The 72,089-nt window shown below is 44.2% G+C and overlaps 1 protein-coding gene across 1 annotated transcript; it reads left to right on the top strand.

The window, feature by feature from the left end:
- Window positions 1-23,268: 23,268 nt before the first annotated feature.
- Window positions 23,269-64,229, top strand: RESF1 (retroelement silencing factor 1). Its single transcript, XM_044271792.1, has 4 exons — window positions 23,269-23,516; window positions 54,089-58,935; window positions 61,776-61,856; window positions 63,525-64,229. Exons 2-4 carry the CDS (start codon window positions 54,117-54,119, stop codon window positions 63,668-63,670), a joined length of 5,046 nt encoding a protein of 1,681 aa, XP_044127727.1. The 5' UTR covers window positions 23,269-23,516; window positions 54,089-54,116; the 3' UTR covers window positions 63,671-64,229.
- Window positions 64,230-72,089: the final 7,860 nt, after the last annotated feature.

Raw genomic sequence — 72,089 nt, 5'->3', positions numbered from 1 at the left:
ATACTGGAATCTTATCACAGATGTACAACTAGCCTTAGGCCCCATGCACACGACAGTATTTTTTCACGGTCCGCAAAAACGGGGTCCGTAGGTCCGTGATCAGTGACCGTTTTTTCGTCCGTGGGTCTTCCTTGATTTTTGGAGGATCCACGTTTTGGTGTCCGCCTGGCCGTGCGGAGCCAAACGGATCCGTCCTGAATTACAATGCAAGTCAATGGGGACGGATCCGTTTGACGTTGACACAATATGGTGCCATTTCAAACGGATCCGTCCCCATTGACTTTCAATGTAAAGTCTGGAGTTCTTTTATACCATCGGATTGGAGTTTTCTCCAATCCGATGGTATATTTTAACTTGAAGCATCCCCATCACCATGGGAACGCCTCTATGTTAGAATATACTGTCGGATATAAGCTACATCGTGAAACTCAGATCCGACAGTATCCGACAGAGGCGTTCCCATGGTGATGGGGACGCTTCAGGTTAGAATATAATAAAAAAAAACTGTGTACATGACTGCCCCCAGACCCCCCCCCCTGTTTTTAACTCATTGGTGGCCAGTGTGCGCCCCCCCGCCCCCCCCCCTCCCTCTATTGTAATAATAGCATTGGTGGCAGTGTGCGCCCCCGCCCCCCCTCCCTCCCTCTATTGTAATAATAGCATTGGTGGCAGTGTGCGCCCCCACCCCCCCTCCCTCCCTCTATTGTAATAATAGCATTGGTGGCAGTGTGCGCCCCCGCCCCCCCCTCCCTCCCTCTATTGTAATAATAGCATTGGTGGCAGTGTGCGCCCCCCCTCCCTCCCTCTATTGTAATAATAGCATTGGTGGCAGTGTGCGCCCCCCCCCCCCGATCATTGGTGGCAGCGGAGTAGAAGCATCATACTTACCTGGCTGCTGGCTGCTGCGATCTCTGTGTCCGGCCGGGAGCTCCTCCTACTGGTAAGTGACAGGTCTGTGCGGCGCATTGCTGCCACTTACCAGTAGGAGGAGCTCCTGGCCGGACGCAGACATCGCAGCAGCCAGCAGGTAAGTATGAATCTTCTACTATTGCTAAGGCTAAGTAACCATGGCAACCAGGACTGCAGTAGCGTCCTCGTTGCCATGGTTACCGATTGGAGCCCCAGCGATTAAACTGGGACTCCGATCGGAACTCCGCTGCCACCAATGATCTGGGGGGAAGGGGGGGGGAGAGGGGAGGCCGCACACTAATTGTACGGATCACAGCCCCCTGTAAGAGATCGGGTGCTGCCAGGCAGCAGGGGGCAGTCATGTACACAGTTCGTTGCATATTCTAACTAGAAGCATCCCCATCACCATGGGAACGCCTCTGTGTCAGAATATACTGTCGGATCTGAGTTTTCACGAAGTGAAAACTCAGCTATGAAAAAGCTTTAATGCAGACGGATCTTCGGATCAGTCTGTATGAAAGTAACCTACAGCCACGGATCACGGACACGGATGCCAATCTTGTGTGCATCCGTGTTCTTTCACGGACCCATTGACTTGAATGGGTCCGTGAACCGTTGTCCGTCAAAAAAATAGGACAGGTCATATTTTTTTGACGGACAAGATACACGGATCACGGTCTCGGCTGCAAAACGGAGCATTTTCCGATTTTTCCACGGACCCATTGAAAAAAAAATAGAAAACGGCACAACGGCCACGGATGCACACAACGGTCGTGTGCATGAGGCCTTAAACACTGAAAAACATAGCTCTGAATACAGTCATTTTTCGCTCAAAATGATGAACACCATGGTGGGACCCAAAGGACCTAATTGTTAAGTCAACGGAGTTTGTCATGCAACACTGGTGTGAGCTGAGCCTTACTAAACAATTCTTGTAGCAATTGCATTTTCCCCAAAATACCACATTCAAGTATACAGTTTAAAACACTGAACAAGCAGACCGCTGTTGAGAAAGAGCAAAGAGAAAGCCTGAACAATAAGTAACTCAAAATACTTAGACTCTAAGATGCTATATATAAGATGCTATATATGTGTGGGATGCTATATATGTGTCATCCACAGATCCCCCCCATAACTGTCATACACAGATCCCCCATAAGAGCCACCCACAGATCCCCCATAAGTGTCACCCACAGATCCCCCATAAGTGTCACCCACAGATCCCCCATAAGTGTCACCCACAGATCCCCCATAAGTCCGATACAACCGGCCCTTTGAGGGTGACCAAACTGCTGATGCGGCCCCCGATGAATTTGAGTTTGACACCCCTGCTCTAGCACAAAACACGAAATGGATTCTTGATGAAAATCACCCACTTTTAAACAGATGTCCTGTGACAAACATTTCTGTGTGAGTGGAGCGGAATCAATTGCAAACACCAAAATATTTTTGTCTAATGCACTTGTTTAGAGTTGAGCGGACACCTGGATGTTCGGGTTCTGCAGGTTTGGCCGAACTTGAAAAAAAAAATACGGGTTCGGGACCCGAACTTGAACCCGAACCCCATTGAAGTCAATGGGGACCCGAACGTTTGGCCACTAAAATGGCACTAAAATAGCCCTGGAAAGAGCTAGAGGGCAGCAAAATGTGCTTAAGAGCATGGCAAATGCTCTGCAAACAAATGTGGATAGGGAAATGAATGAAAAAATATAAAAGACCTTAAAAAAATAAAAAATAGGAATGATGTAGGAGGAAGAGGTTGAGAAGGCGGTGAATGGGTGGATGTGGCCGTGTAGGCTCACGTGGCGGTCTAGGTGGAAGCGGCGGCAGCGGAGGAATAGGTAGCCAACACAGATGTGTGTTATTTTGCAATTTTACATAGGGGTATCCCCCGAAATATTGGGAAATATAAAAAAATAAAAAAAAGGAATAAGTGCACTTGAGTACAAGGATGGATGGTTGAGGCTGTTAGAACGGTCTATTCTGCACAAGGTACAGACAAGCCTTGTGGGATCCAGGCCTGGTTCATTTTAATGAACGTGAGCATGTCCACGTTGGCTGTGGACAGACGGCTGCGTCTGTCTGTAATGACGCCTCCTGCCATGCTAAATACATGTTCAGAGAGTACACTGGCTGCAGGGCAGGCCAGCACCTCCAAGGCATACAGGGCAAGCTCTGGCCATGTGGACAATTTGGAGACCCAGAAGTTAAATGGGGCAGAACCATCAGTCAGTACGTGTAGTAGTGTGCACAGGTACTGTTCCACCATGTTGTTCAAATGCTGCCTCCTGCTAACACGCTCCATATCAGCAGTTGGGGCCGGTTGTTGCGCGAGGTGACAAAGCTTTTCCATATGTCGGTCATGCTAACCCTGCCTTCTGAGGTGCTGGCGCTGACACAGCTGCGTTGGTGACCTCTCCCTCCTCCCCTGCCTTCGCCTTGTGCTTCCACTTGTCCCCCGGCGTCAGCCGGGAATGCTCTCAGGAGCGCGTCTACCAGCGTGCGCCTGTAGTTGCGCATCTTCCGATCACGCTCCAGTGAGGGAATTAAGGACGGCACATTGTCTTTGTAACGGGGATCCAGCAGGGTGGCCACCCAGTAGTCAGCACACGTTAAAATGTGGGCAACTCTGCTGTCGTTGCGCAGGCACTGCAGCATGTAGTCGCTCATGTGTGCCAGGCTGCCCAGATGTAAGGACAAGCTGTCCTCTGTGGAAGGCGTATCGTCTGCGTCCTCCATATCCCCCCAGCCATGCACCAGTGATGGGCCCGAGCTACGTTGGATGCCACCCCGCTCATCCCCATCCTCCTCCTCATCCTTCTCCTCCTCGTCCTCCAGTAGTGGGCCTGGCTTGCCAAATTTGTACCTGGCCTCTGCTGTTGCAAAAATCCTCTTTCTGAGCCACTTCTAAAAGACTGGCCTGAAAGTGTTAGAGATGACCCCTCTTCCTCCTCTTCGTCCTGGGCCACATCCTCTTCCATCATCACCCTAAGTGTTTTCTCAAGGAGACATAGAAGTGGTATTGTAACGCTGATAACGGCGTCATCGCCACTGGCGATGTTGGTGGAGTACTCGAAACAGCGCAACAGGGCACACAGGTCTCGCCTGGACGCCTAGTCATTGGTGGTGCTGTTCCGCAGTGCAACTGACCCGTGCGTGCTGCAGCTGAAACTCCACTATGGCCTGCTGCTGCTCGCACAGTCTGTCCAGCATGTGCAAGGTGGAGTTCCACCTGGTGGGCACGTTGCATTTGAGGCGGTGAGCGGGAAGGGCGAAGTTACTCTGTAGAGCAGACAGCCAAGCGGCGGCAGGATGAGAACGCCGGAAGCGCGCACAGACGGCCCGCACTTTATGCAGCAGCTCTGACATGTCGGAGTAGTTGTGAATGAATTTCTGCACCACCAAATTCAGCACATGCACCAGGCAAGGGATGTGCGTCAAATCGGCTAGTCCCAGAGCTGCAATGAGATTTCGCCCATTATCGCACACCACCAGGCCGGGCTTCTGGCTCACTGGCAGCAACCACTCGTCGGTCTGTTGTTCTATAGCCCGCCACAACTCCTGCACAGTGTGGGGCCTGTCCCCCAAACACATCAGTTTCAGAACGGCCTGCTGACGTTTACCCCTGGCTGTGCTGAAGTTGGTGGTGAAGGTCTGTCGCTGACCGGATGAGGAGGTGATAGAAGAGGAGGAGGAAGCCGAGTAGAAAGAGGAGGCAACAGGAGGCAAAGAATGATGCGGTGGAAGGATGTGCGCCAAACAGCTCTCCGCCTGGGGCCCAGCAACAACTACATTTACCCAGTGTGCAGTTAGGGAGATATAGCGTCCCTGGCCATGCTTACTGGTCCACGTATCTGTGGTTAGGTGGACCTTGTCACAGATGGCGTTGCGCAGTGCACACTTGATTTTATCCGATACTTGGTTGTGCAGGGAGGGCACGGCTCTCCTGGAGAAGTGATATGGCTCTGATTCTGGATCTGACCCAATTAGTCAGGGAAGGTTTGATGTACTGCTCCGAATGGTATGAAATGATTGGCATACGTACGCCTCGAGAGAGATCACACACAGACTGTCACAGGGAAGTCAATGCTAGATGTTGTTTATTCAGATTACATGATTTTTTATAGCAGGAAAAGGGGAACTTTATGACTCGGCTAATTTAATGATCTAATTGTCACATTACTAAGTCCCATGATAACGTATCACATTATCACTCCATACTTTAGCAAAAGTCAGCATTATGTCAGCAATATGTCAGCAATTTCAATATCATAAAGTGATTAGTAAGGGATTATTAAGGGAGCTGGCTGCTGCTTCAGGGGCCATTTTGTTAAGCAAACTGTTAGATATAATACAAGCAAGTATACATTTGATACTAGATATATGATTCCACAACAGTCCCCCCTTGTAGACTTGATTGTAGACTTTCCCTAAACCTAGCGAATCCCCTGGCATACCATTCGTATCCTCTAGTGGCGGCTGGGAACGACGTACTGTGGGACAGCAAGCGAGCTGTTTGAAGCTGTCCGTCTCCACCAGCCTGAATGACAGCATTTCAAAGGCCAGTAGTTTAGAAATGCTGGCATTCAGGGCCAGGGATCGAGGGTGGCTAGGTGGGAATTTACGCTTTCTCTCAAAGGTTTGTGAGATGGAGAGCTGAAAGCTTCCATGTGTCATGGTGGAGATGCTTGGTGATGGAGGTGGTGTTGTTGGTGGCACATCCTCTGTTTGCTGGGCGTCAGGTGCAGGGCTGTCTTTACCAAGGGGCAAAAGGGGCAGCTGCCCCAGGCCCAGTTGCTCCTGGGGGGCCCAAGGCAGCTGCCTCTTGAGCCCTGCTAGCTACTGCCCCGGGTGTCAAGCTGTCTGTGTTAAAGTTGTGATCTAGGACCTTAGATGACATCATCACCATGTGACCAGTAACCTAGCAATTACTGGTCACATGGCTATGAGGTCATCACAGGTCCTAGCAGGAGTGTTGCAGAAGTTAACTGTGGAGCTTTTTTGTGTGAAGATTACATCAGAAAAAGGTGACAGGGGCTGTTATGTTAATATACTGTAAACTACTGTATAGTGGGGTGCTGTATACTGTGTGGGGGCCTGTATACTGTGGGGGGCTGTATATTGTGTGGGACTGTATACTGTGTGGTGGGCTGTATACTGTGTGGGGCTGTATACTGTGAGGGGCCTGTATACTGTGAGGGGCCTGTATACTGTGTGGTGGGCTGTATACTGTGTGGTGGGCTGCATACTGTGTGGGGGCCTGTATACTGTGGGGGGGCTGTATACTGTGGGGGGGGCGCTATATACTGTGTGGGGGGGCTATATACTGTGTGGGGGGCCTGTATACTGTGTGGGGGCCTGTATACTGTGTGGGGGCCTGTATACTGTGTGGGGGGGGGCTGTATACTGTGTGGGGGGGCTGTATACTGTGTGGGGGGCTGTATACTGTGTGGGGGGGCTGTATACTGTGTGGGGGTGGGCTGTATACTATGTGGGGGGGCTGTATACTGTGTGGGGGCCTGTATACTGTGTGGGGGGCTGTATACTGTGTGGGGGGCTGTATACTGTGTGGGGGGCCTGTATAGTGTGGGGGGGCCTGTATATTGTGGAGTGCTATACTGCTGTACTGTATACTGTGGGGGTCTATATACTGTGGGTGCGGTATAGTGTGGAGTGCTATACTGCTGTACTGTATAGTGTGGGGGGCTGTATCGTGTGTAGTTTGGGATTCTGTATACAGTGAGGTGTTGTATACTGTGAGGTGTTGTATACTGTGGGGTGCTGTATACTGTGGGTGTCACGGCGGACGTACACTTAGTATCAAAGATAACACACCAACCAGGCTCTGGATGAGAGACAGGGGAAGGGTCACCTCCTAGCTTATCCCTGACCTCTTTCCCTGCACTGCTCAGCCCACAGCAGACCCAGTGGCGTTGCGAGGGGGGTGCGGGGGGTGCGGGCCGCACCGGGTGACACCAGTCTGATGGGGTGTCACCCGCCGGCCGCCGGAGTTCTCCTTGACTGATCCGAGCCGTTTTGAAACGGCTCAGCTCAGTCACACAGACAATGCAGAGACGCTGGCAGCAGGGAGCCTGAGGGAGGGACGGGGAGGAGCGCCCACCAACCAATCACCGACCAGAGCTGAGGGGGCAAGGCAAGCACACTAGCAGCTCTGAGTCGTCTGAGTCACACAAGTAAGTGCAGGGAGTCTAAGAATAGAAAGGAATCGAATGAGTCACAAGTTAAAAGAATCTAAAGATCCAACTTAGTTTGTGACTCATTCGATTCTTTGAGTTAAAAGAGCAGTGAGTCAGAGGGTAGAACAGGTTACACTGAGGCTGAGGCTGTCTGGCTGCTTTTGTTGCAGGAGTGATAAGATTAACCCTAAGTTCACACCTGAGCGTTTTACAGCGCGTTCCTACGCGCTGTAAAACGCTCAACAAGGAGAAACCAATGATTCCCTATGGGAATGGTTCTCACCTGGGCGTTTTACAGCACGTACGATCGCGCTGTAAAACGCCCGACGATCAAACAAGTTCTTGAGCTTTTTTGGGACGTTTTGTCGCGCGTTCCCGTACATAGAGATATTCGGGAACGCGCGACAATGTGTGTTCGCTTGTCTCTGTATGCGCGATTGTAAACGCCCGTACAATTGCGCATACAGAGCGCTCGTTTCAGAACACTCAGGTCTGAACCCAGGGTCAGGGATAGGAGCAGAGACATAAGAGAAGTGACAGATGACACAGAGTTTAGATTCCAGGTTGAATTAACCCTTTAGGATCAAATTGGCTGTCAAAAGAGATGTCATCGTTCATGTGGGAGACGGAGTGTGTTATCTCTTTATCTTACTCTGTATTGAGCCCGTGAGCTATGTGCATGAGGATGAGGGATGGCTACTGCTCGTCCCCCTACAGAATCATTGTTTCTGGGCAGCAGATGACTGTGAAGACCACGCGATCTGTTGCTCAGAAGCCATGAGATTGTAAGGATACTTTCACACTAGCGGCATGACGGATCCAACAGGCTGTTCACCCTGTCGGATCCGTCCTGCCGTTATTTCGCCGGACCACCGTTCCGTCCCCATTATAGTCAATGGGATCCGGGGACGGAGCGGTGGCAGGACGGATCCAACAGGGTGACAATCTCTCTTCAGGTTTATTAGAAAATCGTGCACAAATTGCACACTACTTATTTTCCTGAGTGATGACTGTGGGGACTATTTTATTATCAGCCAGTGACTGTGTTACTGTAATACTGTTATCAATTCAGCACATAGCTTTCCCTGTGCGTGCATTCAGATTTCACTTCACTTGGTTCATTGTACTCCTGTCAGTGTCAGACTGTTGTCACTGTGGGTAACAATGCACAACAGACAACATTGCACACCACAGTGACAGCTTCTGACTCCTGAGTCCTCCTGTCCGGCGTCAGCCTCAGCTTTTCTTCACTATCACTATAATAAATCACTCTTCCTGATCCTGACTCATTACTAATTACAGAGCTGAAGAGCCGACTGCACTGAGTCAGCAGCAAGTGAATCGAATGTATAGCATCTGCGCATGCGCACCGGCACCTAGAGTCTTCGGTTCACTTGCGAGTCAGCTCAGCAGTCAGTGACTCAGCAAGTGAACCGAAAATCGGATTCATGAATCAGTTCATTTGAATGCGCTGATTCAAATGAACCGATTCACCTAAAAGATCCGAACTTCCCATCACTACTCCTTACTCAGTAGCAAGGATGTCGGTCCGGCCGTCACGTGGAGAAGGGGGTGTGACTACCTGGTGAGTAGCGCCGCCGCGGCTGCACTGCAGGAGCAGCCTGCAGGCCCAGGACTCGAGTCTGGAGCTAATGGATTGGGTGGTGAGTCACGTGACAGCAGTGACCTGCCACTGCCGCGCCTGAGGGAGGAGGCGGTGTGGTAGGTAGCGCAGAGAGCGCATATTGACTTTATATTTAGATTTAATTTAATACCCCATTATAGTATTTATTATATTTAGGGGGGGCAGGGGGTTGGGGCCTCCAGATCCAGCCAGGGTAAAGCTTGAACAGAAGGTGGAAATGCACTTTAATGCTCCATGACTCATGGAGCATTAAAGTGCATTTCCTGGAAATGCTGCAAACTACATAATGGAGGGCAGTGTGGGGAAAAATTACTTAGTGGGGGGCAAAGTACATAATTGAGGGCAGTGTGGGGGGGCATATTACTTAAAGGGGTTGTCCACTTTGTTTTAACTGATGATCTATCCTCTGGATAGATCATCAGCATCTGATCAGCGGGGGTCCGACACCCGGGACCCCCGCCGATCAGCAGTTTGAGAAGGCAGCAGCGCCGCTGGCTCAGTGACGTCACGACTAGTATCAAATGGCCTGGGCGCGGCTAAGCTCCATTCAAGTAAACAGAGCTTAGCCCCTCCCACGCTAGTTGATACTAGTCGTGACGTCACTGGGCCAGAGGTAAACAGTGAGAAGGCCGCGGTGCTGCTGGAGCACCGCTGCCTTCTCAAACAGCTGATTGGCGGGGGTCCCGGGTGTCGGACCCCTGCTGATCAGATGCTGATGATCTATCCAGAGGATAGATCATCAGTTAAAACAAAGTTCAGAACCCCTTTAATGTGGGGCAGTGTGGGGGGCATATTACTTAATGTGGGGCAGTGCGGGGGGGGGGGGGGGGCATATTACTTAATGTGGGGCAGTGTGGGGGGCATATTACTTAATGTGGGGCATTGTGGGGGGCATATTTTTAATGTGGGGCAGTGTAGGGGGGCATATTACTTAATGTGGGGCAGTGTAGGGGGGCATATTACTTAATGTGGGGCAGTGTAGGGGGGCATATTCCGATCCCCCCCAAAAAAAATTCCCCCCCCTGTTGCCAATCTGTCTGCCTAGCCCCCCCCCCCCCCCCACGTCAGCGGTTTGTTTACTATCCAAACCCCCCCCTTCCCCCCCCGAGTTACCGCTTGGGTCGGTCGGCAGGCTCAGTGAAGGGATGTCAGTGGCACGGCGGCGGCAGGGCGGAGCTTGATGGATGTCCCCTACGTGACTCGTCCCAGGGGGGGTGACACCATTTTCTACCGCACCGGGTGACACCAGCCCTAGCAACGGCACTGAGCAGACCTTAAAGGTAGGTGTACTAGTGTCCTCCAGTCTAGGCTAACAAAAACCCTGAATTCCCTAAGATGGTGAAGTGGGGAGATGGGAGCAGTCTGCTCGCACAGAACCTGGATGGACAAGAAGACACAAACAACCGAACAAGCAATGGCACTTATCTCTGAGAGCAGGAACAGACAGCCAACCTTCTCTCCAAACTTCCCAGACAGAATGAACAGTATAATCCGCTCAGAACACTGGGCAGTGTGCTATTTAACCTAAAGACCCCACCCAGTGCACCTGAGAGAGGGGGATCCAGCACGGCTCCAAAGCAATCACTAAACTCGTGCTGCTATCCTGACTGACCTCCGCACATGGTCAGAGTGGGGCATGACAGTGGGCTGCTATACTGCTCTACTATATACTGTGGGGTACTGTATAGTGTGGGGTGCTATACTGCATACTGTGTGGAGCTGTATACTATAGGGTGCTATACTGCATACTGTGGGGTGCTGGGGTGCACTGTAACACTAGGGTGAGCCGAGCCCTGGTCTCCTTCCTGCAGAGCGGTGCCCACTTCCAGCCTGAGCCCAGCTGCCCAGAACATTGATCCTGAGCCGCTGGAGTCTTCAGAACTGGAAGTATTTACAGTCATTCACTGTACTCTACCAGATGTGTGAATTTTTGTGATTGTGTTGTGTTGTGGTGGAGGGCGTGATTGCCTGCTAAGGTGTAAAAAGGCGGGATCCAGGGGGCCCAAATAAAGTTTTGCCCAGGGTCCAATCAATATTAAAGGGACTCTGTCACCAGTTTCTGACCCCCACTTTTAAAAATATTGTTCTGTCCATGGAGCCCTTGTGATTACTATTGTGGTGTTATAAGCTAAATCTGCTGGCTCGTTTTGTTAAAAAAACGTTTTATCTAACCTGTCAGTCATATTGTTAAGGTGCCCAGGGCGTTGCTCATGGCCTGAAGATGCCGCCCGCCGCCGTTGGTGCCCAGCTCCTCCTCTGCTCTCGTCAGCGCCGCCTGAAAATACTGAGCTACGCCTCCGGCTCTCCCTCACTCCCCCCTCCTTCTTTTCTAAGATCCCGCGCGTGCGCACAGGCCTGTGCCTGATGCGCCCGTGCAGACTTTTCCATTCAGCCTCATTGAGCGAAGTGCGCATGCGCGGGCACTTCGCTCAACCTCCTGATAACGCGAACACTGCCGCACGCGCGGGATCTTAGAAAAGAATGAGGGGGGGAGTGAGGGAGAGTCGGAGGCGTATCTCAGTATTTTCACGCGGCGCTGACGAGAGCAGAGGAGGAGCTGGGCACCAACGGCGGCGGCGGGCGGCATCTTCAGGCCATGAGCAACGCCCTGGGCACCTTAACAATATGACTGACAGGTTAGATAAAACGTTTTTTTAACAAAACGAGCCAGCAGATTTAGCTTATAACACCACAATAGTAATCACAAAGGCTCCATGGACAGAACAATATTTTTAAAAGTGGGGGTCAGAAACTGGTGACAGAGTCCCTTTAAAGACGGCCCTGGTCAGGTGCCAACATTCCTCCAGAGGCAGAGGAAGAGGCCGAGGCAGCAGCAGAAGAGGGAGCAGGAGGGGCCAGGAGGGGCCTGAGCCTTTTCTTGGTTTTGAAGGGGCTTACTCTACTGCAGCCCGTGTCTCGCATGTACTGTAGATGCCTGGTCATGCAGGTTGCGCTAAGGTTCAGAACGTTAATGCCTCGCTTCAGGCTCTGATGGCACAGCGTGCAAACCACTCGGGTCTTGTCGTCAGCACATTGTGTGAAGAAGTGCCATGCCAGGGAACTCCTTGAAGCTGCCTTTGGTGTGCTCGGTCCCTGGTGACGGTGGCCAGTAGCAGGCGAACTGTTTTGGCGACGGCTGCTCTGCTTTTGAACCCTGCTCCCTCTTTTGCTACGCTGTTGGCTCGGTCTCACCACTGCCTCTTCCTCCGAACTCTGAAAGTCAGTGGCACGAACCTTCATTCCATGTGGGGTCTAGGACCTCATCGTCCCCTGCATCGCATTCCACCCAGTCTTCCTTCCTGACCTCCTTTTCCGTCTGCACACTGCAGAAAGACGCAGCAGTTGGCACCTGTGTTTCGTCATCAGAGACGTGCTGAGGTGGTATTCCCATGTCCTCATCAGGAAACATAAGTGGTTGTGCGTCAGTGCATTCTATGTCTTCCACCCCTGGGGAAGGGCTAGGTGTATGCCCTTGGGAAACCCTGCCAGCAGAGTCTTCAAACAGCATAAGAGACTGCTGCATGACTTGAGGCTTAGACAGGTTCCCCGATATGCACAGGGGTGATATGACAGACTGATGGGCATGGGTTTCAGGCGCCATCTGTGCGCTTTCTGCAGAAGACTGGGTGGGAGATAATGTGAACGTGCTGGATGCACTGTCGGCCACCCAATTGACTAGAGCCTGTACTTGCTCAGGCCTTACAATCCTTAGAACGGCATTAGGCCTGACCAAATATCACTGTAGATTCTGAAGGCTACTGGGACCTGAGGTAGTAGGCTCAGTAGGACGTGTAGCTGTGGCAGAACAGCCACGTCCTCTCCATGCACCAGAGGCTCCACCAACACCATTACCACGACCGCGTCCCTTATTAGATGTTTGCCTCATAGTTAGCATTCACCAAGCAAAGTAAAAAGTGGTCGTCTGTTAAAAATAATTAACCGCCAATAAAAACCCTGATGTAGGGTATTGCACTAAATTTTTTTTTTTTTACTCTATATGACAGATGTGCAGTATATCAGAGGGTTTTTTAACCCCAGTAAGCAAAAAGCCGTATTTGTAGCCTAAATGTGACACTCACTTATGCATGTCTAATGCCAGATGTGCAGTATATCAGAGTTTTTTTTTAACCCCAGTAATCAAAAAGCCATATTGTGGCCTAAATGTGACACTCACGAGGGGGCGGAGCCTAGCTTAGCGTCAAGACGGATGCCTGAGCTGCAGCTCCCGTCGCACAGACCAGCTTCTAGCTAGCTATTAAGCTTCAAGACCCACCATAATGGTGAAAATCGGCAGAGACCGTCCCAGGGATGGTCCAGAACCCAGTGGGGTGAAGAAAACCCAGGTGGAGATGGCACAGTTCCTAAAAAAGAAACCGCTAACCTCTGCAGTGCCTGAAGCCAAGATGGCGCGGAGTCCTAAGCGAGCAGCAGAGATGACAGCAGAGGCGTACAAATCATATAGCGCTGCCGATTCGGAAGAGGAAGGAACATCATCGGACACAGACACTTTCTTTAAGAGGTACCTTAAAAAGACTCTTGAGGGGGCTCTCGCTCTAGTTATGAAGGAGCTGGCAGCTCTCGCTCTAGTTATGAAGGAGCTGGCAGACATAAAAGCGGAAATGCAACATGTTGGCCATAGAGTTGAACTGTTAGAAGAGAATCAGTTTCTACATGTGGCTCACAGCTCAGCCTTGGCGGAAAACTTTGCGGCCCACAATGCTGCTTTAGACACCGCTTTTGGTCTGATAGAGAATCAAGAGAATAGGAGGCGCCGTAAAAATGTGAGGGTAAAAGGCTTACCGGAGACTGTCCCTCATGATGACCTACCAGCGGCCATATCGAATCTGTTTAGCATTATACTGGGTGCGGAGAGAGCTCAAGCTTTTACAATTGAGAGGGTTCATAGATCCCTGAGGCCACCTCCCAAAGAGGGAGAACCGCCAAGAGACGTGGTTTGCGGTCTGTTGAGTTATCTAGACACCGCAGCTATCCTGTAAGGAGCCAGAGATCTCCCTAACTTGTCCCATGATGGCCACCCAGTCTCCTTCTATCAAGACATCGCGCCATCCACGCTACAGAAAAGGCGGATTCTCAAACCCTTATGCAATCACCTCAGGTCGCTGAAATTTGCTTATCGCTGGCTGTTTCCCTTTGGCCTACAAAAGACCATAGCGGGCAAGCGGTGTGTCATCAAATCCCCAACTGCCCCCTCTGCCTAAAACGGCCGCCTGGTCTGAAGTTAGAAGAATCAAGCATCCAGGCCAGAGGAAACCACTGGGCTGACCTGCAGAACTGTCCTGGTGGACGTATGTACACCCTTCTTACTAGACCCATGGCTCCCAAGTTATATACTGGGTCTCCTGGACTCCTCTTTTCTTTCCAGCCGCACTACCCTCCAGTTCATATCTGTTGTTCCTTATGTTTGGGTAACTGCACCTGCCAACACCAGCCTCCGTTTAGGTAGCAGTTTCTATAATGACCTCAAAATCACCAAGTTATTATTTACTGTAGCACTGGGTCTGGGCTGTATAAAAGGGTCTTTTGTCTACAACCTGTTACATATGGGGCTGGTCTGTGGAACCAGGTTAGGAATGACTTGTCTAAGTCCTCCTGCTCTCACACTTTCCCCCCCTGATGCAATCGGTAGGGGGGCTTTATCTATGTCCATGTTCACATTTGTTTTTTGCATGTATATTGCGTTTTTTTAATGGTTTGTATTGTACATTTACTCTCCTCATATAAGTATAGCCAGACATCAGGGGTCGCTAGATACAATGAGATTAGAAAATCAGTTTGTATATGGCTGACATCACGTTCACCTCATTCAATGTAAAGTGAATGAACACCCCCCAGAAAAGGTCGCAAATCCTTACTATGCTTATGAAATCAGGAGCAGGGATATGCTTCCTACAGGAGACACACTTGCGGGGTGATAGAATTCCTAAATTCCCACAGAGGCAATATTCACAATGGTTTCATAGGACCTATATTTCCTCCTCCAGGGGAGTAAGTATAGGCGTAGGCAAAAACATCCCATTCACTTCTACAACTGTCATACCTGATGCTGAAGGGCGATACCTATTTGTTAAAGGTACACTTGGTAATCTTAAACTCACCCTAGCTTGCCTTTACACCCCTAATAAAGGCCAGGCAAAGTGGATTAAGAACACCCTTATCAAGCTTAGGCAACTAGCGTAAGGTGTCATCATGGTGGGGGGCGACCTTAACATTGCCTTAAACCCTCTCTTGGATTCCTCCACGGGTAGCTCTGTACACTCTCAGAAATCCCTTGGTAGGATACACAAATTCCTTAATGAAATGCGTCTGACGGACTATTGGAGACTCCTCAACCCGTCCTCCAGGGATTATTCATTGAAGTCTCTAGCTCACTCCTCGTTCCAGAGGTTAGATTACATTCCAGTTCCGACTAGTCTAGCAGGTGCACTTAAGAAGGTAGATATAGGTGCAATAACTGTGTCGGACCATGCACCGATTTCTGCTACAGTCTCCTTCAAAGAACTACCTGAGTGGGAGTGGGTCTGGAGACTGAATGAAACGTTGCTTGATAGACCATCAGATGTCACCACTATTTCTCAAAAACTAAACAATTACTTTAAAGAGAATCCTCCAGGGGATACATCAGTGTCAAACACCTGGGAGGCCCACAAGACCTTCATAAGGGGGGAACTCATAAGCCTAGGGGTAAGACTCCAAAGGGAACTGTCACAGACAGGGTGTACAGGGAACAAGGCAAAGCAACAAGCATAAATGACTCGCTGGATCCAAAAGCTAAGGAACAAAAGGGAGACCCCTGCAGAAGACCTGGCACTTTCCCTGGCTGCTCAGCCTATGCAAAGATCCGAATGGTGGAAGTTTGCATATCCACGTACCTTGACTATATAATCCCTGAGCACCCTACAATAGTGAGGGGACACGACCACCGGCTCCCTACACAAGATACGGAGGGAGTCAGGGTCACCTGGGATCCAGCAAACAGAAAATAACAGATAAATGTTCAAACACTTAGCTTTGTAGCAGACAGGAGAACAAGACCAGCATGCACACACACTCCAGGAAGAAGTATAAGCCGCCCAGAAAAGCATTCTGGGGAGGAATTTAAAGGGACGCAATTAGTCCAACACATGACAGCTGAGAGAAGCTAACGAGATGAGCAACTGAACAGCACAACAAGAGAACTCAAGAAGGAGGTTCTGAAAGGCCTCTGTCAGAGCTTCTCAGCTGTCTGGTTGTGACAGGAACGCCAAAAGATTCTAGACCCTCTCATAGCACAAATATCCACTATTGAAAAGACCCAGAAACTGACCCATTTCACCCAAGCTCAGAGAGATCTGGTGTCCCTGCGTCAACAACTGAAGGACCTCTTGAATGTCCAATATGCTAAACAATACCAGTATGCCAAATATAAGTTTTACACATATGGGGATAGAGGCAACAAAATGATGTCTCATCTGATTAAAAAACACAGGGAATCGGGGTATATACATTTCATTACAACTAGCTCAGGCAGCAAGACGGTAGAAACAAAAGAAATTGCCAAAGAGTTTGCGACCTTTTATAGCCAACTTTATAACTTATCCGATAACACAGTAGTTGAAGGAGACCAACCTAAATCGGCTGCTATAAACAAGTTTTTGGCCAAACTCACGTTACCCAGTCTATCATATGAAGCATGAACACAACTAATGTCACCGATATTGGAGGAGGAAATTTTTTGAAACCCTGAAATCTATGCCTCTGGGGAAGGCCCCAGGTCCTGATGGCCTCCCCATAGGCTACTACAAAAAAATTCTCCCCAATTATGATTCCCAAATTGACAGCCTGGTGCAACGCACTCCTTTTAGGAGATACGCTCCCCAAGCAAGCTCTCAAGGCCACAATAACCATTTTGCTAAATGATTAGAAAGACTCTAGTTTATGTGCTTCATACCGTCCCATATCCTTGATAAACGTGGATGTTAAGATCTGGGCAAAGGTGTTAGCTAGTAGACAGTCCTCTAGTTCCTGGCCTGGTTCACCCTGAACCGACCGGGTTTGTTAAAGGTAGGGATGGTAACCACAACTCCATACAGCTCATAGATGCCATAAAGCACGCAGTGTCAAAAAAAATAGCTTTGGTCTTACTCAGCACTGATGCTGAGAAGGCCTTTGATAGAGTGAGCTGGGCTTACCTCCAATCTGTCTTACTTCATTTTGGAATACCGAACAAATTTGCACAAGCAATAATGTCCCTTTACAAGCACCCTAGTGCCAGGATCAGGGTTAATGGCACCCTGTCTGCTCCCTTTGAGATTTTGAATGGGACCAGACAGGGGTGCCCTCTGTTTCCAACCTTATTCATATTAGTCATGGAAACGTTACTCCAAGCCATAAGAGAACATGAGCATATACAAGGATTACAGGTTGGAGGAGTATGCCATCAAAATGCTGCATTTGCTGTTGACTTGCTAATCCTCATCACTAATCCTGACACAGCATTCCCACATATATTGGGATTATTCAAAGAGTTTGGGGCTGCCTCCAACTTCAAAGTGAACTACACTAAGCATTCAATATATCAGCGCCTTCAGAGTTAATCAGTAAACTAAAAAAGACACTTCCTTTTCAATGGCAGCCGTCCAAATTGAAATACTTAGGTATATACTTGACCAGGGACATTTCAGATCTGTATGGGGTGAATTACACCCCTTTGATGGGGGACATCAAAAGGAGGCTGTCATCTCTCTTAATACCCTATGTCTCCTGGATGTTTTTTTTTAACCCCAGTAAGCAAAAAGCTGTATTTCTGGCCAAAATACGACACTCACTTATGCACGTCTAATCCCAGACGTGCACTATATGAAACAGATGTTTTTTTTTCGCCCCAGTATGAGAAAGCCGTATTTCTGGCCTAAATTTCACAGTCACAGCGATAATCCTAGATGTGCACTATATGAAAAAAAGTTTTTTTTTTAACCCCAGTGTCTCAAAGCAGTATTTCTGGACTTGCAGACATGCAGATAGCCTGTGCTGGTGCACTATAGTTGCATAAAATGGCTGCCGATTACGTATTGATATTGACTAACTGAAGGAAAAAAAAAAATTCTCAGATTCCCCACCCACACCACCAAGAGTGAGATGAGGATTAAACATTTTTCTTTTGTTTTCATCTTGACGTTGAACATAAGGACATTTGTTAACAAAATGTCCCCTTTTTCCACAGAAAAAGCAGAGTCCCTTCTTAAAGGGAGTCTTTCACCTAAAATGACCATTATACACCACAAACATCATGATATCCATTACATTCCCCATATTATAATCGTACCTTTCATATTGCTGTCTGTCGCCTATTCTCTCTTAAGAGCACTTTTATTCCATATGCTAATCAGGTTCTGAAGGTGCCCAGGGGCGGCGTTTATGCGGCCGGTGCCCAGGCTCCACGGCGCTGTTCAAATCAAACCCCTCCCCTTTCACCCTTCTGGCCCACCCTCGGTTCTTCAGATACCATCCTCTAGTCAATGACAAATCCGGCGCCTGCGCCTGCGCACTCCATTACTCACTAGGGCAGAGGCAGCAGAGCGTTTAATGCGCATGCGCCGGCCCGTACATCCCGATATTTTGGCAGTTTACTTCCGCCGGCTAGATCGGGATGTACGGGCCGGCGCATGCGCATTAAACGCTCTGCTGCCTCTGCCCTAGGGAGTAATGGAGTGCGCAGGCGCCGGATTTGTCATTGACTGGAGGATGGTATCTGAAGAACCGAGGGCGGGCCAGAGGGGTGAAAGGGGAGGGGTTTGATTTGAACAGCGCCGTGGAGCCTGGGCACCGGCCGCATAAACGCCGCCCCTGGGCACCTTCAGAACCTGATTAGCATATGGAATAAAAGTGTTTTTAAGAGAGAATAGGCGACGGACAGCAATATGAAAGGTAAGATTATAATATGGGGAATGTAATGGATATCATGATGTTTGTGGTGTATAATGGTCATTTTAGGTGAAAGACTCTCTTTAAGCCTAAAGTTTTTATCACCAGGTCCAGGTGTAGCTCCCCCCAACTGCATTGGTTCGTCACCAGACATGAACTAAAGTGTCTCTCTACCCAAAGTATCGGAGGAGGCTGACACCTTATATGATAGTATGTCATGAGAGTGAGGAACCTTAGATATCTCCCTCAGGCGTCTATCAATACGTATAGCAAGGGACATAGCCGCTTCCAATGACTCGGGATATTCGAGAAACGCCAACGCGTTCTTCAGGCTCTCGGATAACCCTTGACAGAATTAACTACAGAGAGCTGAATCATTCCACTCTGTATCTGTAGCCCATCTCCTAAATTCAGAGCAATAGGTCTCCACAGAACGTCCTCCCTGCCGTAAGCCACGCAACTTGGTCTCGGCCAGGGATATTCGATCTGGGTCATCATAGATAAGCCCTAGAGCTCTGAAAAATTCATCTACCGACCGGAGGGACTGTGATCCGGTCGGCAACGAAAAAGCCCAGGACTAAGCGTCACCTTTAAGTAACGAAATGATTATAACCCACTCTTTGACTCTCGTCCCCAGAAGAGTTAGGACATAGTTTAAAATATAATTTGCACGACTCCCTGAACCAAATAAAATTGTCACTTCACCCGGAAAATCTATCCGGGAGAGCGACCTTAGGGTCCATTCACACGTCCGTATGTGTTTTGCGGATCTGCAAAACACAGACACCGGCAATGTGTGTTCCGCATTTTGCGGACCGCACATCGCCGGCACTCTAATAGAAAATGCCTTTTCTTGTCTGCAATTGTGGACAAGAATAGGACATGTTCTATTTTTTTGCGGATACGCAAATGCGGATAGCACTATCCGGCCCCATTGAAAATGAATGGGTCTGCACCTGTTCCGCAAAATTGCGGAACAAATGCGGACCCATTTTGCGGACGTGTGCATGGACCCTGAGGTTCAGGATAGGCCTGGTTCCCGCTGCCGGAACCAGCTGCCTGTGGTCTCTGGATCTGTGAGACGGTCGTGCGGAGGTTAGCTACCTCCAAAGACAGCCCCTGCAGTTTTTTGACCAGTGCAGAAATAGTATCCATCGCCTCACCGACTGCGGCTGATAATGTCACAATGTAAAGGGAGGTACATAGAATGACAACGGTCGCCACCTAGGAGACCCTAAACCTAGCCCTGACTGCTGTCAGTATGAATAGACCCTGAAGGTTGGAATATACATAAGCCGTAAACCTAGGCCCTAGTAACCCTGAATAGCCCTAGGAGTAGTGACCGGGTCTGAGACCACTGGTTTCTTCCCAGATGAATGAACCAGCGTCTCCCTGAGGCCTAGGAAACAACAAGCAAATGGTAACAAAATACAAAGGGAAGTACCCTTATCTTCTATAGAAAATGGATGAGCAGGAACTCAGATGAGGACCACACACCAGCTCTTCCAACTCAAGGCAGATAATATCAACTGCATTGTATGAAGTGTGAGTCCAGACTAAATAGAGGAGCAGTAATGACCACAAGCTACACCTGAAACAAGAGGTGTGGTCATTACCAACAACACTGCAACAAGTGAAAACAGAAAGGCTGTCAGATGACCTAACATGCAGCCAGTCTCTCAGATCTTCTAACCTGTGTTACAGGAGGGACCGTGACAGTCACTGAGGAAGTTTCAGAGAACTTCCCTTATTGCTTAACTCAGCACCCCCATACAATCTGCATCTTTTAACTCTTTATAACACTATTCAGTGGCTTACCAAGGGGGGGGGCGGGCCGCCCCGGGTGCCACTCACAAGGGGGGTGCCTGACGGAGTCACCCGTCCCCGGCTCCATCCACTGCTGCGACGCGAAGGATTATTGCGGCGGCGGGCGGCGCGCAACATGTCGTGACGACGTCACGACGCTGACGTCGCGCCACCGCCTTCACGGATCAGAAGAAGGATCTCCATTATACCAGCGGTCGGACGGCCAGACGGCGGGCATCATCAAAATAAATGTGAGAGAGACGACGAGTAAAGTAAATAATTGTGTAATTAAGGGGAGGTGTACCGTGTAATTAAGGTGGGGAGGGAGGGGGTGTAATTAAGGGGGGGTGTTATTAAGGGGAGAAGAGAGGGTGTAATTAAGGGGGGTGCAGGATTTGTTCATTTTATTGATGGGGATTTGGATTTTTTTTCTTTTTGGTGCAGATGGAAAGTGATTTTTTTTAAGGGGGTGCAGGTTTTTATTTTATTAACCACCTCCGGACCGCCTAACGCAGATGTGCGGTCCGGAGGTGGCAGCGCTGCGCAAAGCGACGCATTTACGCGTCATCTCGCGAGACGCGAGATTTCCTGTGAACGCGCACACACAGGCGCGCGCGCTCACAGGAATGGAAGGTAAGCGTTAGCGAGTGGATCTCCAGCCTGCCAGCGGCGATCGCTCGCTGGCAGGCTGGAGATGTGATTTTTTTAACCCCTAACAGGTATATTAGACGCTGTTTTGATAACAGCGTCTAATATACCTGCTACCTGGTCCTCTGGTGTCCCTTTTGTTTGTATCGACCACCAGAGGACACAGGTAGCTGTGTAAAGTACCACAAAACACCACTACACTACACTACACCCCCCCCTGTCACTTATTAACCCCTTTTGAACCACTGATCACCCCATATAGACTCCCTGATCACCCCCCTGTCATTGATCACCCCCCTGTCATTGATCACCCCCCTGTAAGGCTCCATTCAGAGGTCCGTATGATTTTTACGGATCCACTGATACATGGATCGGATTCGCAAAACACATGCGGACGTCTGAATGGAGCCTTACAGGGGGGTGATCAATGACAGGGGGGTGATCACCCATATAGACTCCCTGATCACCTCCGTCATTGATCACCCCCCTGTAAGGCTCCATTCAGATGTCCGTATGATTTTTACTGATCCACTGATACATGGATCGGATCCGCAAAACACATGCGGACGTCTGAATGGAGCCTTACAGGGGGGTGATCAATGATGGAGGTGATCAGGGAGTCTATATGGGTTATCAAATATTGAGGAAGGGTAGTTGAGCGGCACTCCTTTAGATAGTCGGCGGTGCTCAGTGGTAAGGGTGCATAACTTGATATCAAAGAACCACGACACTCAATAGCTGCTTATGAATCAGTTGTTTTATTTTTATTTTTCTTTATATATCTTTTTTCATTTTTATATATCCATCCAAAAATTAGTAAGCCACTGGCCAATATGGGTTATCACCCCTCTGTCATTGATCACCCCCCTGTAAGGCTCCATTCAGACGTCCGCATGTGTTTTGCGGATCCAAAAATTTGTAATAAATATTATTGAAAACATTGAAAAAAGTTTGTGCATGTTTTCTTAACTTTCTTGGGGGGGGGGGGGGGTGCCAAACAAAGGGTTCGCCCCGGGTGCCAAATGCTCTAGGTACGCCCCTGACACTATAAACATAATTTTTCCGACACTGGGGTACGGCACATTCACCGTCTTAGTTAAAAACGGATAGCACATTGAAGAAAGGGGCCTCTGTCACACAACATTTTTTTTTATTTGTGTTAAATGCATCCATTTTAATTCATCAGCATTAGAAAAACAGATACATAGGCTTCTATAGAAAAACATAAGCCAAAGCTGTATTTGTTTTGTGTTTTTTTGCGTTCCTGTCCACTTTAGTCCTCATGCACATGACCATGGTTTGGGTCCACATCTAATCCGCATTTTTTGCGGATTGGATACGGACCCATTCACTTCAATAAGTGCTGTCCGCATCCGCACGTCCGTTCTGTGGCCCCGCAGAAAAAAAAAAAAAAAAAAAAGAACATGTCCTATTAACAGACAAGGATAGGACTGCTCTATTGAGGGACGGACGTTGCGTTCCACAAAATACAGCATGCACACAGCCGCCGTCCGTGTTTTGCAGAGCCGCAATTTGCAGACTGAAAAACGGACACCGTCTTGTACATGTGGCTTTAAGGGAAAATACAGATGTCTGCACTATTCCATCCTTTGAGAAAAAAAAACGGATGCAGCACTTTCCATCTCAACCTTGTACGAAAATCAATTTAAAGTACTAGGTGGATCCGCTAAACGGATTGCATACGGATCTCTTAAAAAAATCTCCCCACTGACAAGAACCTTTTCCAAAAATGGTCAAAAATTCAAGCTATGAGTGAACCACCAGTATAGGGTTCCAGGAATAAACTCTGTCACGCAGTTTCTATTAATAACCAGCAGGTGTCTCTCTTGAGTCTCCAAAGACCTTTGCCCGCAGTGGTCTGTGTGGTAAATCAGGGCACGCGCATTACATAACGCATCGGTCATATTACAGAAGCAAAAGTAATATTCTCTAATATCTGATGTCATCTATCATATTGCGATTCAACGTAACGCTAATTTCCCGTCCCACTGCGCACTTCACGTAGGCATCCAGCCACGCCCGCCGTGCGTTCTCAGCTGGCACGCCCTCTCCGCTCTGTGATTGGACGCGCGTTGTTTGGGCTACGCCTTTCTTTTCAATGTTGTGGACAGGTAGCGCACATAGCGGGGCGGAGGCTGCGGTATCGCTGAGCAGCGGACAATCGTGTAAGTGCTGCACGCCGGGCGTCCGGTCTGGATGACCCTTCCGGGGACCCGTTGTTTTCGGACTTCTTTGTGCTGAACTTCATGTTGCTTCTTCAGTGGTCACTTCCTGTGGAGTTTGTTGCTGCTCGCACTTTGTGGGCGCTCCGCGGACTTCTCATGTAGCGCTCGCTCTCCATTTGAAGAGGAGTTTTGTCGGGATTTCCTGTAAGTTCTTTTATACCTCTTTCACTCATTTTTAAATCTGTATTTTAACCCTTGTGCTCGGGTGCATCGCACTCCTGGGAGAGCCTTCCCCCTCTACATATTGGCTATACAGCTTTTCTATTAGTTGTGTAGATTGCAGCCTTTATCTTACTGTTCATCCTGATCCTCCAGGTGCATTCCGGCAAAGTCCTAGCAGTGAAGCCAATTGAATGGGTGCATGTGCTGTTTTAATGTCACTGTTGGGGGTCACCCTGTCTCCTTGCTGTTAATACTTGTGGGATTTGCATCTCTGGTACTATTGTTCCTTAAAATAATGTTCACAACCCCCTTGGTAAATGTCTAGACCAAAAATGTGAGTCCACGATAGCTTAGGAGCTGCTCAGTACAGGGTTAATATGCACGAGACCACGCAAAGGACAGGGAAACGGCTTATTAGCTTTCTATACTACAGCAGCTTCTGCAGAACATCTTTGCTAGACGAGCTACTGAGGTTGAATTGCTTGTGACCACCGCTGATCTACTTCTGTGCTCAGCTCTGGTCCCTAGAGCAGCCTTTCGCTCTGCAGCCAGGATCAGCGGTAGCTCCACTCCTGGCTGTTAACCCTGTGATTGCTGCATGATCATAGGGGGATTTCCCAGTGATCTGATCGGAGGCTGGGGTTATAATAGAGAGAGCACAATGTATTGAAGTACCAGAGTAAGCTAATATGTTAAAAGCATAAAATAATCCGTGAGACTATATTTAAAGGAATAAAAAAAAAAAATATATATATATATATATATGTATATATATATTTTTTTTTTTTTCCATGGACTACATCTTATGTATACTTTGCATAAAAGCTAAAAATTACACATGACCAAAATAACCAGAACAACTCATTTAACTGGTTACTAGTTTGAAATATGTACAGTATAAACAATAAACAAAAAAAACTGTCAAATCACTTTCTCTAGATTCGCGACTCCAAAAAAAAAAAGATTAATTTTGAAGTAGTAACATGAAGATGGTCATGTCGGCTTAAACATGGAAATGGGAATAATTAGCTGGTCATTAAGGGGTTAAAGGGCTTAACTATCAAGGAATCTCCATAGGTTCAACCGCTGAAACCCCTGACGATCAGCTGCAGAATCCCCTACAGTGGCCACTACAGGAGGAGCATGGTATTGCCGGTCACCCATTCAAATGTATAAGCAACCATCTAGTGCCTGGTCGAATTGAGTCCTCCAGAGGAGAAGCCACTCTTTGACCAGCCTTTTATACTTGTCCTTTTTGGTTTATCCATTGCCATTCGTGTGTGTGTGTAGAATATGAATATTTCCAAGTATCCTACATGTTATCAGTTACCTCAAACCAAAAACATGCTGATTTGGATAGGTTTTTAATGGGGTCAGGCTGACTTGCCAATATTGACCCTTGATAAGCTTATCTTCAGTCAAGCTGACTTTTTTTTTTTTGTAGGCATGTTTGTCCTTTTTTTTTATAAAAGCTGAAAAACACGAGATTTAAAGGGGTTGCCCAAGTTATGAAAAAAAAAATATAGCACTGTAAATCTGATGGGCAGCAATGTATAATCAAGTTTTAGGCAAAAATATCTTTCCTCATTTCCCTGGTTTTCTTCTGGCCCTTTGTTTATCTGCAATAACACTTTCTGCCCCTGCTCTGCTAAGGGAGTGAATACAAGTGCTGCTCTAAGTGACATGTCTGCCTGCTGGGAGACTCGGCAGCATGTTGTATGATTACAAGTCCCAGCTGTACAATGGCACTGCTGCTGATACACAAAGGATCTTCCCCCTACCTGTTCTTGTGCAATGCTCTGTCGGCTCCTGTGCCCAGCATTTGTCTCCTCACTGCCTGCAGCTACTCAGTAAAGTCTTCAGCCCTGAGTTTGTGCAGCTGAAGGGGTTAATGTTTTTCCTCAATCCAAGGAAAGCAATAAGCAGCAGCTGGCAGTGCAGGGGGGCGTGGCCAGCACAGTGACTCTGCTCTCTCAGAGCTGGGAGAGAAGCTGACATCGCAGGTCATCTGAGAAAGGAGCAACTGGTGATAAAGTGAATTGTAAAGTCCTTACATTAGCCTAGTTGGAAACGTACAAAGAACAAAAAAATAACAGACATGGTGTCTAAGCATGAACAAGGGCCATTGTATGGATTTTTTGACATTGTTTTAACAATTTTCTTTTGTTTCTTATTGCTCGGCCCTGGATTTTAAAGTGTTAAGGCTAGGGCTACACGACGACGTGTCGTGCGACACATAAAGCACAACTAAACTGCAACCCGTGCTGCGCGACATTGATGTCGCACCAATGCCACATAACCGTTATTATAATGATAGTCTATGGTGTCGCACTGCGACATGCGACATACTGCGATGCGACAGTCGCAGAAAAATCCATTTGAAATTGATTTTTTGCGACCGTCGTGTCGCAATGCAACAATATAGACTATCATTATAAAAATTGTACGACAAAATGTCCAGCGACACATGTCTTTGTGTAGCCCTAGCCTAAAGGCTTCAGGTTTCAGCTTAGGAAGAACATTTTTGCCTAAACTACTCCCCCAAGGTTTCCGGCTGAGGCCCCGTCTCCTGTTCTCAATTACTTGTAGGACATTCCTTAAGAGTTAGTTGGAATAGACAGTCCTATTTCCATTGATTTGGTTTGTGAAATTATTGTAGTCTTGTTCTGATAATTTTGATATTTAGATATGATTTTAGTTTTGTTTCCCAGCACTGCCCTAGAAATATGTTTTAGCAGTGTCCGTGTTCTGTTTAGGGCAGTAGCCTGCATCCACAGGGTTACTTTTACTAAATAAATATATATAAAGGAGCCTGAAGATGATGGAGAAAATTACTGTAAAGTTTTTGTCCGGGCCTTCCCCCTAGCCCTGAAGAGAGAGAATCTAAAAATAAAAAGTCTGTTAACATTTTTATCTCCTTTATCGTTTCCTCTACTGGTTCGGTGGAGCAGACAGTTTAGTTCTATAAGCCTTTGAGTTGTCTTGGAGGCATTTGCTTCCACTTGAATTTTCATACATGATTTGAAGCTTACAATTTTTCTTTTGTTCATCGGAACAAAGGGTGTTGTACTTCTTCGTGTTCCTCGTGACGGCGCCGCAGGCAAATTGAACTCTTGTCTAGATTTCATCATAGTTCACAGCTGAGCATGGAGGACAGATAGAAGTATCATTATGGAACCTTATTAACTAAAATTATCGTCCAAAGTGGGCAGCCTCTTTAGTTTATATTAAGACAACAATGTTTGTAGAAATTGGAGAAAAATCCCCTGTCCCATAACTGACAGACTTCTGGCATGTCTACAATTTCTTAGTCTGGAGAAAACCTATTGGGGGGTGATATTGTCTGTTTCCAACTTTAAAAGGGGTTTCTGAGATTTAAATACTGATCAGTTGGGGTCCGATACCCACGACTCCTGCTGATCAGCTGTTTGAGAAGGCCATGGTCTTCTTCTCCCTGCTTAACAAGTACATTGTACAGCGGCTATGCTTGGTATCACAACTTGGCCCCATTCACTTCTATAGGACTTAGCTGCTCCTAGTCCATGTGAACAATGAACGTGTTGTCACTCTGCAAAGGGAAAGCGGCAAGAAGACCACAGCGCTACTGACTTTTCAAACAGCTGATTGGTTGTTGGTGTCGGACCTCCCACTGATCAGATACTGATCACTTATCCAGAGGATTGGTCATCAGTATTTAAAGGGTTTCTACCACTTGGATTTCACATAATTAGGTGTCAGACACTAGCGCTCCGCTAGTGTCTGCTCTGCCAAACTATCCTGCTATAATAGATTTTGGGGCAGCCGTTTACCTAAAAAAAATAACTTTTATTAATATGCTAATGACCCTCTAGGTGCTATGGGGGCGTCATTAGCACCTAGAGGATCGGTCTACCTTCTCAAGATGCCGCCGCTCAGCGCCTCCCTCCAGCCCGCCCATCTGCTTCGGAATGCATCAAACGGACGACTTCACGCGCATGCGCCGTGCGCGGCTGTATTCGGTGCATGCGCAGTGAATGTCCGACCGCTTCCCTGCTCAGACATCTCCACTGCGCCTGCGCCGATGACGTCATCGGCGCAGTGGAGATGTCTGAGCAGGGAAGCGGTCGGACATTCACTGCGCATGCGCCGAATACAGCCGCGCACGGCGCATGCGCGTGAAGTCGTCCGTTTGATGCATTCCGAAGCAGATGGGCGGGCTGGAGGGAGGCGCTGAGCGGCGGCATCTTGAGAAGGTAGACCGATCCTCTAGGTGCTAATGACGCCCCCATAGCACCTAGAGGGTCATTAGCATATTAATAAAAGTTCTTTTTTTAGGTAAACGGCTGCCCCAAAATCTATTATAGCAGGATAGTTTGGCAGAGCAGACACTAGCGGAGCGCTAGTGTCTGACACCTAATTATGTGAAATCCAAGTGGTAGAAACCCTTTAAGTCTTGGGGAAAAAAAAAACTATAATTTGACATGTTCTCAGGGCAAGGAATGCAGTATACTTGCCAGATGAATCCCCTGCTTCTTTTACTGCCACACTCTGGTCCTCCCCTCCCCATTGGTTGGCCATCTTAGATATCCTGTTGAGGTTTCTCTGCCCCTTTATCTTTTGTCTGGGCCAGGAGGAAAAAAAGGTGGTCATGGTCTGGTGTTTTTGTTAGACCACCGCTGGATGAGCCCTGAAGGAATGGCAATGTGGCCTTGTTTGGAGGGAAGGAGGAGAAATCTCTGCAGTTTCTGAAACATTTTTGTTGGTCTCCCAAGGACTGGGCTACATGGAGACATTGCATATGTCATTGTGGTTGTATTGCAGTTTAGGGCAACTTTGATACAAGTTGCTATTAGTCCAACCCTGTTGGATTTCTAGTTTCAAGTTGCAAACACTTTGCAAGATTATAATTTTTTTATTGCAGCATTAAAATGGTTAGACTTTTGTGAGACTTTGTTGTGCAGCACCTCGCCGTTTAGCCCTAGCTTAAAGTATAACTGTCTTATTATTTTTTGGAGTATTGGATTGTGGTGATATCTCCTTGGTGGCCCCATTTCAACTTTTCACTATGTATTCAATTACCAATTCCACATTTTTGTTCCCTGTACTGCCTACTTTTACCTATGCTTAAAATGGGTTGCTATGCAGGGTCCGTCTGTGTTGAAGGACGTGGAAGCAGGCTGCGTGCAAGGTCACATTACTGACAGCCAGGGACTGTAAGTAAATGATTAAAGCCAGGTCCTCCCCAGCAGCTGATAACATTGCCTGGGCTGTGTGCACTTCTCCCTGTCCCTGCGTGCAAGGTCACATTACTGACAGCCAGGGACTGTAAGTAAATGATTAAAGCCAGGTCCTCCCCAGCAGCTGATAACATTGCCTGGGCTGTGTGCACTTCTCCCTGTCCCTGCGTGCAAGGTCACATTACTGACAGCCAGGGACTGTAAGTAAATGATTAAAGCCAGGTCCTCCCCAGCAGCTGATAACAGTGCCTGGGCTGTGTGCACTTCTCCCTGTCCCTGCGCTTGGCAGACGCTCCCTCACTCAGCAGAGCTGGAGAAGTAGAGTTGAAGCAGCGCAGAACAGGGAAGGAAGGGAGATCTGCCGTCTGCTCAGTGTATGAGGCTAGGACTACACGACGACATTTGTCGCGCAACATTTTGTTGCACTAATGTTGCGCGATAATTTTTATAATGGCAGTCTATGGTGTCGCACTGCAACATGCTGCGACGCAACAGTCGCAGAAAATCCATTCGAGATGGATTTTTCTGCGACTGTTACGTCACAGCATGTTGCATGTTGCAGTGCGACACCATAGACTGCCATTAGTGCAACAAAATGTTGCGCGACAAATGTCGTCGTGTAGACCTAGCCTGAATGAAAGCAACATGTGGTAAGAGGACCCCTTTGTGCTGCAGGAGATTAACCCTTTAGGGGGAGGGCTGTGGTTACTGACACTTTTGGGGGGCTATTGTTACTGGCTAGTGCGGGCAGGCGGGATTAGCCTCAGGGTGAGGGCAGTGGCGGCCATCTTAACTGAATAGTGAAATTGCAGTTTTATACAGACTGGTTGCTAAGGGTTGAATCTTATTAAATATGGGGTAAGTCTGTCTAATAGTAACTGATTCTGGAATATCATGTTATTAGTAACTACATATGAAAATTGAAATTGGGGTCTAAGTGGGACAGTTATCCTTTTAAAGCGCTGTATTAAGCTGAAGACTGTGGTGTCTGACTGTGCTCTACAAATTATAAGAACCAGGTAACAATTGTTGACTGTTAACATTTTGTGCTTTTGCATTTTGTTTTTATTAGAACACTGAAACAAATGCCAGATTTTTTGGCAAACTGGTTCTACAGGCTTAGGCCGCCGAATGCAGTGAGTGGTCCGTGGTATCCCGGCCTGGCATCCTGCTGACACGGGTGTATTACTGTAGTGCAGCGGCAGCATGAAGCGCACTGCATCATGGCAACCAATGACGCCATGCGCTCCTGCTGTCAGCAGGATACCACGGGCCACTCGTCTCAGTGTTCCACGGCCGTGTGCATTCAGCCTTAAGAAGTCATTATTTTATCTTTTAAGATCCATCTTTTAACCCCTAAAGCAGATGGTGGCTCCGTTCAGTACAGTGCCGTCTGCATTATAATGTTAAAAAATTTCTAAGTGTCAAAGTAGCCTCAGACAGATCCGTCCAGACTTTCAATGTAAAGTCAATGGGGGACGGATCCGTTTGAAGATTGAGCCATAGTGTGTCATCTTCAAACGGATCCGTCCCCATTGACTTACCTTGTAAGTCTGGACGGATCCGCACGGCCAGGCGGACACCCGAACGCTGCAAGCAGCGTTCAGGTGTCCGCCTGCTGAGCGGAGCGGAGGCTGAGCGCTGCCAGACTGATGCATTCTGAGCGGATCCGCATCCACTCAGAATGCATTAGGGCAGTGCGGATGCGTTCGGGTCCGCTTGTGAGAGCCTTCAAACGGAGCTCACAAGCGGACAGCCGAACGCTAGTGTGAAAGTAGCCTTACTACGATACATCGTATCAGTGTCAATCTTCAGTGTTCCATGAAATAAATAAATAAAAATATATATCTATCTCGCATAGATAATATCTTCGTTTTGCAGTCAAAACCTCTTTCTGCAGAGCAAGGTTGCAGCTCTTGTAAGCTTAGCTTTAGCTCATACATCTGCACGTTATTGTGGACTAGCTGTCATGGTGGATTTGATTTAAATCACTAGTTAGTAGGGCTTGATTTAAATCAGTTTTCTACATAAAGACTAATTCTTGCTGGTATAACTTATAATATGCAAGTAGATGACAATTTTTAGAAAAACAACTTTTCATATTAGTTTAGGTTGATTCTGTATTCATAGGTTTATAGAAGTTAGGATTAAGGTCTTTTTCTTAAAGGGGTTGTCAGTTATGAAAAAATAACATGGCACTGAAAAGCTGATATATAACTGAGCTAAGCAAGTTTTATGCAAAAAAAATATATATTTCCTCATTTCCCTGGTTCTTTTCTGGCCCTTTGTTTACCTGAAATAAAAATCTCTGCCCCTCCCCCTGCTGTGCTAAAGGAGTGAATAAAAGAGCTGCCCTGAGTGACATGTCTGCCTGCTGGGAGACTCTGCAGCATGTTGTATGTGTAGGACTACAAGTCCCAGCAGTACAATGACACTGCTAAGGGAGTGGATACAAGAGCTGCCCTGAGTGCTGGGAGACTCTGCAGCATGTTGTATGTGTAGAACTACAAGTCCCAGCTGTATAATGACACTTCTAATACACACAGGATCTTCCCCCTACCTTCTTGTGCAACGCTCTCTCTAGTATATCAACTCCAGTGCCCAGTATTCTCTCTTCACTGTTGTGGAATCATATATCTAGTATCAAATGTATACTTTCTTGTATTATATCTAACAGTTTGCTTAACAAAATGGCCCCTGAAGTAGCAGCCAGCTCCCTTAATAATCCCTTACTAATCACTTTATGATATTGAAATTGCTGACATATTGCTGACATAATGCTGACTTTTGCTAAAGTATGGAGTGATAATGTGATACGTTATCATGGGACTTAGTAATGTGACAATTAGATCAAATTAGCCGAGTCATAAAGTTCCCCTTTTCCTGCTATAAAAAATCATGTAATCTGAATAATAAACGGAACATCTAGCATTGACTTCTCTGTGACAGTCTGTGTGTGATCTCTCGTGGCGTACGTATGCCTATCATTTCATACCATTCGGAGCAGTACATCAACCTTCCCTGACTATTGGGTCAGATCCAGAATCAGAGCCATATCAGTTGGCGCCCAAACGACGTGGGGCCTGAGGATTGGACCTCCTGCTGGCGTACCCCCAGAGACTGGACCCAGAGAGACAAGCCAACGGACACCGGGACCGCGGCCCGTAATAAGAGGTGAGAAAATATATTCATCTTACCTATCCTGTGTCCCTTGGCTTAGTCTATCCATATTTGTTCTAGGGAGGGGTGCACCGACAGTGAGGCATCCTCAGGGGCATGAAAGTAAGAACCCCATTGTATTGATAAGCTTGATGTATTGTGTTTTATTATTTTTTTGTGTATGGTTGGTTTCTCTGGGAGAAAGGAGAGGCATAGACTGACAGAACAATAGAAGTCTCCTAAAGTGCCTACATTGAGGGGTAACCCTGGTGTGTGACCCCAAGAAATAGTAGAAGGGAAGGAGACAGCTTGCTGATAACCCAGTGGTGTGTTAATCTCAAGCTCAAGGTGTTTGTTTGTCAGTGTCTGTGCTAATCCAACTATCAGAGACAGTAAGAGAAGGCTCCAGAACGTGTTGAAGGCTCCAGAACGTGGTGTTTTGAAAAAATGGGTAACCGAAATAGTGTCCCGAAGGGCTATTGTTCACCTGAACAGTACGTGGCGGACCGGAGAGGAAAAGGTTATGTTAAAGGACTAAGCAAGTTAGAAAAGAGTTATGATATTGCAAAAGGAGGTGTATTGTGTTCTGCTATATGGCAGACATTGTTGACTGAGAAGAGAGGCAAATTGAATGATGATAAGTTGATAGATACAGTTAGGGTATGGCTGGACTGTAGCAAAGAATTTGAACAGACAAAAGGAGAAGCAATGTTTGATGAAAAATCAGGACTTCATTACTATCGGCCTGGCCCAGTCTTAGTACAGGAACAGCCACCGCCCTATAATGGCGCAGCTGAAAGAAAAAGGGGAAGTTGGACTTGTACACATTGTGGTCAGCAGAACCCTGCCCCCCGTGATACGTGCTTAGCCTGTGGTGCTCCACGCCCACATAATCATGCTCTTTTAGCCCCCCAGCACGTCTCACCAGTCCCAGCAATGACGCCATCTTGTCCTCAGCCAACGCCCAAGGCTGGTCTTGTAATCTCCCCAAACCCTGCTCTTTCTGTCATGCCACAAGTCACTACTATATACCCACTTGTAAATCCTGACGGCACCTACATGCTACCCAGTCAGCCCATAGCTCCAGCTCATATAATGGTAGGAGGTAGTGGTGCTGTAGATCAGGAAGATGAGGATGGGGAGAAACAAAAGGAAGATGCAGGGGAAGACTCACAGCAGACAGTGGACTATGCACCTGGTGCTGCAGCACAAACCCCGGGATATCGCAGCCCACCGCACCTTGGACGATTTTCTGATATTACCCTAAGTAGCCAGCAGGGTGCAGCAAGAGCAGTGAATGAGTCCTTTCAAAACCAAATTACAGAGCTGCAAAGAGAGATCCATAACATAGGACAAGGAAATCTTGAAGCCTTAAGGGAAATATACTTGAACACTCGCCCAGTCGGGCCACCTAAGTATGTGTCCTTTACCCCCCAGCAGTGGTTCACCATAGTGAACCTCATGCCTGACCCAGATACTCACCCTATGCCCTTTTACAGAAAATTGGCACAAGTATATCAAACCTACGGGTGTACTTGGTCAGACTTGCAAAGTATTGTACAAAATAAAACTGGTGAATTTTCTTCACTTATAATGGATCACATACGCCAACCAGAACTCCCTGGAGCAAATTATGACACTCGTGATTCAGAATCTGGCCGTGATTTCATTCAGCAATTATATAAGTGGGCGAAAGACAGACTAGCAGAGCAGTCCACAACCCTGCAGGACATGGTACAGGATAAAGCAGAGTCAGTAGAAAAGTTTGTACAAAGAGTTAAACAAAACTATAAAGATATGGGATTCAGTCCAAATGAACCTGTGCACCTAAGACTCCTAGCACGGTCATTTGTAGATGGCCTTAGGCCAGATCTGAACAAAGCTCTTGTAACCTGTCGCCCAGAATGGAAATCATTAACATTAGAAATCTTAGAACAAGTTGCAAAAGGGCTGGAGAGTAGTACAAAGAAATCCCGCATATCAGTCATGGCAGTCATGACGGGAGAAGGAAGAGAGGAAAGACCCCCGCCCCATGTCTGTTATGGGTGCGGCAAACCAGGGCACATTAAGAGAAACTGTCGCTCCAAACATCTGTGGCCAGCAGATCAGAGCCAAAGAGGAACTCCTCCTCCATGGCCAGCTCCATCCCACTAGGACGTTGGGAGGGGACACCCCGTGTATGGCAGTCTCTGCCCCTCCTGCAGGCCCTGCCCCTCGAATCACCCTCGATGTGGCAGGGAAGGAACTCTCATTCCTTGTAGACACTGGTGCAGCCCGCAGTGTGTTATGTGAGACCGCCATACTCCCTTCCTGGCTCACAGATATGCATTTACCCTGCTCTGGTTTAGAAGGGGTCACCCAGCACAACCCTGTTACTAAGCCTCTCTTGATTACTCCCTCCACTAAGTCCCAAAGCCAATCTCCACAGTTACATCTGCCCACTGGAGTAATGTCACAATTTGTTGTAAGCCAGACATGTCCTTATAACCTATTAGGCTCAGATTTTCTTCAGAAAATACGGGCCAACATCCAGTTCAAGGAAAATGGTAGTTGTTTTAGGTACGGCGTTGAGTCCTGAAGAAACCTGCCTCCTAATGGCATTAAAATCCCAGTCACTTGAATCACATGAACAAGGGGATTCGCTGCAAAGCATTTTGCACCTCATCCCTGATACCCTTTGGACCAAAGGTCCCCAAGACATTGGGCGTCTCAAAGTCCCTGTGCAGCTGAAGGGGTTAAGAATCCTAGCAGAGAGTAGCCAGCACAGTGACCTCTTGTAAACGACCTTTATCAGAGCAGGGAGAGCAGGGAGAGAAGCTGACATCACAGGTCATGTGACCCTCAGTGAAATCTGAGAAACCAGCCACTGGAGATAAAGTGAGTGAATTGGAAAGCTGTTACATTTGTTTAGTTAGGAACATAGAACAAAAAAATAACTCGGATAACCCCTTAAGGCTACTTTCACACTAGCGTTCATAGGTCCGTTCGTGAGCTCCGTTTGAAGGGGCTCACGAGCGGACCCGAACGCCTCCGTCCAGCCCTGATGCAGTCTGAATGGAGCGGATCCGCTCAGACTGCATCAGTCTGGCGGCGTTCAGCCTCCGCTCCGCTCGCCTCCGCACGGCCGGGGCGGACAGCGTTCAGCTGTCCGCCTGGCCGTGCGGAGGCGAGCGGATCCGTTCAGACTTACAATGTAAGTCAATGGGAACGGATCCGCTTGAAGATGTCACCATATGGCTCAATCTTCAAGCGGATCCGTCCCCCATTGACTTTACATTGAAAGTCTGAACGGATCCGCGCAGGCTACTTTCACACTTAGAATTTTTTCTAAGTTATTAATGCAGACGGATCCGTACTGAACGGAGCCTCCGTCTGCATTAATATGATCGGATCCGTTCAGAACTGATCCGATCGAACGCTAGTGTGAAAGTAGCCTAACTCTGTTCATGTTATAACATTTTTGCTGTGAAGAGGCATGTGATCTCTGCTGAGTCACATTCAGTTTTGAAAAGTGCAAAAGTAAACCAAGCATCTGTGATATCTAATAGGCAGAGAAACTGCCCAATAATCTTACAAAAACCTCTGGAAGAGCATGACATTGTGAATGGATTAAAAAATTAAACATATAGCCTTATTCTACATAATTAAAAAAACAAATCTTTATTTCATAATGGAATAACCTTTTGGATGGTAATATATTTTCCTCAAAAAGCATTTTATATACCAAAAATCTGATTTGAAAAAAAATCCCTTTTTTTTTAAATCTTTTTATCCACCCTGCTAGCTGTTTCCCTTCTTGCAAAGTATGTAGGTTAACTCCTTTTTAATAAAAAATAAATCTGAACTGATCCCTGATTAAGAATCCATGATAATAAATAAAAAATTATTAATACTTTCTACCCTGGAGGTGGTTTCTTTTTGTTTTATGCTCCCTACCTTCCCAGAGCCATAACTTATTTTTTTATTATTATTATTATTTTGCAGTTCACATAGCCATATGGGTTTTACTTTTTTTTTTTTTTATTTGACATTCAATTTGAGATGAAACTGATCAGTTACTTTCATTCTACAGATCAGTACAAATCTGGCGATACACTTTTTTTTACTGATAAAAGAAAAACCTTAATTTAATTTTTTTTTTTCTTTTCACTGATAACATTCTGGAGTGTGTACAACTCTTTGATCACTTTTATTTTAATTATTTGTGGGAAATGTAGCGACCAAAAATGGTGAATTGGCCATTTTTGGATTTTTTTTTTTTTTTCTTGTTTTGCCATATGGCGATAAGATTTTTATAGTATGGGCATTTTCACATGTGGCGAAACCCATGATTTCATTTTTATTTATTTTGAATATATTTTTTTTTTTTTTTTTTTTTTTTAAACTTAGTTGTTTTTATACTTTTCTTTTATAATGGTCATTACATTGCTGTTCTCATAGACTCCAATGCATTAGCTACATTGCTACAGACGGGCCTAGCAGCGGGTGCCATCTTTAAAGACCAGGCCAGCACCATACTTAAAACTTGATGTTTAACTAAGCTAGAGCTTCTGTGCTCCTGGATTTTCCAGGGCTTAGATATTTATGGCCTATCCCCTGGAGATGTCACGAATATCAGATCGCAGGTGGTTGCCCAAAACAGCTGGTTAGTCAGTTTTCTTGGTGTTTGGACCCACACCGATCTTATAACTCTTGAGGATATGTCACCTCTCTTAATATGTATATTTTCGAAAATACTTGCATTCCCCATGCAATAAAAACTGCAGAGCATTTCTTATAACACTCTCTATTCTTCTATATCCCTAAGTGTTTCGGGAAGTTCCAACTATACCCTCACTCCTGGAAGTTGTATTAGAGCAGGCATCCTCAAACTGCAGCCCTCCAGCTGTTGTAAAACTACAACTCCCACAATGCCCTGCTGTAGGCTGATACCTGTAGGCTATTCGGGCATGCTGGGAGTTGTAGTTTTGCAACAGCTGGAGGGCTGCAGTTTGAGGATGCCTGTATTAGAGGCTAGTGATGAAGATGCAATGAACACAGGCTAACACAACCTTAAAGGGGTTTTCTCAACAGTCAACACGCAGGTTTATACTTACCTGCTCCCGGCGCCGTCCTTGTTTCGGCACTCGGCGGGCTCCATCTTCATTGATGTCTTCTCCCGGCCGCGCGCTGTACTGAATGCGCACGCTGAGTCCGCGCATGCGCCCTGGTGACTTCTTCCTGGCCAGTGGAGCACTGAAAATATGTATAGTTTGCTACAATATAGCAGAAATGAGCCAATTGGGATGTTTCTAAAGTCCACAGTAAAATAGAAAAAAACCCAGAAATGTCAAAAAACAGAAGTGATTACAATGATGGATAACTTATAGATGTTCTTACGGTCTTCTTCCTTCGCTTGTAACCTAGAAGGGTCTAGAATTCTTAGCTAGACTTCTGGCCAAGCATCAGCCAAGGGATACTGTACTTGGACGCAAAGCTTCAGTCTGCCCGCGGGGGATTCTCAACTAGATGGTACCTATAGTACCTCTTTTATACTGATTATCATGAATGCCCACCATGGCTTAATTACTTACACATATGGTAGCGAATATAGTTTCCTCTAAAGCCTACATCCATACTCTTCCTGGGATTGTGCTGATTAGTGGTTCTCTCGATTGATCTAGCTATATGGAGTGCTAATTGAAGGGTTAAATAGAATAAGCTATATGATCTGTATGAATGACAGGATGTTGGGTGACATACTAGAGGGTGAATGTATTTACATTAGCCTTATTTCCATATAAGGAATTGTATATGTGAACCAGATCTGTTTCCTGTATGTATAAGAAGCCGTATTCTCAAGATAAAATCAGAGCGGTTTCTAGTGAGGCCTCACTTGGAGTATTGTGCTCAGTGCTGGAGACCCTTTCTCCAAAGTATCACTATCCTTCTGGAGAGAGTTCAGAGAAGAGCTACTAAACTGGTACATGGATTGCAGGATAAAACTTACCAGGAAAGATTAAAGGACCTTAACATGTATAGCTTGGAAGAAGGACGAGACAGAGGGGATATGATAGAAACTTTTACCTTGTCGATTCCCTTTATGTATTTAAAAGAGGAGAGAATATTTAAAAGAAGAAAAATGACTACAAGAGGACATAGTTTTAAATTAGAGGGACAAAGGTTTAATAGTAATATCAGGAAGTATTAGGCTACTTTCACACTTGTGTTCGGAGCTCCGCTTGTGAGTTCCGTTTGAAGGCTCACAAGCGGCCCCGAACGCATCCGTCCAGCCCTAATGCATTGAGTGGATGCGGATCCGCTCAGAATGCATCAGTCTGGCACCGTTTGGGTGTCCGCCTGGCCGTGCGGAGGCAAACGGATCCGTCCAGACTTACAATGTAAGTCAATGGGGACGGATCTGTTTGAATTTGACACTATATGGCTCAATTTTCAAACGGATCCTTCCCCCATTGACTTTCAATGTAAAGTCTGGACGGATCCGTCTGAAGCTACTTTTACACTTAGCAGTTTTTCTACAATATAATGCAGACGGATCCGTTCTGAACGGATCCTATCGTCTGCATTATATAAGTGGATCCGTCTGGGCAGACCCCAGACGGATCCGCTCTAAACGCAAGTGTGAAAGTAGCCTAACTTTTTACTGAGAGAGTAGTGGATGCATGGAATAGCCTTCCTGCAGAAGTGGTAGCTGTAAATACAATGGAGGAGTATGCATGGGATAGGCATAAGGCTATCCTTCATATAAGATAGGGCCAGGGGCTATCCATAGTATTCAGTATATTGGGCAGACTAGATGGGCCAAATGGTTCTGATCTGCCGACACATTCTATGTTTAGTGTGTGTCATTGACATACCTCTCCAGGCGCCTGTCATTGGGGATGAAGGAGGAATCGGGGTGCATACAGAAGCAGATCCCTTTCACTAATATATGCCCCACTGCAGTGTGTTCTCCCCATTGCCTTGATTTACAATAAATGACCTTTCACTTTCTCTCTAAAAGACCCCTTGTGTATAATATCATTCCCTGAAATGAATTGTCTTCCCTTCTGCCTGTCTGTTACCATACTTAAACTCCATTGAGTGACACCAAAAGTAACTTAAGAGGTTTCTTTCACCTGAAAAATGGGTATTAAGTTGGCTGACATTAGCGACGTGCCATGCTATATTAGTGCCATCTCACTGCCTGAAGCCTTTATTGAGAAAAACAAACTTTTCTAATATGCTAATTAGCCTCTAGGAGCAGGGGTGATTTAGCCAAGTGTGTACCATTTAGATGTGGAGACTTACCACTGCTGTAGATGAAATGTTTGCAGTGGATTGGCTCGTGATTGAGAGCGCTGTATAAAACCTGGATGTTCTCCTCTGTCCCAAGGTTCAGATCATCCTACGAATCGTGTTTTTGCCAGGACTGTTGGAGCGCACACTGCTGCTATGTTCTAAAGTCATTTAGATACGCTTTACTGCTCTAGGTTGTGTCTTTAAACTTGCTGGAAATAACCTATGTGTGGCAGATACCAAAAAAAAACCATTTCCAATGCGATGGAGGAAGCCTAATGCTGTGGCACTTGTGGTTCTCCAGCTATTGAAACTACAACTTCCCCCATCTGCCACGTGAAGGGTTGTTAGCAGTCTGGGGTAAAGTGATGTTCTGGGTTGGTGTGGTAGACATGTCTGCTTGTATAAAACACTGACTACAACAGATAGAAGAACCTTTTGTGATGTATTTGAACTCCACCTGCGCGTTAGATCTTATGGTGTTTAGCACAAAGGAGGGCTATCTGCCACCAGAAAGTTGCAGGTTTTTGCATAAACATTATTTACGCCTAATATTTTATAAAAAATCTTTTTCTCTCCACTCTGTACACTTAGACTACTTTCACACTGGCGTTTTGGCTTTCTGTTCGTGAGATCCGTTCAGGGCTCTCACAAGTGGTCCAAAACAGATCAGTTTTGCCCTAATGCATTCTGAATGGATAAGGATCCGCTCAGAATGCATCAGTTTGCCTCCGATCAGTCACCATTCCGCTTGTGTGTCCATCTGACGAAACTGAGTCAAACTGATCTGTTCTGACACACAATGTAAGACCATGGGGACGGATCTGTTTTCTATGACACAATATGGCACAGTAGAAAATGTGTATAAGTGGACTATATGATAAAGGTTACTCTTCTTGAATCGTTGAAGAAATCAGATTATAAGAATATACATACGTTTAATATACCAGAGATATATCTTGAGCAACATATGGTAATTACCCTCACAAAACATTTCAGGTGGCTCCATACCATCCATGAGACAGTATCCATTATTGGAGGTGAGCAATCAACTTGTGATGACGCCAATTGCTAAACCGGTGGAGGTAAAATTGGACCCCGCAAGGACAACACATTACTTTTTGTGGCCACACTCCCCTTGCAGCCTTTTAGGATGTGACCTCTTGACCAAATTAGGAGCAACAGTACCTTTTTGTACGCTGAAGGATTAACTAGAAATTCCACAAATGACAAATATTTGAGAGGGAAGTGATAACTTATACATGCCTAACCTGATATGTGGACACCAATTACAAATTTATTGTAATGTAGTTCGTTTTTTTTTTTTTTTTTTTTTTTTGTTCTTTTCCTTATCTTTGGAACACATTTGTATGTCCACCTCGAATTTCACAGACTATTTAGAGAAGATAAGGACGGAAGAGATCAAGAGCCTGGGAGGGGGGATGGAGTTCGGCACATTCCATAAGTTCTGTGTGAAAGACCTGGTTATAGCGAGGAATGCCTGGAGCTACTGCTATTAAAGCTGTAGGATTGGACTGTAATAGAACCCTGAAGTCTGAGATCTTATATAACACTCTTTTGACTTTTCTGTTGGCTCTCCTAGTGAGCAGAATTAACATTTCTGGAGGTTTTACACAACCACGACACCCAGTAAATGGTTTAACCCAATCTATACTTTGCGCAAGAGCATCTGCTTTTAATCTCTCACGGAGTTAGATTTATTCTGTTGATTCAGATGTGCTGAGCACACGCTCGGCTTTTCCATTCCTCTGCCACTAGAGTGTAGTAAAACCATGAAAAATAGTTGCCCTTTTTGTTAATGGGTAATTGTGCCTTTGCACAAAGTTTATTTTATTTTGTTAACATATGCATGGATAACGCCATTTTACTCCGAACCTATGAGTAACCGTTCCTCTTCTGAGCGAATGAGACCTTTGGAATGACCCGAGAGCAGATGTTCTATGTTAAGTATTTTACACTCCTATATGTTGTTCCTCCAAAAATTCATACCCATTGAGTATTTGTGGTGCGCAAAATGCTTTTTTTTAAGAATGTTTATTCAAAGCAAATATACAATCAGACAGTGCCTTTTGGCCATCAAAAGTAGAACGTTTCTTTAACCCCTTAAGGACTAGGGCCGTACATGTACAGCGCTGGTGGATGTGACTTGAGGCCCAGCGCCGTACATGTACAGCAGGCTGATCGGCCGGCTGCAGGAGCTGACAGTCACTGACAGCCGGCGTGTTAACCCCTTTTATGCCACAATCAAAGCTGACCGCGGATGGTACCGGTGCCCTACGCTTCCCCATCGGGTCCCTGCACTGCAGTGGCAGGGACACGATGGCAGAGAAGACAAGCCCGATGCCTTCCATAGGCATTGGAGCTTGCCTTCTACGGAAGCCTGTGAGATCCAGCCCTTAGGCTGGGTCTCGCAGGCAGGCTGTCGGCATAAAAGCTGACAGCCAATGCATTACAATACAGGTTGTATTGTAATGCATTGCAGAGGGGCTCAGACCCTAGAAGTTGAAGTCCCAGAGTGGGACAAAAATTTTTTTTTTTTCATAAATAAACCACATAAAATTGTTAAATAAAACAAAAAAAAACACATATTGGGTATTGCCACGTCTGTGACAACTGGCTCGACAAAAATATTGCATGATCCGCTACCTCACCTGAACGCTGTAGAAAAATAAAATTAAAAACTGTGCTGAAACCATCTTTTATTTTGTCACCTTACATCACAAAAAGTGCAACACCAAGCAATCAAAAAAGGCGTATGCCCTGCCCCCCCCCCCTTCCCCCAAATGGTACCGACCCATCACTTCATGAGCCCCCTACATAAAACAATCGGGCAAAAATAAATAAATAAATATGGCTCTCAGAATATGGAGACTCTAAAACATGATTTTTAGTGTTTCAAAAATTGTATAAAACTTAAGCAATTAAAGTTATACATATTAGGCAGACCTAACCCCACAGGTAAACACCATAAAAATTACTGTCATAAAAGCCATTTTGTCACCTTACATTACAAAGTATAATACCAAGCTATCAAAAAGTCCTATGCACCCTAAAATAGTAACTCATCTCATACCGAAAAAAAATTAGCCTCCTACATAAAAAATATGGCTTTCAGAATATGGAGACACTCAAAATCTTTTTTTTTATGCTTTATTAAGTAAAACAGAAACCGCCCAAAAAGTTGTTCCATTTGGTATTTTTTCGCGTCCATGACAACCTGCTCTATAAAAATACCACATGGTCCAACCTGTCAGATAAACATTGTAATAAACCCAAAAATAAAAATGGTGCCAAAACATTTTTAATTTTTTTTATTTTAGGTATCGCCGCGTCATATCGCCCGGCTCCATAAAAATACCACACGACCTAACCTCTCAGGTGAACACCATAAAAAATAAAATAAAAATAGTGTAAAAAAAGCAATTTTTTTTCCCCTTTCATCCTCCATGACGGCATACCATTAGAGATGACCCGCCTCCAACCAGGTAGGGACAGGAAGTATAAATTTGACGCTCCTCCTCAGTGTCTTCCTGTCCCTCCAGGTAGGAGATGGGGTTTTCCCTTATGGTCGCGGCCCATGAAGAATAAAGAGGATCCCCATGTGAGGAGCCAGCAGAGTCCGAGCCCTAGTTGGGTAACGGGCGCTGAAGACATGTCTCTTACCTGCTGATAGGCGTGTTCAGACAGGTCCACGTGGGGCCGGACACTCATGGAGTCCCTCCGGTCAGTCACCAAACTCCACACTGCGATCAGGCATGGCTGGTGCTCAGTGTCGTCACCGGAAGTGGACGCGCTCCATGCATTCCACTGCTTACTTCCGGTATGAGGCCTGAGAGCACTTCCGGCAGTGGATCGCATGGCGGGAGATTCAAAATCGCGCAGGATTATGACTGAGGTCGTCCTCTGATCTGAGGTCTTAAGGTAAAATTATTTAAAAAGGGGGGGGGGGGGGGAAAGCAAGCGTGGCTGTACCCTAAACATGCTTGATCCAAGTGGAGTTTTGGAGACCACTCAGGGCTCTGCACCTGTGAGTAATGTTACCAGGACAAGGGTTAAACAGTATATTCTGTAATTAACCCTTATGCGTTTCCCTTTCTTTCTGTATATGTGCAGAGTGAGAAAGAGGTTGCTCAGAAAGCTAAACACTAGTCAGAGGGCAAAAAAGTGCAGTATTTGTTCTGTTAAACTTTCAGATTCCTATACTAGGAACGTTTGTAAAAAATAAACTGACAGTATTTCTACAGATTTAGTTCAGTCTTTAAAAGAAGAACTTAAAAATACGATCAGAGAAGAAATCAGGTCTGTTATGTCAGATCCCTCGATAATCCCTTCCTTCTCCAAACAGGCGCAGGCACCAGCGACAAAAACGTCTGATTCAGAGTTAGAGAAAGATTCAGAATCAGGAGAACTTGGTTCCGGAGATTCTTCTGGATCTGATTCAGAATTAAAAAATTATCTTTTTTCATCAGAGGATACCAGAGAATTAATTAAAGCTGTTAGGGCCACTATGGATCTTTCTGAGGAAAAGGTCAGTAGATCGGTCCACGATGAAATGTTTAGTGGCTTTGAACAGAGGTCTCTAACCGAGGTTTTTCAGTACATAAAAATATGCATGATCTAGTTAAAAGAGAATGGAGGTCCCCGTATAGGAAATTGTTCATTCCTAAAACAATAAGACAACTGCTTCCTTTTTCTAGTGAAGATGAGGCCCTTTTAATGACTTGTCCTAAGATAAACGTTTCCCTATATAAATTAGTGAAAGGTCCCAACGCCTTACCATTTGAGGATACGGGATCATTAAGGGATCCCATGGATAAAAAGACGGATCAAACTCTCAAAAAGACATGGGAAGGTTGTGTGGCCCTGTTCAAACCAAACCTAGCTGCAACATCAGTATCCAGGTCGCTTAAGAAATGGCTTACGCAATTAGAATCCTTACTGAAAAACGGTAATACATGTGATGGCCTAAAATATTCCTTTCCGCTATTAAAGCTGTGGATTTTCTATCTGATTCCACTGCGGAATCAGTGAGGATAGCTGCAAAGTAAACTGGGTTAGCGGTCGTAGCAAGGAGATCCCTCTGGTTAAAGACCTGGTTGTGAGAGGTCAGTTCAAAACTGAAATTATGTACCTTGCCCTTTCATGGTAATTTGTTATTTGGAAAGGATTTAGAATCTATCCTAGAAAAGGCTTCCAACTCAAAGAATACCTTTCCCAGGGACTCCAGGAAAAGGAAATTTCCCTTTCGGAGAGTTAAAAAAGGAATTCCCTTTCAAACGAAGAAAACTAATAGAGATTCGGGCTGGTCAAGAGGGAAAAAAAACAGAAGAGTAGAGGATACTTGTTCACTACAAAGAATATGGAACCGTCAAAGCAATGACGCCAGACCTCAGGTAGGAGGAAGGTTAAGCCTTTTTCTAGACTATTGGGCAATGATTACAACAAACCCTTGGGTCTTAAATATAATATCAGAAGGCTACAAAATTGTGTTCAGTCTTCCTCCTCCCTCAAATATTTTCAGGTTCTTCAAACAAATCTGGAAGAAGGGATTCGGAAGCTATTGGCTCAAAAGGCCATAATTCCGGTTCCCCATTCTCAAAGGTCAGGGATATTATTCAACTGTATTTCTAGTAAAAAAAAAAAGCCAGACGGGAAATTTCGGTTAATAATAAACCTAAAAAACCTGAACAAGTTCATAGAATGCAACAAATTCAAAATGGAAACTATAAGATCAACTGTGAATCTGCTAAAAAAAAAAAAGGGAGACTTCTTGGCCGCCATAGACTTAAGAGACGCATACTAACATATTCCGGTATGCAAACCGTCTAAAAAATTCCTGCGGATAGTGGTCTATTTGGGGAAAGATCTTCTCCATTTTCAATTCCAGGTATTACCTTGGCATAACCTCAGCCCCCAGGGTCTTCGCGAAGGTGATGCTGGAGCTGGTGGCACACTTGAGAAGGAGAAACATCCTAATTGTCCCTTATCTAGACGACCTACTGATGGTAGGCGAGACAAGACAGTCCCTAGAGAACAATCTTAGTTACCTGTCAGACGCTGTATCTAGCGGGATGGCTAATAAACTGGGAAAAATCATCAAAACCAGTCCTGTCCCAGGAAATAATTTTCTTGGGCCCCTCCCTAGACACCACTCGTCAGAGGACATCTCTTACAGAGCAAAAAGTGTCTGGAGTGGTAGAAAGTCTCAAAGTTTCAAAGTCATCCGTCTTGTACGATACGAGAAGCTATGAAACTACTAGGGACTTCTTGCATCCCTGCAGTAAAGTGGGCTCAGTTCCACTCTAACTCTGCAACATTGGGTATTAACCTGCTGGGACAGAAACCAGAATTCACTGGAACAAACAATTCTGATTCCCTCAGCCGTAAACCAGTCTCTTCAGTGGTGGAAACAAGTAAATCACCTATGTCAGGGAATTCCATAGAATTCGGAAGAACAGGTGTTTGTCACAACAGACGCTTGGGGTTGGGGGGGGGGGGGGGCGAATTGCTCTCATCACTATTTCCAAGGGGCCTGGGCAGACCACCAAAAAACGTTGTCTTCAAACCAGAAGGAATTGATGGCAGTTTGGGAGACAATAAAAGTTGCGAGTCAATACATAATTGGAAAAGATGTTCAAATAAGATCAGACAATACAACAGTGGTGGCATATTTAAATCGTCAAGGTGGAACAAGGAGCCAATGTCTGAGCCAAATAACAGAATTTTTTTTTTCCTGGGCAGAAGAAAATATAAGATCCCTTTCATCAGTCCATTTAAAAGGAAGCTTAAATATAAAAGCAGACTTCCTAAGCAGTGTCAAGATAAATCAAACAGAATGGAGTTTGAAGGAGCAAGTTTTTCACCAAATAACCAAAAAAATGGGGGATTCCCCAGATAGATCTCTTTGCGTCAGCCACAAACGCAAAAGTAGGTAGTTTTCTTTCCCTCAATCTAAAAGACTGAAACGAAGGGATAGATGCCTTTATCAATAAAATGTTTTTTTCATCTGGCTTGCACCTCCCCCTCCCCCCTCTGCAACTAATATTTCAAGTGATAAAGAAGATAAGGCAAGACAGGGCTCACGTTATCTGTATGGGCCAAAAAAAAAATCATGGTTTCCACTATTAAAGATCATGTCCATCCAAAGTCCATGGATCCTCCCTTGGGATCAGGATTTGTTGTCGCAGGGACCAGTTCACCATCCCGAGGTGGAGAGGCTGCATTTGGCAGCCTGGAACCTGAAAGGTTGATTCTAAAAGCTAGAGGCCTGTCAGATCCTGTCATTAATACTATGACCAAAATGAACAAGTGGAAAATGGTATAAAAAGGTATAAATTTATTAATAAAATACAAAGGATGGAGCTACTACAGAGTTGCAAGAATACGGAGAAGCGCAGGGTCACAGACACCACAATACAACTGAGTGTCTATGAATAATGACACATGGACAGGTACAATGAATAAATGCTGATGTGCGTTCAAAAATGACCTGGATGGCCAAATATGGTATCTCTACACAATACCTGTAGATGAATTATACAAGTGACCCTGCTAGGTACAGGGAAAAACAGTGAATCTACACATAGTATTCAAACCATGAAAAGCAGACCATGGGAGTGAAGGTACTCGAGTAAGGATGACAATAAAGACAATGGATACCATGGATATATAAGGAGACTCACTATGGATGCGTGCAGAGGTCCCTAGCAACAATGTGGAAAGGGGAATACCTGCTTAGAACGTACCTGAAGACATGATAGTGAATGGGCGTGAGGACCCTGGGCGCACAACCTCGACGCGCGTTTCGCCCTACGGCTTCGTCAGAACTTTTAAAATAAAATTATATATGTTCATAAGAATATATAGGTGTGTATATATAATATAGAAGTAGCAATACACATAGGTGATGGTGTGCAAAAAAAAAGGAATAAATGAAAAGATTTGAAAGAACACTCTCTAGGCTGTCGATCCAGAAAGACACTGAGGAGGAGCCGGAGGAAAGTCAAATTTATACTTCCTGTCCCTACCTGGTTGGAGGCGGTTCATCTCTCATGGTATACAGTCATGGAGGATTCATGAAAAGGGAATTACCGGTACCTAATTTTGTTTTTTTGTCACCTTGCATCACAAAAAGTGTAATACCAAGGGATCGAAAAGTTATATGCACCCTAAAATAGTACCAATCAAACCGGCATCTCATACCAAAAAGTCGCCCAAAAACAAAAAAAAGCTATGGCTTTCAGAATATGGACACTAAAATATATTTTTTTTCTCAAAAATGCTTTATTATATAAAACTGACACAACCAAAAATTGTCATATTTGGTATTGTCGCGTCCGCAACATCCTGCCCTATAAAAATGCATGATCTAACCTGTCAGATGAACATTGTAAATAACAAAAAAAACACTCTGCCAAAACAGCTATTTTTTTTGTTACCTTGCCTCACAAAAAGTGTAATATAGAGAAACAAAAAATCATATGTACCCTAAAATAGTACCAACAAAACTGACCCCTTATCCCATAGTTTCCAAAATGGGGTCACTTTTGGAATTTCTACTCTAGGGGTGCATCAGGGGGTCTTAAAATGTGACATGGCAACTTAAAATTATTCCATTGAAATATGCCTTCCAAAAAACATATGGCGTTCCTTTCCTTCTGCGCCCTGCTGTGTACCCATACAGCAGTTTACCACATATGGGGTGTTTCTGTAAACTACAGAATTGGGGCAATAAATATTTTGCTTGGCTGTTAACCCTTGCTTTGTTACTGGGCAAAAATGGATTAAAATGACAATCTGCCAAAAAAAGTGAAATTTCTCAATTTTCCTTTTAATTGTTGTGAAACACCTAAAGGGTTAACAGTTTGTAAAATCAGTTTTGAATACCTTGAGGGGTGTAGTTTCTAAAATGGGGCCATTTATGGGTGGTTTCTATTATGTAAGCCTCACAAAGTGACTTCAGACCTGAACTGGTCCTTTAAAAATTGGGTTTTGGAAATTTTAGTTTTTAAAATTTTTTGATTTGCTTCTAAACTTCTAAGCCTTCTAACGTCCTAAAAAAGAAAATTTGCTTTACAAAATGATCCAAACATGAAGTAGACATATGGGAAATATAAAGTAATAACTATTTTAGGAGGTATCACGATCTGTTTTAAAAGCGTAGAAATAGAAATTTTTAAAATTGTGAATTTTTCCGAATTTCTGCTAAATTTTTATTTTTCTAAATAAAAATAAATATTTTGACTCAAATTTACCACTGTCATGAAGTACAGTGTGACAAGATAACTGATTTATTTTTATTTTTTTATTTGGAGTGAAGGTTCAGCAGCAACCAATATAGTTTGGGAGGCCGCAAAGGCATATATTAGAGGGATTTTCACAAAATACACAGCAGGGTATAAAAAAGGGGTTAAGGAAAAAAAATATTGGACATGGAACAAGAGGCAGAAAGATACGAAAAGAAGTATATTGTAAATATACACCCCACAGATAAACTATAAGGAGTTGTTAGGAATATTCTTTTCTTTCCCTCTTATTGGTACCCCTGGTATTCAGCTTGATTTGATTCTTATCTAGCGCCAGAGAGCGACATTGACACAAGACACACTTCTGGTGTTGTTCAAAGTCACTCTTAAGTTTTTATTGATCTCGTGAGAGATATAGTCCTAATCCAATAACATTATGTTTAAGTTAACAAATCACAGAGTAACACACATCTTGGCCAGCTACATATTTCAGTTATCTTATATTTTATTAGAGTCAAGGCTATATGTGGGCAAAACACTTAGTTCTTAAATAGTTTTCCAAGAACTCTTTACCACTATGTGTTCCTGTGTACTGATGTATAGATAGTGATGGAATTTAAAGCTTATATACAAAATAGACTTTGAACTGTAATAGAATCCTTCAGGAGTGGATAGAGGCAGTATCCAAACTGGAAGGTGAGCGGCTTCTATTGGCACAACAACAAAGAAAACTGAGATAATTACGTTTATGCACATATACCATGTAAAAAGTTAGTGGCCTTGGTGGGGACCCAGATAAAAACAAAACTATATTCACTGTTCAGTGGTTTTGTGGCCTGATTTATCTACTAAACAAGCGGCTAAAATAGAACTGCTTAAAGAATACTTTCAAGACATGTATAGTAGTAAGATAAATAAGAACTCGACGCAAATACGATACTTTCTGGAGGGTACTACTATCTCTACGCTAACAAAAAAGCAAAGTGAAAAATTGGAGGCCCCCCTTAATGCCGTGGTAGTTGATAAAATATTGTCTAGCATCACCAAAAATAAAGTCCCAGGAATAGACGGCATCCCGTTTTCAAGTGTACGCTCAATATAAAAAAATACTAATCCATAAATTGCTGGAGATGTGGGAGGTTTAGAGTATCTTATTTCAGATATTTGTAAAGTAGAATAAAAATAATCCACTGTGCCTTGCCTGCTGAGGGGGTGACACTGGTGTGGTTTAGCATTTAGGGGGCATGGCCTAAAATGCACTCCTATTTTGCCACAAAACTTACACAAAGTGAGCCAACCACTTGATGTCTAGCCGAGCACCAAACTTGTCACCCTCCTGAGCTACTGTGGTAATTTTGGCGTGTCTTTATATTGCCTAAGTTTACACTGCATTTTAGACAGGTTTAGTAAATCTGCCCTAACTTCTTTCCGTAAGCTGTGCTCCCATGGACTGGATCCTCAAAGAACATGTGTACTGTTTAGCGTACACACTGAGCACGGTGTTCATTGTACCAGAGTTCTTGACAGGTGCTCAAGTGTTTACTTAAAGGGTCTGCTTCAGACAGCCTCTTTGTTAGGCCCAATTAGGACAGTTTACAGTCCCTGTTGATTGGAGAGCGATATCATGCACATACCTATAGCATATTTACAGTAATCCACTACCTTCTATATATGAGAACCTGATGTTGTTCCTGTAGTTTGGTGATAATGATAGGTGCTGGTGTTTTGACTGACTGAAAGGAATGCTCAGGAGGCCAAACGAAGGTTGAAAATGGATTAAAAACAAATTATATCCCATCTCCCCTGATAACGTAGAGGCAGCGTTCATGTAACTTGATACTGTAAGGAGAAGCTTGATGTTTCCTAAATGCTCTTTGTATGTGAGATTCTGAAGCTACTAAATTGTTGGGGGAATAATGGAAAGTTGCTTCATGTATGTTAAAGGTTATGAACACATTCCGGGGCAATGTTTTTTTAAATAGCATTTTATTCATTTGGTGTTAAAATAAGTTGTTTTTAATTGATCTTAACTTTTCAGCAATTTTTTTCCCCCTGCAAAGAAGTTTCTGTATGCAGTCACCGTCATGTTGCTGTTCTGATGGCCGGATGTTTTAGCCCTTATTTCTGAATTCCTAACAGCTCATACACACTCATTATATCTAAATTTTTATCAAATGATAAAAATCTGGCATAAATGAGTGTTCTCATTGCAGAGAGCCCTGCTGTCACTCTTTTGTGTGTGCTTTCCCTAGCAGGGACCTATAGGGAGGCTTCACTGGTTTAGGGTTCATGACTCGGCAAACTTGGTGCTAAAGTGGCCTAATTTTAAATAACCGGTCATATATAGTAATTTCAGTGTGGTATATTTTCATTGTATTAATTTTCTAATTGTTCATATTATATTTTTTTTTTTTTTTCCCCTGAACTCTGCAGTACACTATGCTTTTCCATCCTGCAAAGACCAGTAAAAAACTATTTTTTTTTAAATGAAACTATGGCCACTGTCACGTGTCAGAGTAAAAATCGAAATGAACAATAACCACCTGCTAGGGGTTGTGCGGGCTGAATCCCCCATGTTTTTTCTTTGTAATAACTAAAATGTACCTATATACAATGCATTTGGGAAGTCTTTAGACTTTCACTTTTTTTACATTTTCTCATATTTTTAACCCATCGTTCTGTGCTAAATACCCCATAATGAAAAAAATTAAACCAGACTGTTAGCAAAGATTTCTAATTGATAGAAAAACAAAAATGAAGGGAAAAATGTCAACTTTTCAGCTGCAGGGGTGGAATGGAGGTTGACTTTTCCTCTGCAGCTCACGCTCAGTGCTGCTGTTTAAAAGGACATTCTTGTGTCCGTCCAGGCCCTGTGCCCGACGAAGGACAGGGAGTCTGAAAGCCGGACTGTCCAGCCTTAAACCGCAGGTCTCTGAGGGGGCGGGCTCGCTGTGCAGGTCTCTGTTGAGGGGGCGGGCTCGCTGTGCAGGTCTCTGTTGAGGGGGCGGGCTCGCTGTGCAGGTCTCTGTTGAGGGGGCGGGCTCGCTGTGCAGGTCTCTGTTGAGGGGGCGGGCTCGCTGTGCAGGTCTCTGTTGAGGGGGCGGGCTCGCTGTGCAGGTCTCTGTTGAGGGGGCGGGCTCGCTGTGCAGGTCTCTGAGGGGGCGGGCTCGCTGTTAACAAGATTGTGGAGGTCACTTATAGTGGATGAAGGGTTAAATAAAGCAAGCCATATGCTATGTAGTGTGGAGTTTTTTAAAGAAATGCTATTTGATCTGTACCAAGGAAATCGGTCACGTATGTTTGCAATAGCCTATATAGGGAATTGTTTTTACTCAGCAACCTTGTATATGTAAACCACACCTGTTAATGATTGTTTGTTTGAATGTATAGAAGACAGAGAACACAGATAAAATTAGCTATTTGTAGTGACACTAGAAGCGTACATCTGTGTCTCTTTGAAATATACTCTCCGGACGTCCGAAGGGAAAGCAGGGTGCAGAAAAAAGACCCTTTCAGTGGATACTGTCTATCTGTATCTAAGGAGATCTGAAAAATCGTGTGCATGCATACATACATACATACATACATACATACATACATACATACCTTCCTTCCTTTCGATAATGGGAGTTTGAGGTGGATACAATACTTTAAAATTAGACGTGGTAGATTACATGTGATGGCATATTGGCAATATCTTTGACATATATGGCAACATCTTGTAGTTTGGAAATCTGTAAAAGTTAATTTGTCTAAAACTGGACCCAAATTGGATAGGAATGCAGACCATCTGGATCCATTTATTCACTGAAACGCAAACATTTCGTAGAAACATTGGTTCATGTCGGTTCACACTCCATCTTGGCAATATTCACGATTGTATTCTGAATTAAGTAAAATACTCCCCCGTACCAGGCCTACAGGTAACACAATTACAGATTACCTTCTAGGGCTGCAGCTATCGACTATTTTTGTAATCTAGTATTCTATCGAGGGTGGGCCTCACTACACTTTTGTGATAGATGATCTGATTCTACCTGTAATATGCCATCATGGCTGAGAAGCCTGATGGGAAAACTCACCAGTGGTCTCTAATATAGGCAAGTGCCAGAGTGTAGTGTGTAGTAAGGCAGCGCTGCAATTGGTGACTCATATTCTGAGTTGCTGGGTTGCCCATTTTTAAAGGGCTTCTGTCACCCCACTTTTTTTGTGTGTACTTATAATCCCTATCCTGCGATATTGCCATACATTATGTTAATAATTTTCGTTCAGTAGATTTAGCAAAAAACTTACTTTTAAGATATGCTTATTACCTGTCTACCAGCAAGTAGGGCGTCTACTTTCTGGTAGCAGCCGCAGAAAACCGCCCCCTCCTTCTGTTGACGTCATCGGTGCAGGCGCACTGAGGGAGTGCTGAGGAGGCGAGTCTCCTCATCTCAGAGTGCCTGCGCCGAATCAACACAGGCGCGTGATTTTTGAAATGCTGACAGGGCCGGCCGGAGAAGGAGATCGCGGCTGGCCCTGTCAATCAACAGAAGGAGGGGGCGGTTTTCTGCGGCTGCTACCAGAAAGTAGACGCCCAACTTGCTGGTAGACAGGTAATTAGCATATCTTAAAAGTACGTTTTTTGCTAAATCTACTGAACGAAAATGATTAATAACATAATGTATGGCAATATCGCAGGATAGGGATTATAAGTACACAAAAAAGAGTTTAGTGGGGTGACAGAAGCCCTTTAACTCCTTCCTGAATAACCCTTTTAAAGGTTGAAAGGTATGTTAGTTTTCAATGATAGTCTGATTTTTTTGTTATTCTACATCTTATTGTTTAACTAGAAGCAAATTGAATCGGATAAGCTTTAAACTGGCCGAGCTGACCGAGGCATATTGGCCCTTTTGTAAACGAATGGAAAATGTTTTAATGATGTGCATTTCTACACTGCAGCTGATTAGTTAACTACCATGTTCCACCCATATACCAATCATGTAAGTTGTATTAGTAAGGGCCAGTTCACAGTGGGTTTAGTGGCACATTTTACGTGTTGGTGCCAAAAACTACTCCAAGCAGCTTCCATAAATTCAGTGGGCAGCAACGCTTGCTTTTTTATTTCTAGTGCAGTTCAGTCTACATTTGGGCTTAATCTCCCATTGAGATGAATGGGTAGAGGCACAAAACTGCCATATGCATCCTGAAACAAAAACTATGAGCCTTAAATTCAGTTGTGTTGCATTATACATCCAAAAAATGTGCCTTAGAAACCCACTTTAATATCTGCGTGTATTCCGCACTCACTTTTGGGGGCAGATTTTCAAAATCTGTTGTGTGATCTTACGTAAAACCTGTTTTTGTAATAAAGAATTAAGATTTTATAAATGTACAGTCCCTTGATAACGGAAGCCGTATGGGCAACCACGTTATTGCTGTCGGTCCAGCAGATTTTAATATTACGCATTGATGTAATATGACAATATAATAGAGTATAAAATATGCTCCATATCCATTGTATCACATGTGGTTTTCTGACTGCTCAAGAGTTCACTGTTACTCTTGAATCAGGGCTATATCCTGTGTTTTAACTACATATAGAATATGAATGCATATGTTGTAATTTATTTATTTCTTTTTTCATTCATAGGGTACAAAAGCTGGTGAGCATCTGCAGCATGGATTGGAGTAGAAGAAACTCAAGTGGGGCAGTTGCCCATCCTAACAACCAGCAGTATTTGCCACAGTCTACCTCATCCACAGTCCCCACAATATCGAGCCAGATGGCATATGTGCCACCAAATGCCTACAATCCTGCAGAGACATTTGTGACAAAAAGTTGCAATAGTCTTCTTCTGAAAGGTCTGCTGGGTGCTAATTCCACTGAAGAAATATTAAAGATTCAGCAGTCTGCTCTGTTGAAAAGGCCAGTGCAACAGACCATGCAGGTTTCACCAGGACAGTATAATTCTTCATACAATGCACTGCATAAGACAACTACTGCCACAAACCATCAAAGTAATCTTCATGTTCAGAACCCTATGGTATCAATTTTTCAGACACAATTTTATCCAAACTCTGTTCTCCAGACTGTGCAGCAGGCTCAGCCGACACCTGTGGTCCAGCAACAGGCTCAGCCAGCGCCCATGGTCCAGCAGCAGACTCATCAGGCACCCGTTGTCCAACAGCAAGTTCATCCGGTGCAGTGCTATGGTGCCAATGGACACAATTCCAGGGAAGTTCAACAGTCTCTGCAAAGCTTACAAAGTGGTGGATATTCACACAAAAGGGCATATCAACAGATGTCGAATTCTTATGCTGCTGAAAAACACAGTCGAAATGTTCAGATGAGTTACCGGAATATTATGCCAAAAAAAAACTCTGTAGCTATGCACTCTGTCTCACCTGGAAGCTCTGCTCAAAATGCTGGGCCCTACAAAGGGTTGAATGACAAAAATGTTCCTGTTTCATCCGCAAATTATCAATATGGACAAAATTTTCAGAACCAGATGGGATCAAATTCCCAGACATTACCCCTTACAAATGCGCTACAGCCAAGGCAGGACATGAATGGGCCAAGTCCTCAAAAACAAATGATGCCAAATTTACATTCTGGCTTTCCCAACAATCCTTCTAACATTTTGCCATCATGTACTGTTGGGCAAACGCCATCTTTATATTCTCAATCCAATACAAATGTTAACAATGTTACTGTAAACCAGCAATTTTCTAATGCAAACCAAAACTTTGTTGCACAAAATGTTCAACAGCACGCACAGTCATATACAGTGCCACAGGAACAGCACTCTGTGGGCGCACAGCCCCCACCCTATGGTGGACATGTACCACAGGACCAAAGACTTAATGTGCCAGATATTCTTGCATTGTTACATGTGTATCAAAATGTCAAACAAAAGTATCTATTACTCAACCGAGAGAATAACCTTTTGAGACAGAAAATGCAGAGTTCCTCGCAGAATAATACTGGTTCTTGTACTGTAAGACCACCACTAATTTCTAGCCTCTCAAACAGTACAGATCCCACCAATGACTTTATAGGTCAACAGGTTTCACAAAATTCAACTTTGCAAAGCCATCCTCCATCAAATACTACACATGATGTGCAGAACTCTAGTTTGCATGATGCTTCTGTAAATATTCCTGTCCAGGATATCTCACAACCAAGCAATTCCTTTTCTAATAGTGTATACCAAACTAATAACAGTGATGTTGGAAATCAGAAAAATTATACTAGACAGATTAATGTTCAAAACAGTGCAAATTCCTATGGGCAAGCAATAGCATCTGAGACTTTGAGAGTCCAGGACCCTAAAGAAAATACAATGGTATCTATACAGTCAAATAACCAATACCTTTCGTGTGCCAATTCCAGCAATGGGAACCCTTCACAAAGCAGGCTGCATATAACTTCTATCCAAAACCTTGGTCAAATGACTCCAGCATCATCTGAAAGTTGTAATCTTGATCATACAACAAACGTTGATAATTTTTATGCCAACAAGCCTCTATCATCTAGTTCAAGAGAAGCCATCAAAGCTTCTTTGCCTCTCTGGAAATCTGTTCCTCAAAGCTCCGCTCCGACTAAAAGTGATTCAGAATCAAGACAACACATTAATAGCCTTGATTCCGTTAATCACTTACAGGAAATTGCTACCAGCCCTGTAAATGAGCACCCAGTTACACTGGCTCAGAAACCTGAGCATGTTTCAAAGGGTAATGAGCGTCAGGTTGGTGTTGTACCTCCACTGGTGCAGATAAAGGAATTAGTAAATCAATTTAACCAGTTGCCCAAAATTGTTCCCCAAGATGAAGTTTTGACTAGCAATCGTGTCAATGGATTCAAAGAAAATGACTGTTTAAGAAAAGTGCATTTACCATTTGAATCTGTAGATGCCACTGCCATTATGAATAATCTTAATGACGTCCGGGCTAGAAGCAATATGATTTCGTCATCCCCTAGTAAAGCTGACCAGAACTCTACTGAAAATATGGAAACTGTTGATGAAAACTTGCAAATTTCTGGGATATGTACTCTGGTGGAAGGGAACTCTCTCTATGATTCCTCCATAGCCATGATGTTTGAAGGTTCTTTGCAAATGCGACCTGACTCGCAACTGGCAATAAATGATCCAAAGGATGACTTTACACTTAGGTGTTCTCAGGAGGTCTTCAATATATCTGGTGTCTCCCAGGCCACAGATTGTGTATCTCCTACCACAGAAACAGAAGCCATTAAATCAGAAACTCCATGTCATTTTAAGTCTCCTGCCAACATCGAAGATAATCAGCAGGCAGCAAATGATTGCCTTGGATTACAATCTGAACAGAATTTGTCTGTATCTGATGTATTTGATTTAGAATCCAACACTGTATCTGACCAGCTGTCTGAGCTGCTAACAGAGTTTCCCTTTGGAATTAAAAATTACATGTCTAAAAATGAACATGACAGTATTGCCATATCTTTACCGAAGCTTAAAGAAAAACTTGAAATTCCACAAACATCAATATCCTTTTCTTATGGCAGTAAAAGTGATGGGTCCATTGAGGACACACAGACAGAGTGTGCTGTTGACACTTTGACCAAAGAAATGGTGTCTGAGAAGACTGAGGTTATTGAACAACAGTCTATAGATAGGAGTGTGCCTACATCTGAACTTTCTAGTGATGAGGAGACTTCTCTACAACTAGAGGATGACTGTTTTGAGATCTCTGATAGTCCAGATGGCAATATACATATTACTTTGCTCGATCAGGCTGAAATCCCTAAGCTTTTTCCAATTGATTCTGATAAACCTATACAGCATGGTGAAGATTCTGGTAAACCTATGCAGCATGTTGAAGGTTCTTCAGATGAGCATTATGTGAAAGAGTCTAAAGCACTTGTGGTGGATGTTGCAGTAAGTTCCATAAATGATAAATCTGAAGAAGAGCCTACATCCGTCCCAGATAAGGAACTGTTCTGTTGTTTGTTCAGTTGGTTAACCCATACAAATGGAAATGCACCAAAATGCAATTGCAAGTTGACAGAACTGGAAGAGATGCAAGAGATACATTTATCCAACAAACTTCCCCAGCATACTGCAGTGGTTAAGAATGAACCCTTGACAGATAGTCTTGACACCTCAACAGATGGTCTCAAACCCTCTTCTCCATGCCCTTTCAAAATGCAACCTAATGAGATGATAAATGATGAAATACTTCCACAAGTTAGTAAATATCCAAAGCTTGAACCAATCAAGATTTCTTTAGAAAGTAAACATGGTCCATGTATTATCAATAGCCGTTCCAAAGAAGAGATCCAATCAAAGCCGGGTTTATGTAAAAAGAATCTTGAAGATCAATCTCGGAAGGAATTAATCAAAAATGACACCTTGACTAGTGAAAACATTGTCCAGGCAAAAGATCAGTTGGAGGACCCAAACACTAAGGGAGCCCAAGACCCTTTATCAGGTTGTAAGTCAAAAGTGGATCCATGGAAATCGGAGAAACTTATTGTCAGAACAGATTTTCTGAAAAACAAGCATTTGTTGAAAATGAAGAGGAAATATAAAGAAATGAAGACTGCTCGTGTTGAAGAAGGTGTTGCCAGAAATGTCCATAAGATTAACAAAAATACTAAAGTTGGTGATTCGGTGAAGGCCCGTATAATTGGAGATGAAGCAAATAATGAGAAATGTAAACTTCCTGCTAGTATAGTTCAGCCATCTGAGAGTAGTAACAATAAGCTTAAGTCATCCAGCAGTTCGGACAAGTCGCATTCCCATAACAAAGATCCTTCTCTGGGCAGGTGTAAAGTAAGGGTTAAAAATCGGTCTGAGAGTCATTATGAAAAAGTGAAGAAGGTTCCAACTGTACAAGAATACCTAGAAAGAAAAAGAGAGCTCTGCAACAAAAGACCAGAGCCGAAAGTGGATAAAAGAGATGAGTCACCTAAAGTAAGGCATAGGGTTGTTGAGAGAAATGAAAATGGTTCACTAGCTACACTAATACCTCCAGCTAAAATAGATGTAAAAACAAAGAACATTGAGTCGAAAGCCAATTACCAAGCCCAAAAAGGCCAGCCAAAGACCAGTAGAGTGTATAAGTCTTTGCACAAAAAACACAGAGATCCAGCAGGTAGTCATGGGAAAAAATCATTGATAAACAGAGGACTTGACCAGAAAACAACTTCCAGTAAAGAAAAAATCTACTTGTCGCCTCTGGATGTATCAAGACTGGCTTCTTATGAAGGTATAAGTCTGACCAAACTTCAGATTAGACACTCTCCTGAAAAAAATGGATTTTTTGAAAGGAGGAAGTCACTGGATACTTCTGTTCGTAGTAAGCAGTCACAGTCTGACCAAAGTCGTGCCAAGAACAGAGAAATTCCCAAAATGCTCGAGTTCAAATTATGTCCAGAATTTGGTAGCAGAAGTCCATCCACACAAGAGAAAAAAGGGGAGCTGAAGGCTACTAAAGAGAAAAGCGTAGTAGAAGGTAATTGTTGCAGTCAGTTTGTCTGTGGTTCTGGAGTATTGGAAAGAGGGTGTCTCGCAATAACTTAAAGGGAACCTGTCACCTGGATTTTGTGTATAGAGCTTTTATTGTGTAAAAACAATGATTTGATACATATGCAAATTAACCCGAGATATGCGAGATGAGTCGGGGACAGGACTCGTCTCAGGTTAATTTGCATATGTATCAAATCGTTTGTTTTTTTTACTCAAAAGCACACAGAGCTATGGGGACTGGGTATTGTGGATGTGCTAGCGGCCATCTAGCAACCCATGTCCTCATCTCTATACACAAAATCCTGGTGACAGGTTCCCTTTAAAGAATAAGTATTTGATTAGTGGAGATCCAACCTCTGGGATTATCTCTAATCACAATAAATGGAGTCCTCACCCTAGAGAATGGCATGATGGTCACATGCACTTTATTAATCATTATAGGACTGCTAGGGATAGCCAAGTACAATGTTCAGCTCCCTCCAGCAGTCCATAGAGTTGCATGAAGCAGAAGTACATGTGATGGTCGTTCCATTCATTTTGTGGACTTGGGAACCTACAGTCTTGTGATCTGTGGGCAGCCGGGTCCCAGAATCTGGTTACCCTCTGACCAGATAGTTATCTATAAGAGCATGTGTAACAGTCACTTTGTTCATTAGAGAAATGTTCCCATGGTCAGTCTTACACTGATCAGATGCTGAACACCTATCCAGTGGCTAGATATGTCGTTATGGTGGGACAACCCCTTAAGGCTACTTTCCCAGTAGCGTTTTTGCTGGATCCATCATGGATCAGCAAAAACTCTTCCGTCATAACGATACAACTGTCTGCATCCGTTATGAACGGATCCGGTTGAATTATCTTTAACATAGCAATGACGGATCCGTCATGAACACCATTTTAAAAGTCAATGGAGGACGGATCTGTTTTCTAATGTGTCCGAGAAAACTGATCAGTCCCCATTGAGTCATGATGAGTCTTGCTCCGCACCATTTTTTTTTTTTTTTTTAAAGGACTTGTAATTAACTACGCATCTGAGATGATATACAGTGTAATCTTAAAGAGAAAGTAGTGCTTGCATGAGCGATGCCTCTCTTCAAACATCTGATCAGTGGGGATGGCGGGAGTCAGACCCCCGCAGATCAGATATTAATGTATCCTGAGGGTTACTCGATTAAAAAAATCATTTATTACAAAGTCCAGCAGTCTTCCTATTTGACATAAATTACTGTGCTTTACTTAAGCAAACTTTATTTGCTGTACTCCTCTGCTGTCTTTCTAGATAATGTACAAGATTTAGGCCCCTTCCACATGAGTGAGTTTTGTGAGCTGGTGCCATATGTGACGTGAACGCATAGCACCTGCACTGAATCCTGACCCATTCATTTCAATGATTGTGTACATAAGCATTTTTTATTTCATGTATACGTTGCGTGAGACTCGCAGCATGTTCTGTATTCTACGTTTTTCACGCAGCCCTGGCCCCATAGAAGTGAATGAGGCTTCAGTGAAAAACTTATTGCACGCGGACGCAGTCTTAGTGCAATGCATTTTCCACTGATGGTTGCTAGGAGATGTTTGTAAATCTTCCGTGTTATTTTTCACCCGCGTAAAAAAAAAAACTCAATACGATTTGTTCTCACACGAAAAAAATGAACGCGATCGCAGACAAAAACTGACTGAACTTGCTTGCAAAATTGTGCGCGTTTTACTGAACTCTCCCTGAGCACCTTCTGACACAATCCGTATCGTTCATGTGAAAGGGGCCTAATATTAGGTAAAAATTTTAGAATATCATGCTGTTTATCATTCCTCTACATCAGTTTTCTGGTGTTGGGTTGCAAAACCTGGTTTTGTTTTTATTTATTTTTTTAATATAAATGCTTTGACTTTGTTACGCCTCCCTCACCAGTTTTTGGAAAGGGAACATGGTGTGTACGCATGACCATTTGGCCCTGACACATTTATCATTATTTACTGGTGTAAATAATGACTGACAGCATGGTGACATGTGCTATGTTCCTATTGGTGCACAATAGGTACTATACTATGGCAGGCCTGGGAGCCTTCCAGCTGCCATAACGACTAAACAGACACTGAAATCTTGTCTGGGGCATTTGGTCTCTGGAAGCAACCTGTTCCCAGTAAATGACTGCATAGGTGCCCTGTTCACTGTTGACAACGGACTTGTGGACCCTACTGGCAGAAGTCGGCTACATAAAACGGCATGCTACAGCACCCTCTCAGCTCATGATGGTTTTTTAAGCACCTAAAACTCGACATACATGTAGAGTGGATGTTGGGAAGCGGTTAAATCATCTCTTTCCAACCTGTGGCTCTCCTACTGTTGCAGAACCCTAGCTACAGACATTATGGGACTTATAGCTTTACTACGGCTGGAGACAGGTTAGAGGACATTGTCAGATCTTATTGATATTTTTTTCCATCCTATGTCATTCTATATTTTAACAATAATATCCTGAATTCTTCCAGTTTTCACTAGTCCTTTAAAAAAAAAAAAAAAAAGGTTGACACTTCTTATTCTATAGAGACCAGTACTCATTTCTTGATCTACACAGGCAGTATTACAATGACAGGTAATGGCGAGGGAGAGAACATTTACAATAGGCGATGGTCACAGCGCCTCTCCTTACCCCACCTCCCAGTACATGCCCAGAACTCTCCCATATAGTTGTCACCCACCCAGATTATGTTCGGAAAACAGTATTTAAAAGAATCTACAATTAGAATAAGTGATTTGTTTCTGAATATTTATAAATTGTAAAAAATAAAAATAAAAAAAACACAACAAATTTCAATTTACCATAGGTATTAAAAGCAAAAAAGAAGCCTGGTGCAGTGGTGTACCTTTTAAGAAGCGCCGAATGGATACCAGCTTTGAGGATCAGGGTGAGTTATAATTTTTTTTTTCCCAGCTGGATTTAGTGCTGAAATTTTAGCTTCATTAATTCGACTGTTCTTATTTAGGTCAGCTGTTAAGGCCTCTTCTTGCACATGAATGTTTTATTTTTTCCTTTCCGTTTTTGCGGATTCTGTTTGCGGTCCGTATGCGGAACCATTCACTTCAATGGGTCCGCAAAAACAACGGAAGGTACTCCGTATGCATTCCGTTTCCGTTCTGGTCAAAGATAGAACATGTCCTATTATTGCCCACAAATCACGTTCTGTGGCTCCATTCAATAGTTCCGCAAAAAAAAAAAAAAAAAAATGAATACATCTGTATGTCCTCCGTATTGTTCCGTTTTTGCAGAACAATCTATTGAAAATGTTATGCCCAGCCCAATTTTTTTATGTACTTACTGTTTAAATATTGTATGCTTCAGTTTACAAGCCGCAAAAAACGGAAACCAAACGGAACTGAAGGGGAATGGAAACACTACTGAAACAGAAAAAACGGATCAGTTTTAAACGGACCGCAAAACCATACGAGGCCTAATTCTGTTAGATTTTTTATTTTTTTTTTATAGAATTTTACTAGCAAACATCTAGCAGCTGTGGGCGTTACATAGCACAAACGAAAACCACAAAAAAGTGAAACGAAACTGCTACATAGAAGCGAGACATCCTCTTATCGTACACAGGATGTGGAGCTAGAACAGCAGGAGTTTGCATTTCTGAGAAGGTGGGGGGTTTAACTGCTCCACCACACTTGAGCTTCAGCTGACATTTCACTAACCTCCTATTGAACTCTGGTTCAGAGGAACAAGATGGACTTCTATCTCCCACACTGGCTCGACCATAGGCATTGGGGGCATCATGCTACGATATACCACCAATGTCTGATTAGTGGGAGTAAGTCGTTAGTACAAGCCCCTTTACATGTCACACATAGAAGATTTCAAATTGTGAACTTTCTGTTATAGGCTGCTTGTCAACTCCTTGACTCAAATGTTAACTAGCATCTGAATGATGGAGATCTTTGGTGAATATGTGAACATATATGCATGTAGACTGTACTGACCTGTATGAACTTTGCACATATTGGGCTTTTATTTTTAATCAGTGTTGTGTGCCTCATGCTCTGCTCTGTATCGCACTTCTAGGTACAAGCTTGAATTTTTTATTTTAATTTTTCTCACAAAGTTGCATGAAGACGCCTATGACTAACTAGATAGTTTTTGGATGTTGGTGATGTGATATTGCAGGATATTTCAAAACGCTTGTAAGGGCTCATGCACACAAAACTTGTTCTCTTTCTGTGTCATTCTGTATGTGTGTGTGTGTGTATGTGTATATATATATATATATATATATATATATATATATATATATATAATCATTTTTTGTGTGTACCATATGTGGAACCATCCGTTTCAATGGGTCGACAAAAAAAGGAAGTTACTCCGTGTGCATTTTGTTCCATATGGCTTTTCCGCAAAAAAAAAATTAACCCGTCCTATTATTGTCCACATTACGGACAAGGATAGTGCTGTTCTATTAGGGGCCAGCTGTTCTGCGGACTGCAAAATACCTATAGTCGTCTGCATGAGCCCTAACTCTTATTTCCTGGTCTCTATTCATTGGTTTTCTAATTGGCTTCTTGCTTGTTCTACACAGGTCGTCAAAGTCCATCTCTAATATCATCTGCCTTTAAGTCTGCTCAGAAGAATTTGAGGCCAGTACAAGACTCTCAAACAACATTCAATGTTTTCAGGCAGATGTATCATGAAAAGAGAAGTAAAAGCCTTGATAGCAGCCTATGAAGTCATGGATTCCTTGTCTTTACAGCTTAATTGCCTAAAATATCGTTGGACTTACTAGAAAAAAAAGAATTTATGGTCCCCAAAAACATGAATGCCGTCGATCAAGTATTACGTTTTGCTGAACAATGAGAAAAGGGTTCTGCGTTTTTTTTTTTTTTTTTTTTTTTTTTTTTTCCTGAGATGGATATTCTGACTGCCCTCTCTGCACTTTCCCCCAAATATTGTCTTATTGTACAGAGCCCGTGTAAGAGCACGGACTGCATTACCTTCCATAATTCACAGTTCTGAGCATTAACTGGTGATGCTTATTTTGTTGCTGCTATTATGATTGTAAAGGGTTTTTCTTTATTTTTAGTTTTTTACTATGTTCAGCAGAACAAGATTTTCTACATTTTGTACTTTATTTTGGCTGTCTGTTCTTTGTTAATGTCTTTGGGATATTTTGTAAATTTCTTGCAACTTTGCACTATTGATTTTGTTACATGTCCCAAGGACAGATTTTGTAGTATGTACTTTGTTTACATTTCAGTACTTCGATTAAACATTATTTTTTTTTACATTTGCATTGATCAAGGTCTTTTTGATGTTCCTCCTGGATATGTGTGCGTATATTGACAACTTGGTGTTTCCATTCCTCTTGTCAATGGGTTGGGTCCTTACACACTATCCAATCGGTGCTGACCATGTGTACAGTCACAACCTGTCAACAAGCAAAATGGTAATAGCCAGTTGTTAATTCTAGGAGGAGGAGGAGACGAGAATGTCGGAGTGCAATACGTGATTACTTAAAAGGGCTTTCTGAGATTTTTGTACTGATGATCTAGCCTCGATGGGTCATCAGTAGCTGATCAGCTGGGGTGTGACACCTGGGACCCCTGCCAATCAACCGTTTTAGAAGGCAATGGCGCTTGCAGTAGCACTGTGACCTTCTCACAGCTTTCCCTAGGCCATGTGATGTCACATGGCACAGCTCTGCTCCATTAAAGTGAATGGCCTCAGCAGAGATGCCAAGCACAGCCACTTTCAAATGGACAGCATTGTGCTTGGTGAGCAGAGAAGGCTACTGCAAGCTTCGGTGGCTTCAAACAGCTGATCGGTAGTGGTCCCGGGTGTCAGACCCCTACAGATCGAATACTAATGACCTATCCAGAGGACTAGGTCTTGCATCAGTGTCGGTATACTTTTTTTTTTTTTTTTTTTTTTGCTGAAAATCGCTGCAAACCCTAATGTGACTAGACCTGAAGACATTTCAGGCAAAAACGATGGATTATACACATTTGTGACTACTCTGGTTGCCTGGCCTTCAGAATGCGATGTGGCATTCTACAACCAGTCTGGTTTATATGGCTGTGTGTGAACAAGGGGCTTTCTGGTGACTCTTAAGTGCTTTCAGCTGGAATAATAAGGTCCACTTGGTACATGTTTAGATAAATGGGTTAAAAATATACTCCTGCTACATCCATGTCAAGGTTGCGAAATGGCCCCACATCTATCGATGGGTTGTCTCTGGTATTATGGTTTAGCTTCACTATTAAGTAAAGGGACTCAGCTGTAGTAACACATGCAAAATGGTGCCAAAAGATAGGCTTCTTATTAAAGGAACATGTAAAGTGAAGGTATCTAGATTGCGAGCCCCATTGTGGGCTCACTAATGTAGTGATAACCTCTGTACAGTGCTGTGCAATATTTTGAAGCTATACACGGACTAGCAAAAGAGTAACAATGTCTTGAACTTTTTGAATTTCAGGCTCCATATCTCGCCATCCACTACAACTTCAAACGTGAGACTGCCAGCATTTTGTAGACCATCATCTCCTACATGAATAAGGGTACTTTCACACTTGCGTTAAACTTTTCCGGTATGGAGTTCTGTCCTAGAGGCTCAATACCGCAATCCGTTCAGTATGCATCAGGATGTCTTCAGTTCAGCCACTGTACGTGTTTTGGACAGAGAAAATACTGCAGCATGTTGTGGTATTTTCTCTGTCCAAAATTCCAGAACACTTGCCAGAATGCTTGCCAGAACACTTCCCATTGAAATGCATTAATGCCGAATCCGGCCCAGAGTGTTCTGGCAAAACTGATCCGGCATTGCGGTCTTTTTTTTGTATTTTTTTGTTTTGTTTTTTAAGGTCCTTACCTCTGGTGCTGCTCCCATGTTAATCCTGTGGACATGGATGAAACATTCCTGCTGTCTACCTAAAACGTGAGGCGGCATCGGTGGTGTGCTTGTAGGGACGGGCAGAGGCACAGCAGAACCCCAGGGGGGGCATTGTGTGCTGGAGCTTGTAGTGCATGGCGGCATTAAGGATGCGCTAGACGCACAGATGCCAGGCCCAGCGGGAAGGAGGCTTCCGGCAAAGGGAAGCCCGAGGAGTCACCTGATCGGCGAGCTGTGTCGATTGTAACATCATCAAGGGAGCTCCTATGAGTAGAGCGCTCTATAAGCTACAGACTGGCATCCTAAAGCAGCACTTTGGTAGCCAGCAGCGAAAGCATGTGGAGGACAAACTTACTGAGGAGTCAGCAGTCCCTCCAGTCTTGGTACCTCTGAGGGGGGTGAGTGTTATGGGCATTATATTATGCTTCTTTCTGCGGATACACTTGTACTGATGTATTTTCAGACTCAACCTAGGAAAGTGGTGACTAAGAAGTAGTATAAGGAATGTGCTCTGTGTAAAGCTGGGTTGTCTTCTGATTGGGAAAAGAAAATGTCTGTCCTGTATTGATAAAACAATTTATAAATGTCTACAGATCAGAGGTTAATTCTACCCTGTCATCTAAAAAAGTCTTGGGAGAAAGATACTAGAGTGAGACGCCATGAATCTGCACAGGAACATTTTCTATCTGACTTTGAGGAATAGGAGATACCCTCCTCTTCATTTGGACTATCTGATGATTCATCCCTATCTTTCTCTGAAGAAGGTGGAGTTAGTTGTGGACCATGTTTTCCCATAAACACGGAAAAACTCGTGAAGGCTGTACGGTCAACTATGGGCATTGAGGAGAAAAGAGCCCTGATCTATACAGGATATTATGTTTTGGAGGATTAGAATCAAGACACCACAGTACTTTCCCAGTTCATAAAAAAAATTCTGCCTTAATTGAAGGGGAATGGAGAAAACCTAACAGGAAGGTGTACATCTTGAAGAATCTTAAGTGTAAATATCCCTTTAAAGAGTAAGACTGTGTTACATGGGCTAAAGCTCCCAGGATAGATGTGGCAATCTCTAAAGTATCCAGAAAGACGGCTCTTCCCTTTGACATGGGGATATTGAAGGACCCATTAGATAATGTTGGGGCAATTACCCCTACGTCTATGATTTATCGGGGTTCAAATCAAAGAAGAAATCATGTGTGTACACATATTGAGAAAACTGGTACAGTCAAGATGCTGTATAGCAGTGATCTGTTTATTAGGGTAACAGATATCAGAATTTTATTGTCAGACATCCGGCAGCCGTGGGCGTTACATAACTTGAGAGAACCACAAAGACAGAAGCGAGACAGTTTCTTATCAGAAAGAGGATGTGAAACTAAACAGTAAGAATTTCCATTTCTGACAATAGAGAAGGTGGGTTTCATCTGCTCCCTCGCACCTGCAAAAAAATGCTGACGGATCACTAAACTTATTTCTGAGCTCTGGTTCAGATATAACAAACATGGATTTATATCTCTTACAATTCCCCTATTTTGAGAAATCTGTTGAACTGTTACCACCCAAGCTAACCTTATACCAACAAGCTAACCTTATTCTGCCTTAATAGGATTCCCTTCACAGGGGGAACAGTACCACAAACCCCCTCAATCTCGATATGGTTTCCCCTTCTTACAAACTTTATTAACACACATATAAGCGTAAGCTTGATTTACAATGTAAAGAACTAGTACCACTTTTGCTATCATTTGTATGAGTCCCATTAGCTAGCCATCCAGCCCTTGGAACCAGTTGGCAGGAATTAGGAAAGAGAAGGTGTCACTCCACCAACTGTCTCGTTGTGCACATTTCCGTGTTTTTTTTTTTTTTTTTTTTTTTTTTTTTTTTTTTTTCCCCTATACCTGCTCTCACCTGGAGATTACCCTGTGAAGCAAGCCATATGCTATGTAGTGAGGAGTTTTCTAAAGAAATGCTATTTGATCTGTACCAAGGACACATCAGTCAAGTATGTTTGCGATATCCTATATAAGGAATTGTTTGTACTTGGCAAGCTTGTATATGTAAACCACACCTGTTAATGATTGTTAGAATGACTGTATAGAAGACGGAGAACACAGATAAAATTTGTCATTTGTAGTGACACTAGAAGCCAGAGGCGTACATAGAAATCATGGGGCCCCATAGCAAAACTCAGAATTGGGCCCCCCCCCCTCCCAATAAAAAGTACAATTATTAAAACTGATGGTTGTTGCTGGGTGTTGCAGTGATATTGATGAAGAAAATTGGAATAAACGCTCATGCACATGACCGTATGTATTTTGCAGTCTGCAAAATGCGAATCCGCATTGTAATGAATGGGTCAGCATTCTATCCGCAAAAAAAAGGAATGGACACAAACAAAATACATTCGTGTGCATGAGCCCTATTTGAGAAAAATGTATTTAGTGGATATTTTTTTTTTTTTTTTTTTTTTATACATTTTATTTTTAAAATGGGATATTTCTAATAGGGCAATGAAAGGCAGGAAATGGATTGTATGTCCATGGCAGAGATGCTGTGTGTCTTGCACTTATAGTAAGCTATTACTAATAGTGCAAGCCACACAGACCTCCCTATATTCCTCCCTTCACATTGCAGCGCAGTCACTCACATAGATGCCGACTGCTGCACTTTCGTCTGCTGTTTGAATCCGTCCATACTCTCCAGTCTCTCCTGCAGGTCACTAGGATTTAGGACCTCGGCCAGGGGCTGCATGAAAGATGGATGGGCTAAGTGCTCTCTCACATTGCTCTCATTCCAAAGGCGCTGGATTGTAACACCTCACGCCGGCAGAGCACAGAGCAGAGGTCAGGTGTCAGCTGGCCAATAAGCAGCGCAGGCAGCACAGCATCTCCCTGATTATTGGCCAGCTGTACTTGACTTGTTCTGACAGACAGGGGCCAATTCCATTCATCAGCAGAGGCAAGGAGTAGGGGGAGGAATCAGGAGGGAAACACAGGACTGGGGCCGGTATTTATTTCTCTACTTACTGTTATGCAGCGTGTATGCAGGTCAGAAAGGGGGCGGAGCCATGCAGCCTGGCCAGGCCCCCTAACCTCACGGGCCCCATAGCCAGTGCGTAGTCTGCCTATATTGACGGTACGCCACTGCTAGAAGCGTGTATCTGTGTCTCTTTGAAATATACTCTCTGGACGTCCGAAGGGAAAGCGGGGTGCAGAAGAAAGACCCTTTCAGCTGGGGACTCAAGTCCTGGATAGAACATACTGGAATTCGGCAAGTATGGAAAATCCCTGCATTCAGGATTGGGAGATTTCGATGCTTTCTGAAAATTCACTGTTTCTATTTTGAATCCACTTCAGATACACTGAATGGAATAGTATCTATCTTTAGGCAAGATAGAATAGTGGCCAAGTCTAAAAGATAAATTCTTTTGGTAAGAATTTAATAGCGCAATCCTTTCGGTAAGGATTAATCTATCTTTTGGCAAGGTAGACTTTTATATAGACTAATGGCAGAGCAATCCTTTTTGGGAAGGATTTAGAAAACAGGAATTCTTTTGGCAAGAATTCAAATATTGTCTGCACCCTGGTCTCTTGTCACCCCATGTCTACCGCTTTTTATCTGTCGCTTTCCTGTGCTCTCTGTTATGTTATGAAACATTAAGTAATTTTATTTTATGCTGAAGGTAAGCAGCCAATGATATTGTAAAAAAAATGTACTAACTTTATTGTGTGTCTCCTGGAGAACCATAAGACGCCCCACCACCGAGGGGAAATCAGCTAACCCAGAAACTGGTGAAAGCAAGTGACGTTTTTTTAAGGGATAATACTAATAGGCAGTTAAGAAGGAAGTTGAGCACAGAGATAAGTCCTCTACCCAGTTGACAGGACTTGTCAGAGCCTTCACGGTTCAATACAGACAGTCCTGGAAAGAGTTCTGCACTGCTTCCGTCTCAATTAAATTATAAAAAATAGGTGCAAAGTGAGGAAAAGTCTCTCCACCCCCTCCGCATGTGGGAGAAACATGCAAGGATTATGTAGCCCGGGTCTGTGGGACTAATCATTATTTAGTTACTCCCTGGGTGCATAATATGGCAGGATGGACAGAGGGGATGAAGAGTGTAAATCCGTTCCCTTGGGAAGGGGCTAATGACACCTTCCATCTGGACATGGTAAAAGGGTTATGTTTGGGTGAAATTGAAGCTTACCCATATTATGGTCCAGACCCTCAGTGGGACATGCAGTATATGAAGTTGGGAGGGGAAAATTGGCTTACTTATGCACCATATTGGTATGACAGATCAAATAAAAAGGTTAATGAACAGAAGGCAGAAAACCAGGAGGGATATAAAAAGAAACGTGAGTTAGAAAAAGAATTGACAAGGGGTTCACTTCAGAAGCCCCCCCCCCTCCCTATTTAGCAAATATCCAAAAGATATATCCATCCCTCTCAAAAGATGATTTAGATCTACTATGCCTGATCAAAGTGGTCAGGATCCAGCGGCTGGTGCTGTCGGTGATGGGGATGTCATATCTCCCATGTGCCTTAGATCACAAAAGTATTTTCCCAAACCTGAACATATACCTCTTCCTGACAGTGACCCTGAGGAACAGTTTTATGACTGTAGGGGATATCTTGTTAAAGAAACCTCTTGATGTAGATGAGATTAATAAGATTGTCAAGCACTGCCCAAAACCCTCTTCATCTGGGACATTTAATTATTTGAAGAGAGCTTGTAGACGGAGATGTCTGACACAGGAGGATATACGCATTATAATAGATGGGATAGTAGGGCACAATTCCCCCTGGGATTGGAGCAAGGTTCCCTCTATAAGCACTATAGAGCCCCCGAATACCCCGGCTGGAAATTATAAATTAAATACTGAGGCGGGCATAGACACAATGTGGGAAGAAATTAAGTGTGAAATGGAGAGGTGTTTTCAGACTAGGTCCTCGCTGCCGACTGCTGTAGCCTGTAAACAAAAATCAGGAGAGCCTGTTAGTCTTTTGGAAAAGGTTTAATGTAGTTTGGACTCTGGAGGCAGGAATGAGTATTTAGGATACTATGCATTATATGCTCATTCATACTTTCCTTACCAATTTACAGCCACATCTCCAGCTTACTGTTAAACAAATGATCTCAGAATGGCCTAGTCTTAATAAAGATCAATTCCAAAATAAGTTAATGGAAAAAGATGCAGATGGTGGTTTTGAAATGGTGAGACCTAAAGAGGCCCATATCCAAACTCAGGATAGGAATTGTCCCACGAATCAGCCCAATAAGGGAAGAGGCAGTAGAAGGGCAATACTCTGGGAAAGGGGGGTATAATAGAAAACGTCCTGCAGGTTGCTTTAATGGTGGTAAGACTGAGCACTGGACCAGTCGATGCCCTTACCCACTCAGACAACATGCCAGGATATGGGCATGATACGGGCAAATGATACCCAAGCTCAAGGCTCCCAAAAATATCCACAAGCTCAGATCCAAGATCTTCCCCCACCCCTGCCACAGCCCCAGAATAATACCCCTCGCTTTTCTGTAGCCTGGGGGCAGCAGACATCACAATGAGGATGCCCGGGGGACAGTATCCCAGCATTCACTCATCACAAACCACTATAAGGAATCACCACTGATTAGTGTTAACCATAGAGGGACGTCCACTCCCTTTTCTTGTAGACTCTGGTGCTACTAGTCGTACTTATATGTGAGGATTATTATGGCGGTCCAAGAGAGAATGCTGAGCCCTCTGGGAATTAATGGGATACTGACCAGATCTTACAAAACTCCTCCTCTCTCGATCAAACATCCATACAATCACCAGTCAATGTTCACACACAGTTTTAGGATCATTCCAAATTGTCCTGTGAATTTATTAGGGAGAGATTTGTTTGTTCTGTTGAGGTTGCAGTTGGGGATTAGCAAGACCTACATGTCACATCCTCAGTTATGCCCATTCATGTACCAAAGGGTAATTGTTTTCTATATGTGAAATGCCAACCACAGGATCCGCTACTTGGTCAGGTTCCTCCTGAGGTTTGGGCAAATACTGACCAAGATGTTGGCTTTATCTCTTGTACACCATATAAGGCAATGCTTAAGCCCGGCGCTGCACCTGTTTATATTAAACAATACACCCTTTCCCCAGAAAAAAAAAGGGGATTGAGTCTGTTGATGGAATTCCTAGAGGCAGGGGTAATTGAGGAAACTATTTCCCCCTATAATACACCTATCAATCTAGTGAGAAAGGCTGACAATACCTT

The sequence above is a fragment of the Bufo gargarizans genome, chromosome 11 (assembly GCF_014858855.1).
Source record: "Bufo gargarizans isolate SCDJY-AF-19 chromosome 11, ASM1485885v1, whole genome shotgun sequence".
Taxonomy (NCBI): Eukaryota; Metazoa; Chordata; class Amphibia; order Anura; family Bufonidae; genus Bufo; species Bufo gargarizans.
This window is presented reverse-complemented; position numbering and strand designations above follow the sequence as displayed.

What these genes read in the sequence shown, in the direction of transcription:
- RESF1 (XM_044271792.1), top strand. Translation starts at nt 54,117, where the DNA reads ATGGATTGGAGTAGAAGAAACTCAAGTGGGGCAGTTGCCCATCCTAAC. An exon ending in AGAGAAAAGCGTAGTAGAAG is followed by an intron (nt 58,936 to 61,775) that starts GTAATTGTTGCA and finishes AATTTACCATAG; the next exon opens with GTATTAAAAGCAAAAAAGAA. An exon ending in TACCAGCTTTGAGGATCAGG is followed by an intron (nt 61,857 to 63,524) that starts GTGAGTTATAAT and finishes TGTTCTACACAG; the next exon opens with GTCGTCAAAGTCCATCTCTA.